Here is a 72,089-nt window from a genome sequence, read left to right as displayed (position 1 = left end):
AAGAATGTATATTTAACCAGCTGAAGATGCTTCAGGACTACTAGCTGAGCTCTGGCCATGACACTTATGAAGCTGGCAGGGTAACCTTCCCAACATGAGATGCAGCATTGTCAACAGAGATGCAGCATTGTCAACAGAAGAACATGGAAGGAAGAAATCCAAGCAGATTTGAGCAGCAAGCGGATCCCCCTTTTAAAAGCTTTATTCACGCATTTTATGTATGTGGATTCTCTGTCTTCATGCACATCAGAAGAAGGCATCGGGTCCCACTACAGATGGTTGTGAGCCACCATGTGGTTGCTTGGAATTGAACTCAGGACCTCTGGAAGAGCAGTCAGTGCTCTTAACCACTGAGCCATCTCTCCAGTCCTGGATTCTTTTTTTCTTAAGGTTAAAACTTGAAAATATCAGAGAAGCAATTCCTGAGTATGGAGTTGGGGGAATTTCTCCATTTTTCACTTTGAACACAAGTAAGAGAGTTTATCATGTTATATCGGAATGATAGGAAAGCTGTTCAGTCACCACCTAAGAAGAGAAACACACAAAATGTTACAGTTGGTGGACAGGTGTCCCAACCCATAGTGCTCTGAGGACAGAGAAGGCAGTCTTTCCTGTTCTCTGGCTTCAATGCAGGCAACAGGAATTATAATCTTCTTGCCTTTATTCTTAGTATGTTCTGGCTGTTCAAACGCCATTTGTACAAACTGTGTCAATGAGCTGATAGTCTTCAGTTCAGTTCTCAACCAACTGTCAAAAATTTCCCCTAATTGATTAGAATGAATTCTTCATAAATTAAAGAAAATCGACATTTTTATATGTGCTACTAAGATGTATCCAGTTTATTATCATTTGGCTTTTTGACATTTTTTTGCCAAACAGATGATTTAATTACATAAATATTTAACTTTCCTTTATAGAGTCTAAATTTTATACATATTGCCCAGAAACCATTTTTTACCACCATTTAAAATTAATGAATTTTAATTTTCATCTATTCCTATAATAGCTTTATCTTTTAAGTCACCGATTAATCTGATTTAATAGTTTTATTAAAGTTTCTAATTAATCTAGATTAACTTGCTGTAAAGCCCGAGGATGGGAATCTATATTTATCTAAACTGATAACTAGTTTTTGCATTGTAATTTACAGATTAATTCATTTCCCTTCTGATTATAATATACTGAATCCCCATATGCCTTACAAAGTTATTTTTATATTCTCTAGTCTATGCTTAATCTCATTTTTTTCTTTAATAAACTACTTCTAATTCTTTTAGCTCCACGGGTAACATTTTAATATCTGGTGGGATTCATCCTCATAGCTTCCTTGTATGCAAAGAAGATCAGGTTTAAAATATAATGGGAAAAACGCTCCATTTATAGTAGTAATTAAAAACGTTCAGACCTAGCTCAGCAAGAACCGACCAGGTGCACATACTTTATAAGAAAACCATAGGATTGGGTTGAGAATGCAAGAGGAGAGCTAAAGGCATGCCTTGATCTGGGATCAGAAGGCTCAACAGGGCGAAGCCCAGAGACTGGATAGAGCCAGCTGAGTTACCCACTGAGCTTGGAGGAAAACCTTACAGAATAGTTCTGACCTGACCGGCCCAGATAAACCAACCTGAAAGAGTTCCGGGAAGCCCTCTTCATTTTGACAAATTATGAATTCTGTTTTTCTCCATTTGGGTTTTTTAATTTTCTGAAGCGACTCCTGTTTGTGCCAAAGCCTAGCAAATACCACAGAGGTTTGGTAGCACAGACCTAGAGAGTTTTGGATAGCAAACCTGGCTCTCAGTGTCATGTATCTGCACCGTTCATAATTACATGTGACCTCCTGGAAGCTGTGTCAGAGTATATGTCATTTAAAGGTGGGTAAACTGAGGCATAGAGAAGCAAGAATTTGTTCAAGGCTTCTTACTTAAGTGGTAGACCTGCAAGCTTGTTTTTCGTTTTTTGTTTTTTTTTTTAAATTGCTACTCTTTACTTTTTGTTAGTCTTTCTTCTTTTGTTAGTCTTTCTTTCTTTTTTTCTCTCTTTCTTTTTCTTTCTTATAGTGACATTTAACCCAGGGCCTTATACACCAAGCATGCTCTCTGCTTGTTTGAACAGTGTTCTGAATTCCCAACACAATTTTTAAAAAAAGCAAAACTTTCCTTCCATCAGGTAAGTAATCAAAGAAAGAAAGCCACTCAGCACCCAGGCTTCATCTTCTAGACTCTTGTGTCTGGTTCCGCTATGTACATATAATCATATAAGATGTTTTTGTAGAGTAATTTAATATGTATGGAGTTCTGGACTTTGTCATTAAACACCATGTGAAGGACTCCCCCTTGTGAGCGCATATACAGCCATTATATTCTTTCTAGCAGAGGTCTAGGATATAGAGATGCTGTAATTGAACTGCCCTTTATAGATGTGCATTTAGGGTGTGACCTTAGATTGTCACTGTGTTTCCTGTCTTCAGTCAGCTGTCATTAGGCTTCATGATTTCATTGAGAGCCTCATTATGGCCCTCTCTACTGGGCCACTGAAGGTTGGATCCTAGACAGGCTGCATTGTCTTCACTGGGACCCCAAAGAAGAGTCTGCCCCACCCCAGAGACCTTCCCTTTCATCGCTTAGGCAGTCTATATCATTTTTTTTTAGTTGAATGTATTCAACAGATTGTTGAAGAGCTATTTTGTTCTTTTATTTCTTAGCACTAGTCCACCTCTTTCTTTGCATTTCTTCCATATACCCCACCTTTGAAACAATTCTTCAGATACATCCTATATACTGTTAGTGGTTTCTCTTTCAGGGCTCTCTGATTTATATCTCCCAACGTTATTATATACAATCAATCATGATAATGAACATTTAGATCCTTCCCCATGAGCTAGGGTCAAATGAAAACTTACCACACTCAACTGATTTGCCCTGCAAGAGCATCAGTTGGGAGAAGGTGGGGCATGTAAGAGTCTCTCCTTTTATTTTTACATCTGAAAAGAAACTGAGGTGTAGGGAGGTTAAGAAAATTGTGTAAAACTTAGAAAGGAAAAAAAAAAAGAAGAGGGAAGGAAAGGGGAAAGGGAGGGAAGGAGGGAGGAAGGAAGAAAGGGAGGGAGGGAGGGAAGGAGACAGGAAGGAAGAGAGGGAGGGAAGGAGGGAGAAAGAGAGGGAGGGAGGGAGGGAGGTGCAGACATGTGGGAGGGGGAAGGAAAGGAAATTTAAACTCTAAGAAAGCCCAAAACTTGGAGCTGGGGTGAAGACATGTCTAACATTCAAGGATTTATTACTTTGTATTTGTGTGTGTGTGTGTGCGCGTGTGTGTGTGTGTGTGTTTGGAATCACGTGCATGAGCGTGTCTGTCAGTGCCCATAGAGGGCAGAAAAGAGAGCTAGGTCCTTGGAGCTGTGGGTACAGGCAAGTGTGAGAGGCCTGAGAAGGATGGTAGGACCTGAACTCAGGTCCTCCAGGAGAGTAGCAAGTGCTCTTACCCGCTGAGCCTTCTCTCCAGCTCAGGGTTTACGCACAGCCTCTCTGCCCTCTCGGTCTTCCTCGTGTCCCCTAAACTCTCACTGTGCTCTCTGATTCTGAACACAGAGTAACCACAGGAAGAAAGTCCATCCTTCTTCTCATCACCTGACATTGCCTCACACATTTCTCACTGTTGTTGTTGGCTCCGTGTCTTCTCCCCATTTCTCTCAGCATTTTATATTACTACAGCTGGGAGCACTTTTTTTTTTTTCATAAAATACAGATTTGGCTTCCTTCCATCCTTTGAGTTTTCTTTGTATCAGTTTTTAAACATGTCACACCATTTTCACAGCCTTCCAAAGCCAGGAGGGCTTTCATCAGCTTGGTCATTATATATATATATATATATATATATATATATATATATACATACACAATTTTGGATAGCAAACCTAATGGAAGAAAATTTGGTTATCCATCATAGACCTCAGCAAAGCATCCTTCATTTTGATAAGTCAGTATCAGTTATTTCCTTTTTACTAACAAAGTAGCTTTATTCCTTTTACAGCTCTTAAGCCTTCTTGGCTCAGTGCCCTTCACAGAGACTGTTAGTAAGTAACTTTTCAGCTATTTGTTCTTATTGAGTGAGGGATGCCAAATGTTTGGACTTCAGACTCATTTTGATTTATTTCTCACAACGCCATTTTCCCCCAGCACTCCTCTGAAGCCCTTTCCCTCCGCTGTTGCTTGTAGCATCACAAAAGAAGCCAGTTGGGAAGGATTAGTCCTGCTTCCCAGTTCATCCAGAGACCGTGTGTCTCCCCACACATGCCTTGCTTATCTACTGAGCATCATATAATATGTTTAAGATGAAGAGACAAGAAATGAAAGGAGAAGGAGGAGGAGACAGAAGAGGAGGAAAAGGATGACAACGGAGAAAAAGGAGAAGAGAAGAAAGAGGAGAAGAAGAAAGAGGAGAAGGAGAAGGAAAAGAAGAAAAAGAAGAAAGAAGAAAGAAGAAAAAGAAGAAAGAAGAAGAAAGAAGAAGAAGAAGAAGAAGAAGAAGAAGAAGAAGAACAACAACAACAACAACAACAAGAGGAACAAGAAGAGCCAGAAGGAGGAGGCTGCTGCCCTTGTCTTCTCTTTCTGTATTGGTTAGAATGATGGAACTCGTTTTCTAGTTTTTTCCCCCCTTGCAATTTCTTATTCATATGCGTTCCTAAAACCTATCTGTTTGCTTTGTCTTCCTCTTCTCCTGGCTCATTTGTGTTATCAGAAGGCCGGGTGATCCCCTGGGAAAGATCAAGGCTTTTGAGCAAAACAGGTCTGACTAGCATCTAGCTGTGTTGTTCACTATCCTGCGCTACCTTTAATAAACTACGGAATGTCTCCCAGGTGATTTCTTCATCTTGGTGACAAGAAAACCCACCCTGTTGTTGGGAGATGAGGAAAACCACACAGCCCCATGCTGGCATGCAGCATGTGCTCTTAGATGGAGGCTGTTGCCATTGCTGATGTCCTTATTTGTCTCTGTGACCATACAGATTTATGTTTGATAATTTGGATTTAATTCTTTGGCTTTCTCCATTTATCCTCTTTTGTTTCTTTTCTCTGTTATTTTATTTATTTATTTCCTTATTTATTTGATATTTTACACGATTTCCACCTTATCGTCTGTCTGTCAGGATTTGCTCCATGGAAGAATAGACGATTATTCTTCACAGTTTGGGAGGTTGAGAGTGTGAAATTAAAGTGCTGGCCCCCTACTGAAGGCCCTAGGCAGGAGTCCTTTTGTTCCTTTCTAGCTTCTGGTATTAGCCAGTAATCTTTAGAGGTTTTCAGCTCCCCCATCTCTGCCTCCTCTCCATTTGGTGTTCTTTGTATGTATTTCAGTGTCCCTTCTTGGAAGGACACTAGTGATTAGATTTAATGTTTTAGCAATCTAATATGTTATCATCTTAACTTGATTACATCAAAAAAAAGACCCTATTTCTGAAGGAAGGTCATATTCACAGGTCCTTGGGGTTCCACAGAGTCCCTGGAATTAGAATTTCATCATTTCTAGAGGAAGGACATAATTCAACTGACAACTGAAGGAGAAAGGGTTGGTGGGGTAACTAGCTGTATGATGCTCAGGCGCCCGAACCATTTGATGGGCACACAGCTGACTACCACATTAGCCTTCCCTGTGAATCATGTGGCTACAAAAGCTGGAGCTGAGGTTGAACTAAGGGGGTCCAATCAGACAGAAGGTGTCTGGCTTGACAACAAACATTTGCTCTGTTGGAAAGAGACAACTGCAGCAAGCCAGTTAGTCCCCTGAACAGCTATGGGCAGATGACAGAAGGGGCTGAGATGGGTGTCACCAGTGAGTGGTTAAATTAGCCCTCGTGAATAGAGACAGTCTTATGTTTTACTATATCATGTTAGTGCTAGTTGGTCTTTCTATCCTTTATCTTTTAGAAGAATTGCATTCTTTTGCTATTGTCTTTCCTTTTTAAAATACTATCTTTTAAATTTTTTATTTCTTTTCACACACAATCTTGTTATGTGCTAAAGCTGGCCTTGAACTCATGTTCCTCCTGCCTCAACCTCCTAAGGATTAGAATGGCAAGTGTGAACTACCATTCCCAGTTTACTTTCCCCTTTTAATTTAAAAAATATAAGAATAGCATGTTCAGTATGTCTGAATATGTTTATCACATATCTGTGTTTTTGTGTTAGTATGGTACATAGGGTTAGATGTTACTATATCTTGGAAATGCCATGCATCTTGTGTTTTCTTGTTCCCTAAAGCAGTGTTGAATAGTCTCAAACAACACAACAAACACACATCACAAACATTTAAAGAAGAGTGCACCTTTATGCACCAGTGGTTTGAACTACCAGAATAGCAGAGATACTGAGAGGTATGGGTGACTAGAATCTGTTCCCTGTAGTTGTTTGGCAGATAGAATAGGACATGTGCCAACCTCTGGTCCAAGCTTAAGAAGTTGGCAGGTTTTGCTTTCTGTTTCCAGGGATACTTGTTCTTGGAATCCAGCCATTGCAGTTTAAAGAGCACTTGGAAGCTTCTAAACCAGCCCCTGGTCAGAAGGTGAATCCTGACCGAGCACCCTCATAACATCGGATACGCAGGTCCCCCAGGCCATATCTGACACTTCAGCAAACACCATGTGTTGTACATAGTAGCAGATATGTGAACACAATAAATGATGGTTGTCTCAAACCGCTTAATTTTAGTGTGATTACTTGTGTAGCAGTAGATATCAGACTATTCCATTTGATAGATGAGACACAGAGATTAAACTGCTTGCCCAAGGCCACACAGCTAGCAAACGCCAAAGGCTTATTTTGCCCCCAGTCTAGGAGTTTGAGTCTGTCTCTCTGTTACTTTTGCGGCAACATCATCTTTGCTGAGAGATCTTCCAACTGTTATTTGCTTACTCTCAAGGACCGCCTGCAGGAAGAAAGCGTGTCTGTGTATACAAAGCGATGTCCTGCTTTATCTGTTTCTGTGAGCCTAAGCGCTGGATCCTGTCCCATGGTTGGCAACATTCAGCTTTTGAGTCTGCAAGACCGAAGGCCAGAACCTAGAGCTGAGAGGGTAAGTCTCTCATGAACACATGTAAGGTTGAGGAGTGAGGCTGGCAGCCAGCCTCTTCTGAGGCCAAGGGCTGTCTTGGTCTTCAGAGAAAGATTCCCTGCCCTTAGATGATGTATTCATGCATCTAGTTCTGATTTTCTGGGCTGTGTATCTCTTGGTAGCATTTCTCTCGTATGTGTTAGCTCCTTCTTATTCCACCTGCAGACCCCTTTGTCTTCATTCCTGCTCCTAAATTCCTCTTCCTCTTCCTCCTCCTCTCTTTCTCCTGTCCCCCCTCCCCCGGCCATCTCGATTTACAGCCTCTGGAGTCTCCACATTTGTCTGGCAGATGTTCCTGGCTCACTGGCGCCTCCGTGTTAGCTGGCCCAGCTGTGTTGGCCTCTTCTTGTTTTGATATGAGTTGGACTGCTTACATAAATATGTTTGAGTTTTGTTGTTACAAAGGTTATATAAAATTCTATTTTAAAGAGATTATATGAGTGTCCTTCCTTAGTTTTTTACAACACTGAAACAAGTTTTGTGTACCTGGTCCTTGTCCTTTGAACATTCATTCATTCATTCATTCATCAGTGTATGTTTGTGTGTATGTGTACTTGAGTGCCTCCTGTGCATGCCATGGCATACATGTAGAAGCCAGTTCTATTTTTCTACTACAGGAGCTCCCATGATCAAACTCAGGTGTCAGGCTTAGGAACGAGTACCTTTACCTGATGAGCCATCTTGCTTACCTGTCTTTATCTTTTAGCTGTATCTATCTTTCAGTCAATCTCCTTGTCTTTATCAGTGAACTCATCCTTCCCTCCCACCCTCCCTCCTTCTCTCCATCCCTCCCTCCCTCCTTCTATCCAACCCTCTACCATCCATCCCTCCATCCCTCCCTTTTTCCTTCCCCCCTTATTCCTCCATCCATCCATCCATCCACCCCCCTATCATCCATCCATCCATCCATCCATCCATCCATACATACATACATCTACCTTTCAACCATTCTCCTGTCATACAATTTTGGTTTTCTCCCATACCTTTCCCATCTCTAAAGGGGAACTACTCCACAAGGAATTCAGCTCATCCCCTCTTTCTCTAATCCTTCTTCCCCCTTTACACTCTGGGTGCATATTCCAAAATTGTTGGTACTTTCCTCACAACATCATAATGCCTGAGCTTTTTAAATGTTCACATTTGAAGAATGTAATATCCAACCTTGACCTGCTAAACAGAATTGACACAAAATTATTTTTGTGTGCCTACACACTTCCCCTGGAATAGAAGTGGTTCTCTCTCCTAGAATCTAAATGATCATGAATGATAGCTATGAGGCCACCCCAATCACACCACAGGCTTTCTGCCTCACTATCTGGCAAGCATGGGGGAGAATCCCAGCACAAATCTTCCCCTGCAGTGTCTGCATGATACCCTCCTTCACCAACAGAGCTTGACCTCTCTTATCTTCTGAGGCCCAAGAGGAAGATAAAATTGACAAACTACCAGCATGTTCTGCTTCACCTCTCTTGCTAGACCACCCCATCCTTCTCCTTTGCTCCTTTCTTTCTTCATTACTCTGCTTAAATTGTCAGCCCTGCCCAGCCTCCCTCTTCAGTGTTCCCATCTGCTGTTGACTGTGGATGCTATCCAGATCTCTGGGGGAATCTGGGGGGAAGCAGGGCCCAGCTCATCTCCACTTTCACACCCTATTCATTTCTCCTCCTGACTTTGAAGTTCCTGTGTTCCCTCTGGCTGTTTGGGAACTTCATCCCCCAACAGACTTATTTCCTCTCTCCCACTCCCCATGACTTAGGATTTTTTCACTGTTGGATTGGGTCTTACATTAGTTCATTAACTCTAAATTACTTCCTTACTCTCTGCCCTTACCAAACTAGGAGACCTATATTGTGTTCTTGTTTTATTTTAAAAACAAACAAAAAACTTAATTTTAAAATTACTTTTAATTATGTGTGTGTGTGTGTGTGTGTGTGTGTGAACATATGTACACTTGAACACAGATGTCCATGAGACCTGAATTGTTAGATCCCCTGGAGTTAGAGTTACAAAAGGTTGAGAACCACTCACCATGGTGCTGGGACCTGAAGCTGGATCTTCTGGAAGAATAGTGTTTTCTTAACCAGTGAATCACCTAACTCCTTTCTTCTCTTCTTCTGTCGTCTACATGCTAGAAGATGCATCATACTTACGCATCATATAAATGTCCAGTTCTAAGTCATTATTGTCTGGTAGCCTATTTTCTCTTCATCTGTACTAGAATGCGGGACTAGGAAGGCTAGGAGTGTTGCTCAATGGTAGGGTACTTGCCTAGCAGGTGTGAGGGGCTAGTATAAAAGTTTTGACTTGAGATGATTGTAATCAACTTACCTTTTATTAACTTTACTAGTTTTCTTCATTTTATCGTCTTTCATCCTCCTAAAGATAATTTTTAAAGCCAAACATAGAATATTTTGAAATTATAATGCATGACTCAGCAAAAAATATTATAGTAAGAGTTCACAAACTAACTGTGTGAATACAGTGTTATGGGGAGATTGGTTTTAAAGATTTATTTATTTTATGTATATGAGTACATCATTGCTCGATTCAGACACACTAGATGAGAGCATCGGATCCCATTACAGATGGTTGTGAGCCACCATGTGGTTGCTGGGGTTTGAACTCAGGACCTCTGGAAGATCAGTCAGCGCTCTGAACCGCTAAGTCATCCCTCCAGCCCGAGATTGGTTTTAAATCTCATTAATAAAACAAAGCAGACTCAGAAGGAAGCTGGAGGACTTCTTTATTAGAGCTTGAGAGGAAACAAAGAACCAAATCCCTGAACAGAGCAGGTTGGGACACTGAGCATCCCAGCAGCTGCCCGGAGAGGGCAGTACTGAGAGAACCATGCCTTTTAAAATAGGCACGGAGGGCAGACAGAGAGTGAGACATCCCAGGATGTCCGAGAAGCTGCTGAAGCTCTAGAGAGTATCTGAAAAAGAGATAAAGGGATGGAGAAGGACCGAGCAAACAAACAAACAGTCCCTCAAAAAACAAAAAACAAAACAAAACAGAACAAAAAACTATGCTCAGCGCCTGGCGCTGGAGCTGAGGCCGCCCAAATCCAGGCTCCTGTGTCCCAGGACAATGGATTGTGCAGAGAAGTACAGTTAGAATTAGAAACAAATGCAGTTATTAAGGCAGGGAAAGCACTCAGAAGAGGACTGTTGAGCTCATGGCAAAAGCTCCCAAAGGCCTGCCTCTCTGTGGCATGGCGCATCACAGGTCTTTCAGGTAACACCGCCCTTCCCAGATGCAGGTCCAAAGTCTTTTCTCACGCAATGCTTCTTTTGTTACAGGAAGCCTGGGTGGGGAACGCTGTCCAGTCTTTCTCTGCCAGTTGGTTTCTCTCACGCTAACCTTGATGCTTCTATCTCCAGCCCCTGATCTCCTGCCACAGTGTATGGCGGCAGGATCAAGAAAGTAACTCTTGTGGATATTAATATACAGAGAAGGACATTTCATGTATTCACGCATAGGGCAACGTCAAAGGAGAAAACACGGACATGCTCTCGTTTAGTCCCAGGAAGAAGAGATTGATCTCTTTGTTATAATTTTAATATTACACCAGCTAACCCATTCTTGCGTGGGATACATAAAATTCTCTCATGAAGTAAGGGACAGCTGATGGGTGACTTATGTTCCCAATTTAACACCCCACTGATAATGAGACCCCAGTAATTCATACTGTCTGGGCACACGATTAAGTGTAAAATCCCGAGGCTTGCTTGAGCTGATTTTCTGCAAGAGGAGCTGTGTTCAGTCTACTGTGTTGACAACAGAGCCAGAACCAATGGGCAGTTGTATTAATGTATTGTAAGTTGAGTTGCTTTTGCCTCTGGGAATTCCTGTGTTCAACTGGTGTTTTGCCCCCACCCCCATCCCCCCAAAAAGCCAATGTTGCCTTCATCTCCTCTCCCCTCTCCACTCAGCAGCTTCGGTTGGTCACAGATCTTGTGATCTTGGCGGGTCTGCTCCCATTCCTCGCTTTTCTCTCAGAACTCTATGACTTTTGACAAAGTCAGATCACAGCTCCAACCTAAATGGCCCAGCATCATCAAAGCCTGGCTTACTGAGGAAATGACCCTTGTTTGCTGCTGGAGGTCAGATGGTTGCCAAAGGGAATAGGATCTAGAAGGCAGCTTGGCGGAGACAGAACATGAGAAAGAGAGAAAGGGTACGTGTATGCATGCAAGCGTGTGGTATGTGTGTATGTGGTGTGTATACAGCGTGTGGTATGTGTGTATGTGGTGTGCATACATGGGGGGTGTGTGTGCACATGTGCATCCGGTCATGTAGTCAAAATGCAGCAGATTGTGAGTGACATTTTCCAAATCCAAGAAACATACATTTCTTTCAAAGGACAAGGGATTCTCACTGATTTTAGAAAAAGGACTAGCCCTGTCTGGTTTCAGTCTGCACCATTGAGAAGACAGCAAGTGTTCTTGGTTTGAAGTGAGTGTTTAGGATACAACAGTCCTGTATGCTTCAGAGCAGGGGAACCTGAATTTCAGAATCCTCCTGGCTGGCTTGGGGCATTGCTGTCTAGCCTGGGTTCTCTATTCCAGACCTCATCCAAAAGATTCTATTTTTAGCTTCTCATCTCCTTCCACAGAAGCCTGATGAATGTCTAAAGCTAAAGACAAGTGAGAGGGGGAACCAGTTCTCCAGCCCTCAGCAACTCTCATGTGAGAGCGAGGGAGCCACAATCAAGCTTCAGACCTTTGCCTGAGGCAGGCAACAAATTATAAGCCCTGGGTGAGGAGTAATTAGTGACAGCCGGACTCCAAGAAGGCTAAACATGGTGAAGACATACATTTCGCCAAGAATCGGAAGACTAGGAACATCGGAGATTCTTAACCCAGTGGAAAAAAGCAGTTTTATTTAAAAGTCTAACCACAGATTTGAAGTGAAGAGAAAAAAATTCTACCATAAAAGATGTGCTTTTGTTCTGGGTCAAGATTTATTTTTTCAGTAATTTCATGATAATTAATGAGATGACTTTCTAGATGAGATGGGGAATAGATTGGAGTATTCATTTAAGGTCATAATGAGGATCTAGAAACTTGTAAGCAAGAAGTTGGCTTTTCCAAGGGTGCCTTTGAAAGCTCAAGCCTCATGCAATATTTTTCTATTGGCTTTTCTAGGAAGTTTTTTAAAACAACAGTGGCGGCAGCAGCAGTAGCACCAGTAGTAGCAGTAGGAATTCTTGTTATGTAGCCCAGGCTGGCTTCTGACTTGAAATTCCTCTGTCCCAGTAGCTCCTAAATTCAGAGATTACATATGCGTGCGAGGAGGCCTGGATAGTGCTTTCTAACTTTTTCCTTTCTCTCCATGGTGTGTACATCTGAGTTAAATTCATTTATTTACTTTCTTCCAATATGCTAAGGAATTTTTGACACTAGATTCTGCTTGTGCTGGGAGTTGAAGTGTCCTGCCTTTTCTCAAATGTATGGATATTTATCCTCTGTTTAGGAGCTAACCTGATATCCTGAGGTCCACAGAGCTTTCTCTAGTTGCCCTGTCCCATCTAAGGACTGACAGAAAATCATGCTCAGTTTGGCTAGGTCCAGCTCCAAGTCTGCTCTTTCCTGACTGTATGATGCTGATAAGACACTTAATCTCATTGAGCACCTTAGCACCTCATCTGTAAGAAGGGTGGTCATTTAAACTCACTGAGCAGAACTAATAAAATAGAGATAGATACAAGGAGGGTGGCTTCATAACATAAACTCCAGGAATTAGGACTTCAAACCATCAAAGTAGATGTTTCTATCTTCCTATCTTTACCTACCTCGATTTGTTTCTTGGTGTCCATGGGGAAACTGGTTCTAGGACCTTCAGGAATATTAAAGTCAACAGATACTCAAGTACCTTATGTGGAAAGGCATGGGGCAGTGATTGCCTATAGTCTGCACACATCTTTCTGTATTCTTAAAGCTTCTATAGTTCTCTGTAGGGCATCTTAGGCAATACAAGCGCTGTGTAAACAGTTGGTGTGCTTTATTGTTTAGAGAATAATGATAAGAAAAGGAACATGATACATCAGTGTAGACTCAACAGTTTTCCAATGTCTTTGATGCAAGCTTGGCTGACTCCACAGCTGCAGAACCTACACACATGGAAGGCTGTCACTGTCTCTACGTGGTTTTAGCCTCTTCCAGAAGAAAAGGATGCCACATGTACTTAAACAATCCTGTATGGATTCCAATTGCTTTCGTCTGTTTACGGGAGGTATTAATGGTGAGATGTATCAGTGAAAAACAGTCATGGTTTTTTGTTGTTGTTGTTGTTGTTGTTTTTGTTTTTTTTTGTTTTTTGTTTTTTGTTTTTTTTGTCATGGGCTCATTGTTTAGTGAGGAAAGCAGGCACTGAACAAAATACCAAATAATGAAGGAGAAGAGTACAGTCTGGAGCTTACAAAGGGAGGAACTTAATGCTCTTGGCCTCGGGTTATGGAAATAGTCCTCTCCTGCTCTTTCTGCATCTCGTCTTTTGCTTTCTGTTATTTTTGTTATTTGAGGACTACATAGATGCCAGAGTGGTCTTTCTTATAATAAAGAAGCTCACAATAGTTCCTTCCTTCCTTCCTTCCTTCCTTCCTTCCTTCCTTCCTTCCTTCCTTCCTTCCTTCCTTTAAGGCCTTCCGTGATTCCTTAATACTCACTCAAAGCTGTCATTGAATGTGACCGGAATGTCACTGGAGTTTCTCTTGCCTTTCTCAGACAAGTCATCTTTTCTTTTCCCTTTACCTCTGCTAGACCCCACTTGCAGGAGATCCCTTTTCCTCCCCTGGGGTCTGGAGGAGTAGCCTTGAACATGCTGCTGTAGGCTCTATATTTCCTTGAGATCCCTTAAAAATTTTATGTAAATGTTGAGATCCATTCCATAGCAGTCAAGTTTACTTGACCAGAAAAGAAATAGCGTAAGTTGTCAGATGTGTAGATAAATTTGTGAGGATCGCCACCCCTCTGGGGATAGACCTCCAGAGGCTCCCAGCTCGGGAAGGGGAGGCTTTATCAGATGAAGTTCTGACTAAGTATTATTTATAAGGGATGGCATGCACAGATTTCTGCTGGTCCATGTTAGTTCTGAGAATGACTTAAATCTCTGACGCTAACTCATGTTGATGCACAGTAGCTTACTGTGATGGTTAATGTTGTCAACTTAATAGGACCTAGACTTCTTCTGGGAAATAAACTTCTGTGTATGCCTGTGCCAGAGCCTCTACACTGGGTTAACTGAGATGAGAAGACCTGTACCATTCTGTCGGCTGGATCCTGGACTCAGTGGAGAGGCTGAGGTGAGCCAGGCACCCACTGTCTCTGGTTCTGTGGGCACAGTGTGGCCAGCCGCCTCTCTGTGCTGCCACTGTGGTTTCCCTGGATCATAGAATGTGCCCTTGAACTGTTCTTTCATGCTATTGCTCTGGCTCAGGTATTTGATCACAGAAATGAGGAAATTTACCTATACACCCACCAACCCCAGAAATAATGAAGGCAGTCAGGTTGGCCCTCCTGAGATCCTGTTATATGACACATTAGGAGTTGGTAGTGCCTGGAGGATTGTCTCCATGGTCCATCTATCTCTTCAGTAAATGGAAGAACATATCACCATTCTTTTTTCATTTCTTTTGTTCTTTTTTTTCCTGAATCTATAGTTATGATTACTGAAGTTAACCTAAGAATAACAATGAATGACTCAGGCTACTGAAGAAAGAACATTATATTGACTCTGGGCTAAACAAGATTTTGATTTTTTAAAAAGAATCCAAATGTGGGATCCTTAGCTGCTAATAGAACATCTATGTCACACTCTGCGAGGAATCATGAAGTTGGCCTGTCCTGGATGTCATGCTATGAAGGAAGGCACACCTTCTAGGGTTCTCGGGTTAGAGTCCATGGCTCCTGGGCCACTGTATGCCTTTTAGTTTCTGAGAAACGGAGCCACTTCCTCAGGCAGTGAAGTGTACAGGCCACCTTGTGTTCCTCTGTATGTTCTCTCTGAAGACGAGGAAGCATAGAAGCTCTACAGGACACTTAGTCTTAGACATTAATCTTCTGCACCCTGCAAGGCTTGCAGTGGTCATTGTGTCCTGACAACTACAATTGTATTGGTCCTGACAATCAGCACTATATTCTGTTTCTGATAAGGGTATAACAAGACAATGACATTGTCACCAAGTCAATGAAACTGTCACATCCTCAGTCTTGCTGAGGCCTCTCCAACCTGAGCTTGGTTTAATTCCTTGACTAACCACATCAGGTGACCTTGGCCTGGTAAGTACAGGTACTTACAACATCCCTTCCTCCCAAGGCTCAGGATCATGGAGGAAGCCAGGCTGGGAGTGCCTAAGAACCAGAGCAGAGGATGGGTACAAGGAAGTTGTCCTAGGGACACCGCAGGGCAGCTGCACGTGTGAACTCACAGCAGGTACAAGACCTGTGAGGTTCAATCCAGACCAAATGCCAATGTGGAGAGGGGAGGTGGGCATGGATTCCTAACCTTAGCTGAGGAACTACTAGGTATTGTTAGCTGCCTGAAGTTAGTTTTCTTTAAGGTTTAGTTTCTTTGGAAGGTTGACCATGTTCCAATGGATGGCAACAAATCCAAGAACACATGGGCAGCCTAACTTAGACTCAACAGGCATATTTAAGAAATGGTTGTTTCTTAATACAACAAAATTAGGTGGGTAGGAAAGGGATCAATCAGTAATCTTGGGGGAGTTTGGTGGGGAGATGAGTATGATTAAAACACATTGCAAAGAATCCTCTAGGAATTATGTTTAAAAACTAAATTAAAAAAAACAGAAACTTTCATTCTGAAGTATAAGAAGGTAACTTGATTAAAATTTTCTGGGAGGCATTTTGACAAAATGTATTAAATACTTTGAAACCATGTTTCTTTTGTCAGTGCTGGGGGCTGAATTTAGGGCCACAGATAGTACACAACTGCTGTGCTATTTGGTCACATCCTGAAAACAAAAGCAAGTAGAGATTTAAATAGAGGATCACCTTAGAAATACTGCTTGTGTGAGCTTCTAAGGGTTCAACAGTAGAGAGTCTGGTTAAATAAACTATGGATTATGGGTTATAAATGTATATGACAGATATTGGTACTAATAAAATAATTCCATGGACTAAACATTATTGATGTGGAAAGAATGTTTATAATATATTAGATTTATAAAAACAGTAGGTATATGGTACAATGTAGCCTTTCAAAAACAAAAAGGGAAATTTCTAAAGAAATCTATACTAACCTGCTATTTCTGTGGGAAGGGATTATAAATGGTCCATTTTCTTTTAGTTTACCTGAATTTTTGCAGTTTTTTTTTAAAATAGCCAGCTATAGCATTGGATGTAACATTTTTAAGTTTCAGAGCTAAAAAGGAACCCTTCGGTGAACATCCATGCGTTTTGTCCTAGGCAGTCAGCTAGCCCGGGTGTCGCTGCACCCTGGGTGTGTAATGAGCTGTGGTCAGTGGTGATGAGACAGGCACCCTGGATGAGTCAGACCATCTCTGGTGCTGCTTTGCATGACAGTCGGCACTGCGTAGGTGTAGAAAACACTCAAACCTTGATGGCAAAGGTTTGGAACCTCGCCATATATATCCACCTCAGCAATTATCTTTCTCTTAAAAGATTTATAGTTTTATTTAAATATTTAGAAAAGTCTTTCTCCTTCTTTGGGTGATAGGTATATGGATTCCTCAGTGATAACATTTAGAAAAAGGAACTCTACAGTCTGCCTTGTGAGGCACTATCAGGAAATGAGCAGTCAGGAAGAGAGACAAGAACCTAAGAAGGCCCCTCACCCAGTGGGGCCGTCGGAGCAACATGGAAGAGACGACCATGGTATGTATCCCAGAGACTCCTGGAACTGACAAGTGCCACACTGTAGCACTGCTTTGAAGAGCAAGAACTTCCTCGATCTGCAATCAAAGGCCCCTGTTCTCATCAGTGAGGATCTCCTGAGCTGCAGCCCGGCCTGGCACCCACGAAACCACACAGATCCTATTGAGTTAGCTAGGCTCTGATTGTCGCCTCCTTCCAGGGAGACAGGGGAACGGGGCTTAAGAGCTACTAAAAAGTAACCAGCGTTAGTGTTCAAGGAGGTATAGGATTTTAGCATTAATATGATTGGGATTTTTCTGTCTCTGTTGGGGAGTCACTGGGCTTTTCAAGCAGGAGGACAATAATGGCATTTGTTTAATTCATAAAACATCTGGGGGGAACAAATGAGACTATGCATGCAAATCGTGTCTTAAATGGCCTCTCATTGTGTCCCGAACTACCATTAGCTATAATTCTAATGGGTTTATTGTAATTTTCTTTTCCGTGGGTCATGATTGGGCCCAAGAGAGCCCTGCATTAACAAAGCGGCAAATCACCAGTCAGGGTCTCCCCCTCCGCTGTGCTCAGACAAAGGCCCGGGTGCACGCTGAGGCTGGCGATCTTCTGCGTGCTGCATTGCCAGCAGAGCCAAGCACGGTGCTCACACAAGGCAAAGAAAACTGTTTTGTTTTTATTTCGGGGTTTCGGTTCTTGGTTGTGAACTATCAGAAAGCTTATTTAATGTAGTGTTTGAACAGGGCAGAAATTGCCTTGACCTTTTTAGTAATAGAAGACAAAGAGCTATCAGATTCAGTGGGCACTGAGGGCGTACCATTTTGAAAACATTATTATTACCTTTCACTTCTTCATAAGTCTACCACAGTGTGAGGTAGGAAAGTAATTCGTTTACAGGTGAAGGGCATTGCTTCCCTGCTGAACATTTAGATCTCAGCTCACATGAAACTTTTAAAAACGACCTGTTTTTTTTGTTTGTTTGTTTGTTTTTGTTTGTTTGTTTTTGTTTGTTTTTTGTTTACAGGATGGTGAATGGATGCAGATACTGTTCTTGCTGCAATGGAATTGAGGGAGACAACGTTGTTGAAGCGCTCTAAGATAAGCGGACATGGTCACCCAAGATGGACCTTCTTCAGACGCACTGTCTTCAGAAAATAGAATCAGGTGGTGTCTCCATCTGAGAGACACTCTAGTGTCCGGACAAGGGAGAAATTCAACCTGTTAATGGCGAGCTAAGAGGTGCAGAGGCACCTTGGCTTATGATTTAAACTGGGCATGTTTGGAATCCAGGTGGATTGCTGGCAGAAGGTAAAAATAAAGGAACTGGCTTCCCGGTTAGCATTTTTATCCACAAACAGAGAACAGTGTGGCAAGTGTCAGGAAACAGCTGTGGCACTCTTCCCAGATGCCATGCTGAGAATATCATTGCCCAGAAGAATACACCATGCTCATACACATACCTTATATAGCAAGAACGTCTAAAACACTGTCCCCAAAGCATAGAAGGGTTCTTTAAGTTAAATGTTGGCTGGTGCAGTGAAATGAAGGGATTCTGAAACCTTGGTGGAAGACCTTTAGGGAAGTTGGCCGAGAGGCATTTCACCACCACAACATGTGGGGTTTGTAGGGGATTCTATAGAATCCACCTCATAGATGTGATGGGGAGCCACTGAGCGAGAGAATGAGCTTCCCTGGCCAACTTCGCTGTCATTTTAGCAACTGGATGCAGGATGAATGTGGAGACTGGTTGCCACAGCAACAGCATCTTCAGGAAAGGTGATGAGAGAAATCACTTCTCTCTGAATGCTAATAGGTTGTCACGTTCATCTTAAGCCAGCTGTTTCCCACTGCTTGCTTGATTGCCACGAAGCCAAAGCGATTATTTACAGATTAAGGGCTGCTGTTTGGTTTGATCATCCTGGCCATACTTTATGCTGCATCTTCCAGGACAAGGAATAATAATAATAATTTAAAGCAAAACATTAAGGGTTAAGTTTTATGTGAGGTTTGTGACTTTCACTATAAGGAAGCAAGGGCTTTCTATAGCCTTAGAAGCCATTCTATCAACAGGAGCCATCTAATATGAAGGCCGAATAGGCCGGGCCTATAAGCTGCGTGCCCTCTGGAGGCTGAGCCCTGTTGCGGGTGCACACATGTGTGCTGGGATTCTCCCACTAAAGGGTGAAGTGAGCTTGTGAAGGGGATCATCCTGAGGCAAAACCTGCACGTGAGATTATTTGTGAATAATGAAGTCGCTTGGGACAGAAAGTTTTGGTCTGTCCCATCATTAGTTCCAAGTAGATTTAAGACCCCATTCATTAATGGGAATAAAGGCGTATGCAAGTTTCCCCCACGTCTGACCTTTTGTTGAGCAGAAGCCATGGGGTTAGTTAATTGCTACAGGGGTCGCCCTTCCATTCCTGAGGAGTAGAAATCTTTGGGGAAAGCCGAATCACACAAAGTGTTTAATTTCCTGGTTTATTTGAGACAGAACCATTAGCCTGTTACATGCTAGTATGGCCTCGACTCAGTCAGCTTTTGCAAGCCTTGATTTCACAGCTTCCTTATGGGAATATGGAGAAACACCAACAGCAAATCCAAAACAATTCAATATGGAGCAGTGGCTTCTAACCTGTGGGTCACGACCCCTGTGGAGGTCGAGTGACCCTTTCACAGGGGTCACCTAAGACCATCTGAAAATGACAGATATTTACATTATGATTCATAACGGTAGCAGAATTACAGTTATAAATTAGCAGTGAAAATAATTTTATGGTTGGGGGGGTTCACCACAATATGAGGAGCTGAATTAAAGGGTCACAGCATTAGGAAAATTGAGGACCAATGATATAAAAGGAGCTGGTGAGATTAAATTAGGCCTTTCCTGAGGAGCACATTGCACACTACCACCTACGGGATGGGTGGACATTACTATTTCCTATTATGAGAAAGCCTGTGGTGGCCTGAAGCTGCGACTAAAAATGCTGCTTAATGCAAAGAACTAGAGGAAATGCTTATTACCATGTCCAACCGAATGCCGAGGCCCCTCAACTGAAACGGTGTCTGACCAGCCATTGCCCTGAGCTGTGAGGGGATTGGAAGGCACAGGGTGACAGAGTCATGTAAGTGTGGTTTTTAAAAGAAAAATTTGCCTCTGGATACTTAGCAATCACTAAAAATAATATTGAGAAAAACATAATGGTACAGGAACAGATCCCTAAGTCAACAAAGGTAAATTGTGAGCTAATATGATGGGACCGTTTTTATTATGTTACAGAAGAAAGAGATACAGGGTGAAGTGTGCACTTATGTGCCCCTGAGGGCATATCTTCTCACTAGAAGACTAGTACAGTAGGCATCTCTGGGCCTTGGGATTACAAGAGGTTTTATTTTTAAGATTTTCATCTTTAGTTGATGTATTTTCTACAATTAATCTAGACTGAGTTTGTAGTTTTAGAAACGGCGACTTTAAGAAGAAAACAGGAATTGTCCTTGAGTGTGGCTATCCTGGAAGCTGCTTCCCTCGGCTGTTTTCAAACCATGCTCATCTGAAGAGCAGCAACAGCCCCTGAGGGACAGTGTGCAGTCACTTGGCACCTCATTAGAGCTGCTTGGTCTTTTCTGGGATCATTGAAACCGGCTGCATCTGCTTTTAGTCTCAGGGTCCGAGAGGACCAAACCACAGGTGTCACCTTGTCATCCCGAAGTCCTTCAAAGCATTCTCTGTTGTGCACAAGGTCCCCAATGACTACCTTTCTGCTGATGTCTGTGTTGTGGCAGTCAGTGGAGTCCTCGCTCCTTCCGGCTGCTCACTGTGGCCTTTGACTGACTGGCTCTCAGCCTGGGGATGGTCTGGCTCCGGATTGGCAGCCAGAAGGACTGGAGCTGGGAAGGTAGCAAGGGGGTCTTCTCTCCTCCTACCCCTGGAGTCCAGATGACCTCTCTTAAGGGGAAATAATGCCATTAGAGTCAGAGGCACACTTGGACATAACAAGGGGCTCCCTTTCTAAAGTGGTATTTTGTGCTCCCTGTGTTGAAATCCAATTACTTCCCGCTGCTGACCTATATCTCCCCCACCATGGAGGACTGCGGAGCTGCAGCCCGGGGTGGGGAGGAAATGTGTGTGTTGCCTTTGAGAAGGTGAACAAATCTGGAGTTAGAGCCTCAGAAGTCTGCTAATGAGACTGGGCTACTGGTGTTGTTGTGTTCGGGGAAAATAACTGACTCTGCCTCCAGCTTACAAGTGTTTCCCCATGATTGCCAATTACTGCTGATTAAAAAATAATTTCTCATCCTGAGAAAAAATATCTCAGGAATGGAACTTAATGAGTAGACCCAATGGAATATCATCAGTGAGCCATTTTTTTTTAAAAAGTTATACTCAAAAAGTTCAAGTACACAATACCTCAAGAGTAGCCGTTTGGGTGGGCCATCCGTGCATTGGTCCACGCTGTTCATTTCCTACTGTCTTCATGTCCTCTCTGTAATACGCAGTGACAAATGAAGGGGAAAGCAGCTCTTGAGCTGGGACTTTGCAAAACTGCCGAGGGACACCTTAGTGTAACGAAGTGTGAACTGTGAACTGTCTATGGCTGGGCCAGCAGCTTTTCCAGGATCCCACTATTGGGGTTATAATGGATTAAGGAACAGGTTCTCAACCTGTGGGTCGCGACCCCTTTCCACAGAGGTTGCCTAAGACCAATATTTACATTATGATTCATGATAGTAGCAAAATTGCAGTTATGAAGCAGCAACAAACTAATTCTATGGTTGGGGGATCACCATGACATGAGGAACTGTACTGAAAGTTTGTAGTATTGGGAAGTTTGAGAACAGCTGGGTTAAGGCTTGGTGAACACTGGGCTATAAGAAAGTTGGTGAGTTGTGTTTCTAGAAGTCCTGGAGGGGAGAGGAAGGCCGGGACTCAGTAAAGACCCTGCTGGAGAGACAAATGGATGGAAGGAGGGGATGGAAGGAGGAACCGGAGCAAACTGGCTGTGGAATTAGGTCATTGAGAGGCTTATGACTGAATGTAAGGCATTTACCACAGAGACGGACAACTCAGGGAGAGCTGGAGTGCTCCCGTGCAAAGGGCATGGCTGTGCATCAGTTTGCTAAACTGTGATTATAATTAGAGATCCAAGTCTGGCTAATTGAAAAGATAGTATCTAGAGCAATCTGCTGTGCTCTGGAAAGGGAATTTTGCATTGATTTAGTCAGGGTTCTCTAGAACAGTGGTTCTCAGCCTTCCTAATACTGCTACTTTTTAATACAGTTCCTAATCTTGGGGTGGCCCCCAAACATAAAATTATTGCTGTTGCCACTTTGCAATTGTAATTTTGCTACTGTTGTGAGTCATAATGTAAACATCTGCGTTTCCTGATGGGCTTAGGTGACCCCTGTGAAAAGGTTGGTCAATCCACAAAGGGGCCACAACCCACAAAGGGGTCGTGACCCACAGGTTGAGAAACACTGTTCTAGAGTCCCAGAACTGGTAGAATGACTATATACTACAAAGGAGACTTACTAGACTGACTGACAAGATGAGTGGTATGTAGTTTAGCAGTGGCTGCCAGCACTCTGGGGAGACTGAGCACCGAGTAACTAGTCTGCCCACAGTCATGGACGCCACACAGTCCCTGAGTGGTGTTGAAATGTAGAGGATTTCTGAAGAGCCACTGGTCTTCAGTGTAGGATGAAGGTTAGAGAAGCTGTGTTCCAGTGTCCAGGAAGGATGGGAGCAGCAGATGCAAAGCAGATGCACTCACCAGCAAGGGTGCAAAGGCAGCCGGGCAGAAAGCAGCAGCTTAGTGCATAGACCTCCTTATGTCTAAGGTGCTGCCCACTCTGGGCAGGGTTTCCCATTCTCAATTAGTCCTCCTACGAAACACCCTGTCTTAGTCAAGGTTTCTATTCCTGCACAAACATCATGTCCAAGAAGCAAGTTGGCGAGGAAAGGATTTACTGAGCTTACACTTCCACACTGCTGTTCATCACTAAAGGAAGTCAGGACTGGAACTTAAGCAGGTCAGGAAGCAGGAGCTGATGCAGAGGCCATGGAGGGATGCTGCTTACTGGCTTGCTTTCCCTGGCTTGCTCAGCCTGCTCTCTTATAGAATTCAACACTACCAGCCCAAAGGTGGTACCACCCACAAGGGGCCCTTCCCCTTTGATCACTAATTGAGAAAATGCCCCACAGATGGATCTCATGGAGGCACTTCCCCAACTGAAGCTCCTTTCTCTGTGATAACTCCAGCCTGTGTCAAGTTGACACACAAAACCAGCCTTACAGATATCCCTCCCCCCAGGTGACCTTGAGTTGGTCAATTCTACACGGCCAATCAAATTGACAGTCCAGATCAACCTTCATGAGTGTTATCCACCAGGCAGAGGTCCGACAAACTGAAGACCTGGTGTAAGAGCGTCGAGAAAAGAAAAAGAAGCACTGAAGAGAAAAGCCTATAGCTGAGTCGTATTCAGCTTCCTTTCCCCCAAATGTCCATATTGAGTTGGTTATTGTACCTCCTGGAGACCCCTGCATTACCTTTTCCCTTCCGTTATCAAGGAAGCCATCTGAGCTCCTTGCGGGGATACATTTCTGTGTCTCGCAGTCATGAAGGACCAGGGATGCGTCTCTCTACTGTTTCTCAGTTCCATTACAGGACTGTTTACCAGAATTGTCTGTTGAAAGTAGGTCATGTGCAATGCCTCTCAGTATCTCCCAGTACTTAGTTGTTCTCAGCTGCAAAGTCAAGCTGTCCGCATCCCCTTTAACACTCTACCCTACCGCCTTCTGCTTTAACACCCTACCCTACCGCTATCCCCTTTAATACCCTACCCTACCACCATCCCCTTTAATACCCTACCCTACCGCCAACCCCTTTAATACCCTACCCTACTGCCATCTCCTTTAATACCCCACCCTACCGCCAACCCCTTTAATACCCTATCCTACCGCCATCTCCTTTAATACCCCACCCTACCGCCATCCCCTTTAATACCCTACCCTACCGCCATCCCCTTTAGTACACCACCCTACCGCCACCCCCTTTAACACCCCACCCTACTTCCACTCTGCCACGTCAGGCCCGTGCTAGGCACCTGTGCAGTGGCCTATGTTACATTGCCTGTATGTAATGCCGTTGCTCTGACATTTCTCAGTGCTGACGTGTTCCTGATTCTTCAAGACCAGAGCGATGGCACCTTGTGTAGGCAGCGTCCACCAACCCCTCTGTGACTTTGGATCAAGGAAGTTTCCTATGTTCCACATCCATGTGTTTCTGTTTCCTTCACTGTACTGGGATACAATGGGTTGAATGTATAATGGTTTCTTGTCTAAGACTGAAAAGTTTGGGGAGCACAGCTGTGTTCTTTCTGGCTTCAGTGTGTGTGACTCAGCGTCTCTAGATATAGGGTAACTCTTTAAATTCAACATACTTTTACATATGATTATATTTTCTATTTTAACTCATATTTTTAAATTGTATACAACAGGAAGTCATTACGTTAGCCTCGTTTTGTACAGTTTGCTAGGTGATACTGAAAGTTTGTTTACTTCCTACCAAATATCAGCAGCAGTGTGAGCTCGAGGTAGTTCTCAGACCATTCTGTGACTTCTTCCTTCCTCACTATAAATTGAGTGTAACACTGGGTACTGTCTAGCCCATAGAGGGTTTATTGAGGTTAAATAAGTTAATATTATGTATATATAGTATTTAAGACAATGCTTGGTCTGTACTGAACCAGCATTTAGGACAAATGAGAAAGCAATTGGAGTGTGGGATGAAATGGAGGAACAGAAATCATAAATGTATGATAAAGAATAGGTCGATTGGGAGTTGGAGAGATGGCTCAGAGGTTAGGAGCACTGACTGCTCTTCTAAATGTCCTGAGTTCAATTCCCATCAACCACATGGTGTCCCATAACTATCTCTAATGGAATCTGATGCCCTCTTCTGATGTGTCTGAAGACAGTGACAGACAGTGCTGTTACATACATAAAATAAAATCTAAACAAAAAATATGTTGAGTGGCAGAATTTTGCTACTGGAAGGCATTTTAGGGTTAACCATTCCTTAAGTTTTCAATAGAGTGAGGTAAGTGTCTCCTTTCAGGAGAGACTCAGTGGTTCTCCCAGGTCTTTAATTAATTAAAGGAAAGGCTAGGATTTTGTTTTTTTTTTCTCCCAATAGAAGTATCTCCCCATCATCTGTAGGCCTGTTTTAGTCTGTTTGTTATTATTATTGCAAACGATTGGAGACTGGGTAACTTATAAAGGAAAGATTGTTCTTTTGACCACTACCTGAGCTGAAGTGGCTCAGAGTGTGAGGAGGTCTTGACACTCCTTTAGCTTCTGGTGAGGGCCTCAGCTGGAGAGCAGAGGGGCTAACTGGGAGCATGCGCAGAGCAAGGAAAGAGACAAAGGAGCTGACCTTCCTCCAGGAGAAGAAACACTGCAGTTTCACAAGAAAGGCACTGAGTTCTCTTAAGGCCCCTCCCTCCCAACCCAGTGGTCCAGTTTCAACATGGACGTTTGTGGGGACAAACTGTATTCAAGCCTAAGCGAGATCTTTGCTGTCCCCTCTTCTGAGACACACATGAATCCTGCCTTCAATTATCACCTCCATGAGGACGTGACCTCCCACATGTGCAAGGTTTTTGAGTTCCACAGCTCCTCATGCCTGGACTCACTCACTGGTCGCTACTTACTAATAAACACATGTAATACCATCTGCAAATACATTCTCATCCCTTCCAAAGTTTCTGTTTCTATACTGTATGTTATTGCATCTCGTAAGAGACTTCAAAAGTAGTCACCAATTTTAACAATAAAAAGATTTACAGTCTTTCATTTTTATGTTTTATCTACCATTGATGGGAAATGAGAGATTTTCAAACAAAGATTACTATTTGTAACTTTCTAAGACATTTGTGTGTGTGTGTGTACTTATTTATTGATATGTGAATATATTTTGGCTAAAATAGAAATTCACTTTGCTATATCAGTAACTCAAGACCCCGACTATCAGATCCACTGGCCTCTAAAGGGCACTGCCCCCATGCTAAATGAGTTCTGTCTGATTGTCTCAGAAGGGAAGAGGAATGATGCTGAGTTTAGAGATGTCATTGGACTAACTACTATCAATGGTCACTTAGCTCAGTTGTTTTCAACCTTCTTATGCTGTGGCCCTTTAATACAGCCCCTTGTGTTGTGGTGACCCCCAGCCATGAAATTATTCTGTTGCTACTTTCTAACTGCCATTTTGCTACTGTTATGAATCATAATGCAAACATCTGGCACGTGACTCCTCAAGGGTTCTTGATCCACGGGTTGAGAACCACTGACTTAGCACATGGCCCTCTTCTGGCGATCATCAGCCTTTCTGGAATGCTGTATCCTATAATGGAGGAGGCAGAGACAAGTAGACTTCTTCCTGGGTACCCACATATTCCTCTAGATATTGGGGGCGTTACCAATCACCTACTCACTAGACAAACTTTTGCCTGGGATCAATTTTATGCCGGGTACGCTCATACATCCTTAAGATGAGTCAATGAAGAAATCAGACAAATATCCTTTCTACCATGGAGCTTATAATCCTAGCAGAAAGAAACAAATTAGTACACACAATAAATTAATTATATAGGACTCCAACAAGGAATTGGCGCTATGGAAGACAGTAGAAGGCGAGGGGCATTGCCTATGAGCACAAGGGCCAGGATAGAGTCCAACAACTCATTAGTGACATTTGATAAGTGACATTTGAAAAAATGGCAGAGAAGGAACTGAGGGAGTTAGTGATGAACATTCTAGAGAAGACCTCTGGGCACAACACTGCAGAGGCCCTGTGGCCAGGGGATGCATGTTCAGTCATCTATTAAAAAGTCCTGTTGTCCAGTGTTGTCGTAGTGGTCCTTCACATGAATTGTGAAGAAGTATTCTGACTAGAACATTACCACAAACTCTAGAGATATGAGCTCCTGAAAATATGTGAGTTGCTAAAGCTTCTGTCTTCTGATTCAGGCTTCTTTTTCTTGTCCGTTCTGATGCTGAGGACGGTAAGGTCATCCTGGCATTTGAGTTGTCTTGGAACTCACAGTCTGAAGCATTCTCTCCTAGAGCAGGGCAGGGGGACACAACAAGACTCAAGGGGCTAAGAAGGTGGGTGTGGGTGTGGGTGTGGAGAGAGGGGCTAAGGGGAGGGGTGAAGGGTGGAGGATGGGATGGAGCATGGTGATGGGTGAAGGGTGGAGGATGGGATGGGAGGCTGGGGTCTGGGCTGGGGAGCTCATGGAGTCATAAGGTCCCCAAAGCTCTTCCCTGAGGCTGAGGGTAAGCAATTGCTAGAGAGAAGAGGCTCTCTCTGGAGCTGCCTGCAGGCTGCAGAGAGCCCCAGACACACAGCTTGCAGCCACCTGTGTGGGCCAGGCTTTCAGTGCTGCTGCTGCTGCGGTTGTCACTCATACCTCTGTAAGTAACCCCAATAAGAAAACTGGTTCACCAACCTAAACTCAGTCATAATCCATTCCTTGTCGATGGTGACCCGCCTGGAGTAGATAGAGGCTTGTTCACATGCCTGGGTGAAGTCTCACAGCTGGGGCTGTTACAAGTTTGGCTAGAGAGCAAACATTTTGAACAACTGGAGAGTTTTTTGGAAAACATAGTGATGAGGAATTTATGTCAGAACGATCAAGTAGACACTGCCTTTTAGGTTGTTATGTGGAAACACACTTTGCATGTGTCCTAATGTATGTAACAGTCTGATTAAAGGCCTTAAGAAAAATGTGGCATGTGGTGTATTAACAAAAGCAGACTCCACATGGATCCTTCAACAGCTGAAAAGCAGATTCCTGTGGTAACATCCCTGAATTATAAACAACACCATAATAATGCTTGTAATTTACAATGTCATCAGCTAAAATAAGAGACAATTATTGTAAATTACATTGCTAATATTTGAGAAACGGAGATCTACTGTTACCAAATCTAATTCCTGTGAATTCCACAGGGCCCTGGGCATATTATAAGATTACACTGGGCTCTGAGCATGTCCTCATTCAGGCAGCGGCAACCACATTTTTTAAAATCACTCTCCTGGGAGGTTTGTTGACTTAATGGTGCCAGGAAGAAGGCATGTTTTTTTTTAGCCTCCATAGTGCACAGGCTTCCAAAGAGGGCTGTGGCCCAGTGACACACTAAGTCAGGGTGTGGCTGTTCATCTTTGCCACTTCCATGCAAAGTGAAGGCAGTTAGAAGCCAACGTGAAACATGGTATCCATTATAAAAAGTGTCAGTACATAACCAGACTGAAACAAAGGACTGTAAGTGGAGTTGTGATAGACTCTGGATGGCTGGGAAGGAGCATCAGGAGCATTAATGTCTAGACTAATGTTTTCTTCTTCATGACCATGGTCATCTACCTTAATTACCATTCTCAATGACTGCTGAGTACTTCCGGGGACCTGGCACAGGGAAACTACTTTGTGTGTGTTATTTGATCATCCTTACCAAATTCTATTAAACTGGAAGCTATTATTGGCCCCGTTTTACAGAGCACAGGCTGAGCTTTCCAGTGCATAGTTCTGTGGTTGAGATGAGGACCAAACTGGGACCTCATCCCAAGCGCTACATAGAATCATTGTGCTATTCTACAAACACTGTAAAAAGATGAAAATCTGTAAGAGAACTCTCAATTCAAAATAATGACAAAGTCCCGGTATCCCAGCTTCTACACAGCAGGCTGTAACCATCAATCATCAATCAATCATAGATCAATCAATCATCAGTCTGGAAGGGGAAGCCAGGCACATCAGCTTACATTTGTGATCCCAGCACTAGGAAGGCAGAGGCAGGACTATTGGCACAAATTCAAGACCAGTTTGGTCTACATTGTTAATCTAGGCCAATAAGATTCTTATATTTGAAAAATAAACGGAGTTTCAACGTATTAGAATGTGACCATTTTATGGGAGATATTAACAATAAACACAGAGTTTTAAGTGCAGTGGGCTTGTAGGGATACACACACACACACACACACACACACACACACACACACCTATGTAACCTAACTACTATGTAACTACAAGCCCTGGATTCTTTAATTACTTCCTTCAACCTTCTTGTGTGTGTGTGTGTGTGTGTATGTGTGTGTGTGTGTGAGACACGTGCTCCTGTAGGCTTACAGGCAAGCCATGGTGCCAATTTAGATGACCGGAGGACAACCTGCGGGAATCAGCTCTCTTCTTTCACCATGTGGGTGCTGGGGATTTCAGACTTGGCAGCAAGTAACTGCATCGCTGAGTCATCTTGCCAGCCCTATTTTATATCTTTATAGAGTACATTCTGGTAACCCAGTAAATCCATACAATGTGTACTGATGAAATCAGGGTGTCCAGAACTTCCAACCTCTGAACCGTTAATTACCTCCATAGAGATTCCAGATTCTATTTTCTCATTAGTTTTCAATCTGCCATTGACTGCTGGGGTAAATAGTTCCTGCACTGAGAACCCCAGAGCCAGCCAGCCCTTCTGCATTTCAGTGTGCAGTGGCTAACTTCTTTCCCTCCCACCTCCCACCTTCCGAGCCTCACGTGACCACTAATTCTCTATTCCTCCATGAGGCTGGCTTTTCAGTTTACATAAGTGAGCGAGAGCCTCTACTGTCGGTCTTTCTGTGTCTGGCTTATATCACTTGAGCAAATGACCTCCGGTCATACCCACACAGCTTCAATCAACAGCATTTCATTCTGTTTATGGCTGGATAAAATTCCATTATAGAACTCTCATAGACCGCATTCGCTTTACTCAATTGTCTGCTAATGGATACCTTGTTTGCTTTTGCTTCTTAGCTGCTGTAAGGAGTCCTGGAAGAAACACAGCGGCGTGTACAGCTCTCTTCTGCACATGGTTCTGTTTGCTTTGGATTTATACTCGGTGGTGGGACCAATGGCTCCCATGCATTGTGCTTTCAGCTCCGTCAGGAATCTCCGTGGTGTTTTCTGCTGTGACCATATTACTTTATATCTCTCATAGCTTGTAGGAGGGCCCATTTCTTAATGTCCTCATCAGTATTATAATTTTGAATTTCCTAGAGGACTGGTGATACTGCCTTTTTATTCTGGGGAGGAATGCAGGTTTTATTTAATGAGGCAAATCTCACTCTGTAACTCAAACTGGAATGGAAATCAGTATGTAGCCCAGGCTGCCCCCAGCCTTGTCATCTTCCTTCTTGTCTCCTCTGTGGTGGAATTTCTGTGTATTTAAATTGAACATTTACATGAAATAACTGTTCAGCTATTTAAATCTTTTTCTCTTTTCTTTTCTTTCTTCCTTTTAAAATAGGGTCTCATATAGCACAGGCTAGGCTCAAACTTGCTATGTAGACACAAATGACCTTGAACTCTTGATCCTCCTGCCTCTCAACCTCTTACACGTGTCTGCCTCCATGCCCCAGGCTTTGTTTTCTATGGTCCTTTTGATTTTCCCCCAACACTCTATTTCTTATTGATTCTTTGAGAGTTTCACATCACATACCCACCACATTCACTTCCCGTCCTTCCACATCTGCCCCTCTACCCTTGACCTTCCCTCTTCTCCCCTCCCCCAAAAAGAGAAGAAAGAAAGGAAACAAAGCAAGTCCATGTTGGGCTATCCATCTACTCACTGGGACATGATCAGACTTCCAGTGATCAGCCCCCTAAAGAAAACCAGCTTCTTCCCCATCTTGGCTCTCCCTACCCCCACCCCATTCACACCCCACCCCTCATCCCTACCCCGATCTGCTCCAGAAGCTGTTAATTGTGGGGAGCTGCACTTCAGCATCCTCATAATGATTTTTGTTTATCTTTTGGGATTTATTTATGTACATAAGCACTTTTGCTCGTATCTATGTCTACGTACCAAAGGCATGCCTGTAGAGGTCAGAAGGCAGCACTGGACTCTGTGGAACTGACGCCCGACAGTTGTAAGCCACCATGTGCATGCTGGGAACTGACCCTGGGTCTTTTACCAGAGCAATAAGTGCTCTTAACCGTTGGGCCATCTCTCCAGCTCTCTCATAACCCTCTTCAAGAGTTCTCCTTGGTGACTTTCTTTTTCAGCTGCTGGGACTTCTTTTTGAGGGGGGCTTGAGTGAAGATGGCGCTTATCACAGAAACCTTCTCTTTTTCTCTTCCTCAATTTCATGACTACAGTCACCCATCCCACTGCAAACTCAACCTGTGGGATCACAGATTCTACATGGTTTCTGTCAATAGCACTGGCCCATGAGCATCCATCCAACCAGCATGGCCTCGGGAGAAGTATGGACCATGGAGGACTTTCAAGGAGGTGTAATCCAGAAAATGAACCACTCTTCATCTCAAACACTCAGTTGTTGCTCAGAACCAGGATGATCATAGGGCGGGGCAGTTTGTTTGGAGGCTGAGTCTGTGTAAACTCCTGCTTTACACCACCCGGCTGACCCTACTGGGTAATGACCTCTTCCTCAGGCGACCGACCACAGCCTTTCCTCACTCACATTTGTCACAACTGTAGTGTCCCTAGTTCTAACCTGTATCTACTGCACACACACTATTCCATTCCTCCATTTCTCCTACCTCTCTTTCATATATCCACTTGTTGTAGTGGAAGCTACAGAGTGTCACAGTGTGTGTGTGTGTGTGTGTATACATATATCCCAAATAGTTTACATGCAAATGTTCATTGCAGTGAGTTGTTGGTCTGGTTCAAGATTTATGATTCTGACATACCATCAATCCTAGATGATTGCTGCGACTCCTTTTGGATATCCTGCAGTTGTCCAGACTTGTGGAAATCCTGTGGCTCTGGTTCTGCAGGACCAACTCCTTCACTTGCTCCATAAGTTCATAGCTAGATAATGGGGTGGACCAATTCAAAGTTCTGGATCCAGACCCAGAGAGCATCTGAGTTAGTTAACACTGGCTGTCTGGTGGGCAGACAATCTATCAGGCAGGCTATTGGGCAGGTTATCTAGCAGGCAGGCAGGCAGGCGGGTGGGAGGGGTGGCAGGCAGGCAGGCAGGCAGGCAGGCAGGCAGGCAGGCAGGCAGGTGGGTGGGAGGGGTGGCAGGCAGGCAGGCAGGCAGGCAGGCAGGCAGGCATTTAATGTTTTATTCAGTATGTTTTCAATTCAGGATTGCCGTCTTCCATCTCCTCCTCCCTGAGAACTGCTTTAGCTAATCTGGATCTTTTGTGGTTCCAGATGAACTTTGGGAAATTTTTATTCCTGGGAGAATATTTTTGGTATTTCGGTGGGGTTAAATTAAAACTATATATAATTTTGGATATTATCATTTTTACATTAATTCTTCTGCTTTGTAACCATGGGATATATTTTTCCTGTTGCCACACCCTTTATTCATATAACAATACCATATTTATTGCACATATCTTTCATTTCCTTGGATAAATTTAATTCTAAAGATTTTTTGGAATGGTATGAATATTTTATTAATCTTTTTATCAACAAGTTATTGGTGCCTGAAATGCTACTGCTATATCTGTGTTGATTTTGTATCCTTCAACCTCACAGGATTCGCAGCACCTTTTGTTGGAGTATTGACCTTTTCTCTATATAAAATGATGTTAAGTTGAAACTTGGAAAATTGTGTTCTTTCTTTCCAATTCTGATGTACTTCATCTTCTCCTGTAACTGAGACATTTAGTACCATATCACATGAGAACAGTGATGGTGGACACTCTTATCTTATATAAATCTTAGAGGAAATGATTTTAGCTTTTCCTTGTTCAGTATGGTGTAGTCTGTGAATTTTTCACCCCTGGCTTTTAGTACTCTCAGGTATTGTCTGTTCATGTATAACTTAAGTGGTTTTTTTTTTAAGTTATGAAAGACTGTTGAATCTGACCATAGACTCTCTTTATTTACTGGAGATGTTCATATAGCTTTGATTCTCCATTCTCCAGAATGAGCTATATCACACTTATTGATTTACAAGTGTTAAATCTTTCTTACATCTTTGGGATGAATCCTACTTAATTATTATGTATTATGTATGGCCTTTTTAGAAGTGCTGTGGGATTCTGTTTCCAAGTGTTTTGTTGAAATTTTTTTGACTTTTTTATTCACCAGCGTAGTTTTTTTTTTGTTTTTTTTTTTTTGTTTGTTTGTTTGTTTGTTGTGTTTGCCTGGTTTTAGTATCTGGGTGATGTTGTCCTTGCCAAAATAGTTCAGCAGAGTTCTTTCTTTTTCTTTTTGTTTGTTTTTTTGGGCGGTGAGGGGGAGTAGGTGTGGTTTCAGAAGAGTTGAACAGTTAGTCCCTTTTACACTTTTGGAATAGTTTTAGAAACTCTAAAATGTTTTCTAGAGTTTTCCTGCTCAAGACTCTTGTTAATGATGATGGAATAATTTTACTGCTTCAATTGTTTTCACAGCAGAGTTTTAGATAGATTTTTAGAAATAGCTCCCAGAACACAAGCACCTGTGCTGGCCGCCACATATGGAAAGCAGGATGACTGCCTTGTCCGAGGCACCTCTATTGCCAAGATTGCTTCTGAACACACAAGGCCAGAGACATAGAGTTGTAGCTGTGGCCTCCTGTGTGTCACTTACTTACTTCTGTGTCTCTGTGACACAGAGAGAAAATGGTCAATGGGAAAAGGCTTATTTCAGCTCCTGGTCTTATAGGGCTTGGTCTATGTCACTTGGTCCCACACACTTGGGCAGAGCATCATGAAAGTAGCATGGGGTGAGGTGACTCAGGAAGAAGCGAGAAGGGGAATGCGGAGTGGAGGTGTTTGGCCGACAGCTGACGTTCTCGCTTTGCCCTCAGCCCAGGGGCTGGGACTGTCAGTATTCATGGAGGGTTTTCTCCCTTCAATTAATCTCCTCTGAAAATGGCTTTGCTGATATCGCCAGAGACGTACCTGACCAATTTCCTAGCTCAAACTGACGATGTAGAGTAGCTATCCTAAGTCCGCCCCTTGCCAACGTGACATCCTGACGGATGAGCCTGTGGGGACATTTCACATTCTAACTAGAGCAGCGAGGGATCAGCTGAGGAGGCTGGACAGCTCATGTCCATTCTTGAGCTGCGGCTGGTTACTGGGAAACCAATCATCTTGCTAGGCTGGCATCTTGCCACACCTGCAGTCTTCTCAGAATTACATTTTGAGAACACAACTTCCCTTCTGTCAGAGGCAATTAAAGAGCTCATGACTGATCGAAGAGAAACTACACGGGTATTTTAAAACTTAAAAAAAAATACTAGGAACATTTTTTATTTCACAATATTTCAGGTATTCATATGTTAATTGGAGACATCATCTGTTTTCCCAGTTTCTTTCCATTCACAAACTGAGGCGTCAGTAGTAGCACCAGCTACATAGATTCTGCTTCTATCTCTATGCCACTGTAGAAGTGAGAGCAGAGCATGGACACCATACTGTTACTGTTTTTAAAAGGCACAAGTCTTTGTCTGAAGTCAGTGAGAATCTTGTGGACTGCCCATTGATGGCAAAGGATGGGGTTTGATTGGCACAACCAGGATCTCACGTTCTCAGTCATGCCTTTTCTCATATCTGCCTCAACACCAGGAATTCTGAAGCGCTTATATTTTATGAGATTTCCCTCTTCTTTATTGGTATTTCAGGATATTAGAGTGGAGCCTCTCGACCATTAAGCTCAGAAGCCTTCATTCTCTCTGAATGACGCTCAAGTACCCCATTGCTTTGGAGAAGTGTTGTAGAGTCATGAATTTAACAAAGAACAGAGTGACCAAGTTAATGATTCTAAGACTCCTTCCCTTGCATAGAATAGGGGTTTCCAATCAGTTTTTTAAAAATAATACCTCATAGAATCAAAAAGCCTTTGCTCACTACTACCCAAGCTGTTCCCCTGCCTCTGAAGGGTATCTCAATTTTGTCTCCATGGTTTCCCCCAGAGTGGACCAAGGAGGAATCTGTTTTGCTTCAGTCTTTTGATACCATGGTTGTCACAACATGCAGGTGTCAGTTATCTTGCTGCTGCCACAAAATTCCTGGCAACCATCAATTTAAGAAAGGAGGGGATTATTTTGGCCTACAATTCAAGAAGATACATTCTATCATGCAGGAAAGACAAGGCTCCAGGGGAAGGCCAGTGGGTCACAATGTATCCAAAGCCAAGAAGCCAATGGTGAATATAAAAGCAGGGCAAGGCTGTAAAAATCTAAGCCGGGTCCCCAGTGACCTTTTAGCTCTATTCCACCGCTTAAGACAGTGGTTCTCAACCTTCCTGTTGCTGCAGCCCCTTAATACTGTCAGCCTCTCACATTGCCGTGACCCCCACCCCAACCACAAAATTATTTGTTACTTCACACCTGTAATTTTGCTAGTTGTGAATCATAATGTAAATAATGCAAATATCTGATAGGCAGGTTATCTGTTGAGTTAGCCCCAAAGGAGTTATGACCCACAGGTTGAGAACTGCTGTCTTAAGGGTTCCACAGCCTTCCAAATACTGCCACAGAGATCAGCTGGTCAAGCTTGTGGGTCCATGGGGGCATGTTTCACATTCAAACCATAAAACTAGTCAATCATAGTAGACTCTATCACTGCAGAGCGGTGTTGTGAATTCAGGAAAATTGGTCCAGGGCATGGACTTCAGTCATCGATTCGAGAGTTCTAAGAGTACAATCATGTCTAGGTACAGTGCTTAGGAGCCGGGCGGTGGTGGCGCATGTGGTGGCGCATGCCTGTAATCCCAGCACTCTGGGAGGCAGAGGCAGGCGGATTTCTGAGTTCGAGGACAGCCTGGTCTACAGAGTGAGTTCCAGGACAGCCAGGGCTACACAGAGAAACCCTGTCTCGAAAAAACCAAATTCAAAAAATTGGGGAAAAAAAAACCCAAAAAACTCTGGCTTATGTATACATTGTACCGATAAACAGAAAAAATTGAAAATATGGCCGAGGAAAAGAACTAACCTTTTGGAAACAGATGGAGTTTGGTGTCAGCATAACCGCTGGTTGGGCTGATGGCCAAAGACAAGCATTCTACACACTGCAAACCAACCACCTTCATTGACTTATGTGCTTGAAATAGAGACACTAAGCCTATTTGCATGAAGTGATGGAAATGTAAACAGAAAGAGAGCACATTAGTGTGATGAGTTTTCTGATAAAGGTAAATCCTTGAAGGCATAAAACAAAGGTGTTTAGCTTAGTCCCTTCTGATGGGTGTCTCTTATATGTCAAACACTGAAATGCTTTACACACACAGTTTAATCTTTATAATGTGAGTGCTCCTTCAGCTTGCAGCCAAGAAGCTGAGCGAGGCAATGATGCTGCCGTCAAATTCAAGCTCCACTGTTACTGGCATTCTTTTTCTCGCTGTCTGTCATGATGTAAGACCACAGCAGTGACTTTCTGACAGACAACTTAGCTGGAATTAGAACTACATTTGATGCAATTCACGGTCCTCGGCCCAGACAAAGAAAGAGGACGAATCACCACAGACTTCTGAACTAATTACTTGGTGGCAAGCTGTGATGCCAAAGCCACAAAAAAAAGAAGGCAAAAGCAGTTCTAATAGAAATATTCTTCAGCATGGCCTCAGGTCGTATGGTCTAAACATTTGCACAGCTTGGTTCTGTTTTTGTCATGGAGTCCAAGTTCCATGCCATAAGCAGAAATATGTGGCACATTTTGAACAAAGGAAATATGTACCCAACCAAGCTTAGGGGGCTGAACTGCCAGCCAGACGATTGCTACAAATATGTAGTCACTTACCAGGCAGAACACAGCCACATGTGTTTCCAATGTGAAAGGCATTCTGGGTGTGTATACATCCATATGTACACATGGGACTTATTTCACCATCAATACAGTATCAAACATAGAAGATAGAGCGTGCAAGTTATTGTTTTTAAGTGAAGGACTGTTAGCTTGTTTTTTGGTAGCCATTCAAAGCAGACAAACACAAATCCAATAAAATGTCTACATTGCAAGGTTAAAAGACTAGCCAAAGTTTAGATCCCAGGGAGTCTGAAGGTTTTTGCCTGCTTAGCAATGCTCTAGTGATCACCCACCTTTTCTAAGGTTCCTGCTCCCAACAGCCTGGAATTGGTAGGGGACACACATGGTCTTCTGTTTACAACTGCTGTCCTTCAAAAGGGACATTTTTCTTGCATCATACGTAGAAATATATAAACAAGATGACAATCAGGTTGAACACTGTGACATAGAAATGTAGTTGCCAAAACGCTGAACAAATCCGGCAGAGAGCAGGCCTGGGGTTGATAGAAACAAAGTCACTTGTGACTGCTAAATTGTCTCCTTTGTGCCTTTCCATTTCTGACATCTGCCTCCATCCCTTAAGTCCCAGCTCTTGTGGCTAGTGCCCTTTAAGAGGACCATAGAGATGCAATTTAAAAATAAACTTAAAGCAAGTAGACTCTGATGTCCTCCACACCCCAGTCTATTTAATCGTCTGCCTGTTTTATGTCCCTCTGCAGACTCATCATGGATTCTACAGACGAATAGTCTACTAAGGAAGAAACTGTCAACTGCAATTCCCAATTCAAATAGCTTTGTAGAACCCTGCTTCAGCTCTGCCGACTGTTCCCACCCTACAATTCCTTACAGGTATACTGAAGCTGTTCATAGTGCTCATACCTGTATCACATCTCAGCATGTGGGAAGCTAAGGAAAGAGGACTGTAAGTCTGAGGCTAGCCTGGGCTACATAGTAAGTTCTAGGCCAGCCTGGAGAAGGATGAATGCTTGATCCAACTCATAGCTGATGCTGTAGATACTGTCCCTCTGCTCTCTGTTGACTGGTTTCATCCTCCTCTGGTCTGAGCTTTTCATTTTTCTGGACTCTCCTGGGATGCATACTTCAGCTCTCTGTGCCCATGCTTGGATGCTTAGTAAGGCCTCGCCTGGCTCTCACATAGCCTTGCTCCTCGTCCTGGCACCATGCATCCCCCATGTGGTCATTCCTCCCTGTGCCATAGGATGACTTTACATTTCATTAGCCCTCTTGGAGGTCCCAAGTTTTCTTCCTATAAAATTACAAGGACCTAAAACATAACTTAAAGGCTTTTTTTCCATTCTCTCCTTCTGTGTGTCAGTGAAAGCTGTTAGGGTTTCCTTTCTAGTTTTGTAGCAATTGGCCACTGTGTGTTTTACAGTTTTGTGCATGGATGCAAGCTGCAGAGCAGATGTGAGAGCAGCAAAGAAGTCATTGCCCAGGAGAGCAGGCTTAGGTCTGTGATGGATCCAGGGTGAAGGCCTTGCTCTGATTCTTGTGTGACCAAAGGCAAGTTATGGAGTCATTTTTCCTAATCTTCCATTCCCTCATCTATAAAGTTTCCTCACAAAGCAGTTGAGTGGATTAAATATGCCTCTAGTGCATCGTCTAGCCTATAGTACAGATTCAGACGTCACCTGATGTTATCGCTTCAACACCATTAAAGAGCTTTTTATAAATGCTCTAGATTGAGTTCCTACTGTAATCATCTCTAGAAAGAACAAGACGTTCTAGGGCCTCTGGGGTGCTGGAGACACAAAGATATGGGGAAAAAAAAACTGTCCGAAGCCCAAGACGTGCAGTTTCTTATGTGAGTGACTTGGGTTAAGAACACAGACTGAGTCTTAGCCTGCTCATTTACAAGTGGGGATGCTCATAACCTTGGCCCCAAGGATTTGACCAACTGGTACATCTCTTTATCAACTTAGGGGTACTGGATGACACCCCCACCCATATCAAAAGACAGATTAACCATTAAAAAGATAACATACTTGTTTACTTCAAGTTTTATGTGACATGAAAACCTTGGGCAAAGAAGATGCAAAGGCCCAGGGACATGTATAATATTAAATTTAGGCTTAGTCAGGGATGGACAGCCATGTAGAAATTTGAGTGAGCACAAGGTATGGATCACTAGTAATAGGCTGGAGATGGGGTACCCCAAAGGGCCTGCCTGTTCACATCCTTCTTGGGTTCTCTGTATAGGATTAATTTCTCTCAAGACCGCTGTCACATGAAGGCATTCAATAGAGAAAGAACACGGTCAGAGAGTGCCTTTTCCAGGTTTGATGGCTTGTATTGGAGAGGAGGAATTCTGGCTTTTATAAATTAGTTGTAATAGAGAGAAGGGCCAAGAGCAGGGGAGGGTGGAGTCAGAAAGGCTTTGTTCTGCGTCACCTTCAAAGCACCCAGCAGGTGACCTACTGTGAGGTTTTGTGTCCTCAGCTTCACTGCCCTATAGGTCAATACTCTGATGAATTCAGACCAGGATTAGAAACTCTCAGAAAGTGTTTATTGTTGTTGCAAAGGCTTGCTGTGGTTCACAATTGAGACTTCCTGCTTGCTGTTTTAGGGTTCAGCTCTGGAATGTCCAGGCAGGCTCACTCTCTCATCTTAGCATAGACCTGAGGGGAGAGCAACAGAGATCTCACAGAAAGTATTAGAAGGGCAGAGGTATTGTTGTGACAACAGTGTGATGTAACTGAGGACACTGGAGACACTGAGAGCCACATTCGGGTTCCTTAAAAAGAAAAGAAAACAGAACAAAACAAAACAACAACAACAACAACAAACAAAACAAAACAAAACAAAACAAAACCTAAATCTGCCAGTTTTCTACAATGAACATGTACTCACTTTATGATTAGAAAAAACTCGATTTAAAAATAAAAAAAAAATAACATAAAATCTAGGCTTTCTGTTAGCATTCCTTCTAGGATCCGTCCAATAGTTACCCGGAAACAGCCAGGTATGCCTGGCTTGCTATAAAAGGGACACTTTGGCCTTCCTTGTCCTCTCTGCCCCTTCTTTCTGGCCTCTCTGCCTCTTTTCTCCCACTAACCTCCTTTCCCGTGTGCCTTAGCTAAATGGACTATGGGTGGTGGTTTGTGATCACATAAGAAAGATTAAAAAAAATCAAAGTTCTAATGCTTACCTGGTTTCAGATTATGACATCTGAGATTTTGAAATCTTGGGTAGACATATTTTCTTTCAAACTATTGTGGAAATAGACTCTCAGATGCAGAGTAAAGAGTACATACACTGCCTGCCCTGCTGTGTTAGACCCGCCCGCTTCCGTCACCAACCTTCCTGAGTATAGAGACAACCTCTCTAGGCTGTTTCTTTCCGAAACTACTTTTTGCAGCAAAGGTTGCTGGTAGGGAAAGCCTGCCTGGTCTGAAAAGTCTATATTTCACTTTTATTCTCAATTAGAATTTTTCTGCATCTAGAATGTTAGATTAAAAGTCATCCTCTTCTGGAACTTTTGTATATAAAGGTTTTGAACTCTAAGGTTCTGAGTTGCTCATTTAATCTGATTCTTTCTTCTATGTGAGTAAACTGGGGTTTCCCAAAATATTGGGACTTTTAATTTTTGATGTGTTGAAGTGCTGTGACTGTTGTCTTTTGTGGTGTTTGCTGCGATATGGCCTGTTGGGTATGAAGGTCGGTATTTTGAGGGAAAACACCCTGACAATTTTTCCTTCTATTTTAGTGTGTGTGTGTGTGTGTGTGTGTGAACTTTTATTAGAACATTGTTGAGTATCCCTGTTATTTTCCTTTTCTTTTTCTTTAAAATGTACCACCTTCCTGGTTTCCATTTTTCTTTTACTTCAACTTTGCCTCTCCTTCAGTCCCTTGCAGAATCTTTTGAATCCCTTTGGTTTTGTTTTTTTTTCATAACTATGGTAAAACATTCAGCATAGGTTGAAGGGACTCTAGCAAGCTCAAAAGCATGGCTCTGGTAGGCCTTGGCCTCCTTCAGGATTCTCTCTGTCTTCATAAAAAACATTAGATTACATTCCTAAAACTAGCAACCAAGGTCTATTTCCTTATTTGGCCACTTCCTCCACCCGAGGCTGACTACCAAGGTCCAGCTTTGGAAAGTTGGTTGGAGGATGTTTTGCTGGGGCAAACATGTGAAGGAACATGTGAAGTGGACACAGGTGTGAAAGACTAAAGCAGGTTCATGAAGGAACGTTTCACTGAAGCAGACACAGGAGAGAGGATGCTCTGCTAAAGCAAGCCCATGAGAGGACATGAATGAAGGATGCTTTGCTAGCAATATTCATCTATTGGTCTGCCTTACAAAGAGTAGTTGAGCTGCATTTGTCAGGACTCCATAAAGAGAAATGCACCAAAAATCTTCTGGTGGTGTGCTGCAGCTTCGTGCCGCTTCTGTCAGACTTGGCCTGATTAGCAGAGTGATGTCAGCTGAGACAGACACACGTGCTGAGGGAAGACCAGTAGTGGAGGACATGTGATGTTTGAATGAATATAAATAAACTCAAGGGGCAGTGAGGCTAAGCTAGGCTTTCTTATAAAGCTAGCTGTGCAATGTTTATGGGTCTTCACTTCCCTGAGAAGCCAAAGCCCCCTTTGGCCCACCTAATTAACATGCCCAATTAAACACTTCATCCTAATACATGGTTTCCTCTTTTTTCTTTATAAACTGTCATTTGCCTATGGGCCACTTCCGTCTCCTCTCTATCCAGTCCTTGTTGTCTTCCAGGATAAATCTGCCTTCTCCCTTGTCCCCTTCTCCTCCTTTCTCTTTCTCTGTATCCTCTTATCCCCTGCCCTCTGTCCCTCTGGGGCAAATAAATCTCCTTTGTGCTGAGAACTTGGTCTTGGGGGTCCTGAGCCAACTCTGAGGTTCCTTACACAAGCACCTTTACTTTGGAGTAGGGGCAGGGAGAGAGGAAGGGGGGAAGGGGAAAGAGGGAGAGAGAGAGAGAGAGAACTTTTGGCTCCTAGCTGTTTGAAGATATTTAGTGTTCCCTTCTTGCTGACTGAGACCTGGGGTAGCTCAGGACATCTGCTAGGAGACAGAGCGGTACATGCATCTGTGTGTCTACTCTCTCTTCTTACAAAGCCACTAGGATTTCAGCAGGAGACGTTAATGGCTTTATCTTATCTTAGGAGGCCCCTCTGGTGACTGATAGCCATCTTAGCCAGCTTCCATTTTCACCCTATCAATAACTCACAAAGATGGCTAGATTGCAATGCAGCCCTAGGAAGAGTAATCATATCCAAACCTAACAACCCTGGACTTACTTGATTTCTCTTTCCTCTAACTCTTCATTTTTCTCCAATTTATGGTGAACTTTTCAGTTTCTTTATATTTTAAATGAAGAATGATGCCAATTAATATTGGGTGTCAGTGTGGGGTTGATCTCTCTACAGCATAGGAAGAGCAAGCATGGGTCCTGTGTTCGTAGATACAATATGTGTCTAAGGATATCCTTCCCTTTAGATTGCATGGCTAATGAATGGCACACAGTTTAGTGGCCCTAGTTTTCTTTTTGTTTTTGTTTTTGTTTGTTTTTGTTTTTCAAGACAGGGTTTCTCTGTATAGTCCTGGCTGTCCTGGAACTCACTCTGTAGACCAGGCTGGCCTCGAACTCAGAAATCTGCCTGCCTCTGCCTCCCAAGTGCTGGGATTAAAGGCGTGTACCACCACCCCCAGCCCTAGTTTTCAAATAAAGAGGAGGATAACTGAGTCACTGGAGATGATTAAGCCCTACCCAGGCTGAAATCTCAATCTCCTCAGGGCTCAGGGCTCCTCACAGTGTCACGAGACACCCGAGCGAAATGACACATTTTCATTCTTCAGGCTTTTATAAATGAGTTTCTTTTTATTCTTCATTTCTATGATTGTGTATGACTTGGGGCTTTGTCCTGAAACTAAAGCCTCTGATTACTTTTGAACTGCTCTTCTTGTCTTGGCTTGTTTGGACTACTGTGTCATAGAATCATACATTGTGAGGCTTCCAAATAGCAGACAGTTATTCCTCACAGTTCCGGAGTCTGGACAACCCCAAACCAATGTGCCACAGAATGAAATATCACCCAAGGGTCTCCTTTCAGGTTATCAGTGGCCAATTTTTTTTTCTGTATTGTCTTATGGCAGAAGAGACAAGGGTGCCATGCGGTCCTTTTTGTTAGGGTTTAAGCCTCATGTGTGGAGAGGGCTCTTTTGCATGAGTTTTTGTCCCTCAAAGGCCTGACCTCCAAAGTTGGCCATGTTGAAAGTTAGGTTTCATTTCTATGGGGCTTCATGCAACCTCTAGCAGTTCATGCTAATGAAAGGATGTAAGTAGGTAAACTAGCAAGCCCAGGCCTTCATCATTATCACAGATAACTGTAGCCAGACCTGCATTTTCTTGAATCTTTACTCTGTGCCAGGTCATGGTCACATTGTGCTGAAGATTGTACAAGTATCATTTCATTTAACGATGCAGGCACACTGTAAGGAGAAGCACTGTCATTGTGCACACTTTGCCCATGAGAAAACTTAGCCACAGCAAAGTCATGCTGGCCAATGGGCGGACAATCCAATGACTGAGAAAATTCAGCCCAGATGCATGTCCTTGGTGAGGTTTTTTTTTTTTTTTTATTTTTGAAATATTTGCTCTAGTGTTTAACAGTTCTTTCGAGGAAGCAGTTATTGAACTGAAAATTCGAGGGAACCCATCATCGGTACGGTCCCTACTGCTAAATTAATTGCTAATCTATTTTCTTTAGCATTTGGCACCGTCACTTGGAACGTAAATTGGACAGATTTTCATAATGTTGCTTTGATTGACACTGCTGGCTTAATGGTGCGGGTAAGGGGAAGGAATTAGGAAGCCCCCCTTATCTTTCATCTACTTCAACAGATCCCCATCTGTGAGTGGAGATAGTCCACACGCCCCAAGGACACAGGAAGCACAGTCTCTGTGACAGGGGAGAGTCTGTCAGGCTTCTTCCCGGTCAGCTTCATGGCCCTCTAACCACAGAAGCAATTAAACCGCTCTGGTCACACCGTTCCTTCACATCCAGCTGTTCTTTGTCGCCTTTTGTCTTGACGTCTTTTCAATTTCACAGTCCCTTACATATATCCTATTTCCAGTAAGGCTTCAATTTTTGAAGTTTTAAGATTAAAAAAAATATGTGTACCCCCCCCTCCCGACAATGGGCAAAGAGACACTTTGTGATGTTCTTAGATCAGTCAGGGGCAGAGTAGGAACCAGTCCTTAGCTCAGCCTAGCCTGATGCCTGGCTTGGTGGTCAAAACTGTCTTATGCCTAGGACTCCAAATCAAATCAAATCAAATCAAATCAAATCAAATCAAATCAAATCAAATCAAATCAAATCAAATCAAATCCAGGAAACACAGCTCAGGAGGAGGAAGATAGAGACCTGCAGACTGCCGTGCAGCCCACAGACACGCCCCAGCACACAGCACAGGTACACTACCACAGACACCCACTTGGTGCCACAGCATACAGTGCCGACAAAGGCTGTCACCCAGGAGCCCTCCAGTGGAGTGGCCAGCCTGCAGTAGGAGCCACCATGATGTGTGAGTATGAGGTGATTCAGATGGGAGAGAGAGAGAGAATTGGAGCAGCCTTGTGAGGAGACATGGAACTGGAGACTCGAGGGTGGAGAGGAGTAGCCTGGTGTGAGTGGCCAGCCCCGCCACCTGGGGCCCTGGTGAGGTCTCAGCCTGAGATGTCACTGAGGGCCGAGCTCCAGAGAGTTAGCCCAGCCCCTCATCAGCTTGGGAGAGCAGACTCTGTACCTTTCCTGGGCAGCACAGTAGGGCTGGCGCTTGTGGAGGGAGGACAGGTGAGCTGAGACCACAGATGAAAGCATGGGAGAGCTGGGCCTGCACCTGGTGTGGCATCAGATGGAATGGATCTCCGGGTGATGCTTTCCCCCTTGCAACCTGTGGTAGCCAGGTCAGCTGGTCCTGGGGTCATGAGCATGGAAGAGCTAGCCCTGCCCCCTCACAGGCTGTAGCACTCCAGGGAGTGGGCCCTGAGCCTCTCCTGGGCAATGCAGTGGAGCTGGCTCTGATGGTAAAGGCTTGAGTGAGCCAGCCCCAAGGGTCTGAGAGCCGGAGAGCTGGCCGAGTCCCTGGCAGACGTAGCATTTGGGAGAGTGGCTTCAGCATCTTGACTGGGCAGCACAGAGGAGCTGGTTCTGGAGACCTGGCTGCTGTGGAGTGGTCCCAAGGGCATGAGAACAGGAGAGCTGACCCTGCCTCCTGCTGATCACAGCACAGCTGGAGCAGCGCTGGAGAACTTTCCCTGGTGGTGTGGATAATGGAGTGCCGGAGCCTGGATCAGCTCAGCTGCCACCCAGGCCCAGATTCAGGCCTCCGAATTGACCCACTCCAAAATGTGTATCATCTGCAAGTGACTGGGACACACGGAAGGGCCAGTCCTGCTGTTTGAAAACTGCTGGATCTCCGTGACACAGGGCAACACCAGGATAAGTGGGAAGAGTCCCATGGGGATCCTACACTGATGGTGTCACAGAGACCAGAGATCTCAAGCCAGACCAATGACTCAGTGCACAGAACATTTGCAAATGAAGTGTGGACAGAGGACTATACTGTGGGAAATGCTGTAGCATATTACAGCTTCCACAATGAGATGTTTTCCATGTTTTATGTTGTTGTTGTTGTTGTTGGTGGTGGTGGTGGTGTGTGTGCGTGCGTGCGTGCGTGCGTGCATGCGTGTATGCGTGCGCGTATTTTATTTAAGGGGGGTTGCAAAGAGTGAAGGGTGGATATGAGGGATGGGGAGATGAGCAGGACTGGGGTGGGTAATGTGAAACACATAGGAATCAATAAAAAGTTCTTTCTAATGTGTGTGTGTGTGTGTGTGTGTGAGGGAAAGGTGTACACAAATGTGTACACAAATGTGAGAAGGCTCTAACCCCCTGTAGCTGTAGCTATGGGATGCTCTAAGATATCCCACCTTCCCTAAGATTGCTTGGAATCCATCCCAAGCCACCAAATCATTTCTAGATTCATAAACAATGACTTGTCACTCTGATAGTGTGGCAGATGTTTTGTGGCTTCCCTTCAGTCCCAATCTAGTCTGACTTGTTTATACAACCTCCATAATTGTCTTTACATGTTCCCTTCTTTCTCAAACATCCCGATTATTCTTTTGCTTTGCTCAACCACACATGGGTCATAGAACTTTTGTGATATTGTCTTGTGTACCCACTGGTTGATTTGTTCTTTTGACAGATATTCAGTGAGTGACAAATGCCTACAAATCAGGCCGAGTAGCAAACAAGAGTGATGACAATCTCCACTGGTAGCCTGCTTGCAGTTTGGTGACAGGACTGGACAGAGCATGGGTCCCCCCAGGCTCACAAGAGGCCGGCAGGCAAGGGCGGTTGCTCACTCTGACTTATCCATCTCAGTGAGGGCCTTGGGGACGTTCATCTACAGGTCATCTCTGCCTGGCATGGCTATCTTGTAGCAATCAGTCCACGATACCCAGCTCCTTCCCTTGTCTAGGCACACGTTCTGTCACCAGCCCGTTCTTTGAATGCCTCTGATTAAAAGAGACTGTTAGCGTTAACCCTGTATCAATCAGCATCTAGTTACCGTAGCCAAATATGTAAGGTGGCCAGCTCAAGAAGAGGAAAGCTTTCTTAGTTCCCTGGTTGCTTTTTTGGCAGGACATCGTGGTGGGAGTTTGGCAGAGCTGAAGTGACTCATTGTTTTGTGAGTCCAGAGATGATTTATTTGGTGGCTTGGGGCGGACTCCAAGCCACCACAGGGAAGGTGGGCTATCTTACAGCATTCCATAACTACAACGACAGGGGGTTGGACCCTTCTCATGTTTGTGTACACCTGTGGGCATGGACTCTCTCTCTCTCTGTGTGTGTGTGTGTGTGTGTGTGTGTCTGTCTCTGTCTCTCCCTCTTTCTCTCTCTCTGTCTCTGTTTCTCTGTCTCTGTCTCTCTATCTCCCTCTGTCTCTCTCTCTCTCCACTTCTTGGTGGCAGTCAAGAAGAGAAGGCTTGTGAGAGCTGAGGTGTCGATGGGCTGGGGTCCCAACCATTTCCTTCAGGGAGTGTCTCCAGTGACCTAGCTTCTCTCCCACAGGCTCTGCCTCTCACAGATCCCCCTCTGTCCCCGCAGGAGTCAAATAGAATGGCAAGCAAGCTTCAGCATTTAGCATCAAAGCATAGAGCCCATCAGTTTCAGTGAAAGTCTAGCCTCTCCACATCACTGGTTAATTAATAATATTTAATTAACCAGTGATTAATTAGTGAGGACTTATCATTTTTTGATATGTGTGTGAATATATATTTCTCTTCAACCATTTTCTTTAGTTTCTTCCTGACAGCATCAAAATAGACTTAATTTCTCACCACCTCTCCATGAAAAATACTGCCCCTCATCTATAGAGCATGTGCCATGTACCACACACCTCGCTGGCATCTAGTTTAGTCCTCACAACAATCCTGCAAAGCAGCTATTATGACAGCAGTTAACAAAATTGAAAATAGGAAAGAGGGATCCCTCCAAGCTCCTGTGGCTTTTTAAATGGTAGAACTGGAGTTCAAATTGAGCTGTGTTTGACTCTAGGCCCAGGTTTTTAATCTTTTCTTTCTGAAAGAGCCGGTTGTGAGCCCTTTCCTAGCCTCTCCCTGAGCTCATTCATTCCCTTCATGGGTTCCTTTCTGGAAAACATGCCTCCCTCCCTCCTCATCCCACTAATCAGAGTTTTGCTTTGCTATTCTTTTTTTAATATCTTATTTATTTTGTATTCACTTTACATCCCAATCACAGGCCTTCCCTTCTCTCCTCCCAGTCCCACCCTTACAAATCCCTCCCCCTTACCTTGTCCTTAAGAAAGGGGAGGCCCCTGGGGACCACCCCACCTTGGGTCATCTAGTCCCAGCAGGACTAGGTACCTCCTCTCCCACTGAGGCCCAACTAGGAAGTCCAGGTGGGGGAAAGGGGATCCAAGGGCGGGGAACAGAGGCTGAGACAGCCCCTGCTCCACTTGTTAGGGGACCCCACATGATTGCCCTACTTTTCTTATCCTTAGGTCACTACCAGCCTTGAAATTCTGAAGCCCAGTGGACACTTTCAATTTGTATGTGAATTTGGCGCAGCAAGTGAAGTTGCAGTTTATGTGGAATTCCTGCCTCCTTTGATTTGCATATTATTTTAATCTATTTTCTTCTTATATTATGGATATACTCTATTAATCTGGGTTCTCTAGAGAGACAGAACTAGCAAGTGTGTATAACTTTCAGAAAGAATTTATTAGATTGACTTATGTTTTCTGAGGCTGGATAATCCTATAATGGCCGACTGCAGGCTGTACTCAGTTGTCAGTTTGTAGTCTAGGAAGCCAGAAATTTCAGAATAAGAGAGAGAGAGAGAGAGAGAGAGAGAGAGAGAGAGAGAGAGAGAGAGAGAGAGAGAGAGAGAGAGAGAGAGAGAAAGGGAGGGAGAGGGAGAGGGAGAGGAAGAAACACCAGCCTTAGGTCAGCCAAGGCCGATAGCTGAAAAATCCCAGGGTGGGGTTGGGAAGAGAGGTGGTGGCAGTTTTGTTGCAAGTTTGCATTCAGAAGAATGACCTGGAGTCTGGGCTTTGTAGGTGACTGAGGGAGATAAAATAGACATGCTCCAGGGATCCAATGTTCAACGGACTATTTCTAGGGCACTCAGCCAATCACCTAGATTAGACCACTGGGGTGTGTGCATGCGTGTGCACACTTGCAAAGGTGCTTGCAGAGAGAGATGGGAAGGAAGACTCATTCTGAATGTGGGTAGCCCCATCCCATGGGCTGGTGTTTAGACTAAATAAAAGGTGGAAGAAGATGAGCTAGCTGGGCACAAGCATTCCTCTCTGCTTCTCACTATGGACGTGACGTGACCAATGACCCACGCTCCCACCCGTGTTTTTCTGAACATGATAGACAGTACCCTCAAATGGTGAGCTGAACTAAACACTTCCTATGCTATTGTCTCTCGGCTGTTGGTCGCAGCAATGAGAGAAGTAATTAATATGGTTGGTGCCTTTCCTACTGTCGTTAAGGAGTGAAGATGCATGAAAAATGTCCTACAGACATCCATGTGGACCTCACCAAATGCTATTTGGGTGCAGCAATGGGACAGAAGCCATCTTGCATATGCTGAGGAATGGGAAGCCAGTGGGAAGAGGACGCTAAAATCACTGTCTGCAGCCATGAAGAAGCACTACAGAGAACATTCCTCAGCCAAGAGAGACTCTTCCTCATCAGAAGAAAGGAAGCAGGTACAGGTACATTTGCTGAGGGCAGAGTTCCCTTCTGGGAGGCAAGGGAACGTAGGAGACTGTGTGGGTTGGGTACACTGTTGCGCACACCTTTGGAAATGCAATCTGCCTTGAGTCAGGTAGTTAGTGTATGAAAGAAAAGAGAACTTCCACTTGTGAGGACTACAGGAGCAGGTGTCCTCAGGGAGAGGCAGCTCTCAATTAATAGAAGAAAAGGGGAGAGCCCAACTGTGAGGAGAGGGTGAAGTTGTAGGGGAAGATATAACAATGGAGTTTGGACTTGGAGTTCATGAGAAGGTGTGTAGATGGTCAGTTTGGGGACAAAAAAGAAAAGGGTATCATGACAATGAGCAGATTAAAGGGGTGGAAGGCTGGCCCTGTGGTAGCTGCCTGCTACCGATGGGGATATAATATGTTGAGTGGTCATCCTGACAGTCTCTGGGTAGAGGGTGGGATTTGCATGCAAACAGTGGGCTGAGCTTGGGATTGGGTATAGTTTCAACCTTGAGCCCAAAGCCTCAGGGTTCAGAGCTTGGAGAGCACAGGAGTTGGCAGGTCTCGTGTCTGAAGCGTCAGCATCAGATATCGCCGTCCCTGGGGAGCGATGCCTGTCTGCATGGATGGGAGCATTGAGGCCAGAGCCACACACATCACTGATGGGAGTATTGAGGCCAGGGCCACACACATCACTGATGAAGACGCCCGGCACCAAGCGCAGTGCTAAGCAGACGGCAGTGCTAAGCAGACGGCACACCACAGGCTCACTTAAAGAATCAAAGACGGAACATGGATGCAAGGCCCAGGATGCCGAAGCGAGGATCCATGACCAGGGAGTAAACAGGGGAGACTTTCTACTCCTCTTGACGGTGTCCCAGGAAGTTGGATCAACAGAAACATTCACGTCAGATATTTCAGGTCAACTTACATCTTACATGAACTTGAGATAAATTAATAAAAATTTACTCTATCCTGTGCTTCCTAACACATATGGCTTCTCTTTAAAAAACCAAAAAAACAAAAAACAAAAAAACTGGAAACCTAAACAGTTCTCCCAGACCTTTAGGATGAATGCTACCCCACAGGATTCACAATACCCTTGATTAGCAGCTGCTACCAATTAGATAATCTGTGAAAAAGATAACTGCGTAAGAGCCCCCCTCAACACATGCTTAACAATTTAAGGCTATAGGAACACACAGACATGGTTTAAAAATATGTTCGTGAGAGTTTGAGAAGGAGGAAAAGCAGACCGCCTTGGTATCTATTGCCTCTCCCATCCCAATGCCCACAGTGCAAATGACAGCCTTTCACTGATACATCCTGCTCTTCACACATCTGTCAAAAGGGACCCGTGGTGAAATATTATTTTCCCAATAATTCATGCATGGTCTGTGCAACATAAATATATTGAATCTGAGAATATAAAGGGCGCCAAACGCTGCATTCACAAGATCACAGGCTTCTATGGGCCACCACAGACAGCAATCAATGTGTCTAAATGAGGGAGTGATCATTCACATTTCCAAAAAGGATATACTTTTACACAATATACAATGGCTTCCTCCATCAAATGGTGAGTTCCCCTTGTGTTTTTAAAATATAACTTGATTGGCAAAATTTCCAACAAATACAGCCATGTAATTTCTCATATTTGAGTTATGTTTTTTCATCAAAATGCCCACATTACTTCAATGTAATAGATTCACTTCTATTTTTCTATTAATGTCTCTTTATTAGGATGTGCTTTTGCTTCCTTTAAAATCTTTCAGCTTTGATATCCATGACGGTTAGAGCTACCGCAGTAGCATATGACAGACAGGAAGTTTCCATGCTGGGGGATGGGACTTGGCCTAGCAGGTAGCATCCCAGGCTGGGAACCATGACAACTAGGCATGCTCACACCACAGCTGACAAGCGCTCAGATTTTTGGCAGCACATTCTTTCTCTGAAATCACCTTTTTTTGGGGGGGAGGGAGAAGAGATAATAACTTTTTTGCTCTTTTTCTGAAGGTGTCAAGCATCGAGTTCACAAGATTACAGGATCCATGGCCCACCACAGACAGTAATAAATGTGTTGTCTCAGGCTTCTAGGGAGGTAATATGGGACCTGGATGATATGTGGAAGTGTCTCGCGATCTCTGGGAGGTTTTGTGGTTTCTTTGTTTTGTTTCTGTTTTGCTTTGCTTTATTTTTTATTTTATTCTTTTTAACAAAGAAGATAGTCTGTTAGGTCACTGAATAAAAGAAGGAGTAGCCATAACATCCCAGAAAAACAGTTTCACTACAATAGTATTTAAATGTATGCAAGGCAGCATAGCCCTACTTACCATTCAACTGTGAGATTGAACACTGAGTGTTCTTTTTTAGCCAAGGTTAATGCCATGTGACCTTTTGGACTGAAACGGTAGGGGTAGGGGGCGTGCTTTCTAATGCTGCCTCAGTATCCTCCAGGGTCTCAGCTCCCTGGTCACTGTTGCGAATGGCAAACCTACCTTTAAACCCTGGCTGAATCTGATTAACTCCCCATCACAGTGTGCCCTTGTGTGGAGATGAATTGCCCTCTGTGAGATGGGAAACCAGCAGCTTAACCACAGTTCCCTTCAATACTCCTCTTAACGAGCCTCGGGAGCCAAGAATTCACATTTTTACCTCTAATTTACATCTCAGGAAACCTCAGAAAAGTCAGGAGTCAAAATATAGGAGATAAAACCCATCAAGCAGCATTTAATCAAAATATTTCTAACAAGGGGTTCTTTGTTTTTTTTCTACTTCAAAGTTTAGTACTTTCTGGGCTTTTCTAGGCAAATACTTGGCCACATCACCATGTGATGGACAGCATCTTATCTTGGTGGAACAGAGGGAAGGTCAGTGACAGGCCCACATGTCTGACCTGCTTCTGCTCTTGTTTTTAAAGTTTTATTTACTTATTTTATGTATATGAGTACACTGTAGCTGTCTTCAGACATACCGGAAGAGGGCATCGAATCCGTGAGCCACTATGTGGTTGCTGGGAATTGAACTCGGGACCTCTGGAAGAGCAGTCAGTGCTCTAAGCCGCTGAGCCATCTCTCCAGCCCCCCTGCTTCTGCTCTTTACCATCATTAGAATCCAGGCAGTAGCTGGCGACTGGAGTAATCAGGGTCTAAGGCAGGGGTTCTCAGCCTTTCTAATGCTGGGACCCTCAGTTTTGTTGCTACTACATAATTATATTTCTCTACTGTTTTGAATCATAATGTAAGTATCTGAATGCAGGATGCCTGATACGAGACTCTTGTGAAGGGATCATTTGACACCTCTCCCCGCAGTGGGTCATGAGTCACAGGTTGTAAACGGCTGGTCTAAGGGAACGGGCAGCACCTTCGTCTTCTGAGTGAACTCTCATTCCCTTCTCAATGAACAACCACTCAATGCTTTGCGTAAATTCTAATGACACAGTTCAAGCAGTGGAGAGGGGCTCGTTCTCATCGGCTTTTCTGTGTGCATTAACCAGGGGTCTGAGGCCCATGGGCCACCCATCTGCCGCAGCTGCTCTTTTCCTCAGTATCAGAAATAGCCTCGGTTGACTCTGTCTGCTCTGTTGACTGCCTTTGTATTCCTCTGTCCAGTCCTGGCTTGGGTGGGTTTCTCTGCTGTATGGCTTGGCGGTGCGCAGAGAAGTCTGAGAGACTGGAAGGGAAAGAGCAGGCTACCTAAGGGAAAACCCTCACACATATGCAGGCTATATCTTTTCCAGATCATGTTGTGTATCTAATGCTTACTGACAGGCTAATTTTCTACTCTTCTCCTTTATCTCTGGCTTGCCTAGAGCAGGCTACTGCGTGTATTAAAACATTTCATTTCTGTTATTTTTACTTCATTCATCCCATATTTGTTCTTAGAGTCCTCACCAATCCTTGCTAGGCTGAGCATCATCATGTGTCCACATCATCATGTACCCACGACTGCCTTAAGCAGGCTTTTTCTCAAAAATATCTTTGAGGAACTGAGACATAGTTCATAGACATGGCAGTGTGCTCGTTCAGTACACACACAGTCTTGGGTTCGATCCCTAACATCACATAAACTGGGTGTAGTCACACAGGCCTTAAATTGGATGTGGTCGTGCAGGCTGATCACCTTGCCACCTGGGAGGAAAAGGAAGGAGGATCACAAGTTCGAGGTCATGTTCAGCTAGTTAGAGGCCAGCCTGGGCTACATGAGGCCCTCTCTCACCCATATAGACATAAATAGAGATAGACAGATAGATTTTGTTGGTATTCTAAGCTCCACCCCACACGTACCTGGCAACAGCCAGGCATGCCCCACCCCATAGACCTGGCCCACTATAAAAGGGGCTGCTTGCCCCTCCTCTCTATCTTTGCTCTTTGCTCTCTCTCTCCCTCCCCCTCCTCATCTCACTCTCACCTCTCTGCCCCTTGGGCTCTCCTCCCCTCCCCCCTCTCTCCACGTGGTCATGGCCGAACTCCACTTCTCTACTCTCTCTCTCTCTCTCTCTCTGCCTTTCTCTACCACTAACTCCCAACCTCTACCCTGAATAAACTCTATTCTATACCATGCCTGTGTGCGTGTGGTCCCTCAGGGGGAAGAGGTGCTGGGGCACCCCTTTCCCCCACACCACCGTGCCACACTCCCTTAACCCCCAATCCTCTCTTTTGAAGCCCCTTTCATTGGTGTCGAAACCCAGGACAAGAAACACCATGGGTATACTTGCTTAAGCCCTTTCAGATTTGGTTATAAAAGCTCATGATTCTAAATTCCTAAGTGGTTCGATTGTGTTTACACAAAGTATCCCCTAGCTCCCTAAAGAGCATTCATATAAAAATCGTGAGGGCACATCAAAGTTGTTTCCTTGAATTTGTGTTTCAATATTAATGAAAAATATCTTTGAAAAGCAATGTTCTTATGTTCCAAATTGTTTGACTCTCTGTTGTAAGATCTCGCTGTTAGTCTTTATGATCTTGCTGAAGCCAGGTTGTAAGTCGGTCAATGTCGTGAGCTAGGGAAAACAAGTGGGTCTGATTTGTAATAATGTGCTCGATCCACGCAAAGGCCAAACGTGGCCACAGCTGACTGAGGTGGGTCTGAGTACAGTGGTTTCCACAGGGAAAAGTTAGTCATTTGTCTGTCACATTACAGGCAGGCCATGCCTAACTACATTGTGACATGAGCACCCAGGCCATGACCTTTGTGCACGTAATATTTCTCTTACTCTAAGTGAAGTTTTAGCGTCTGAAGAACATGTAACATGCTAAGTACCAATTTCAACTTTTCTGTTTTATTCACAATTGCTACAGTTTTCAGTTTATAGAAATTTTATAGGCAAAAAAAAAAAGAATTTAGTATAGTTTTCTGTTTTACTCCTAAATTCTCTTACTTTCCAAAAGTATTTCCTGTGTCACTGCCAGGGTTACCTCTTGTGGGGAAAATGATACCTTCCCACCGTCCTGATTTGCAGGTTTGGCAAATCTCTTTGTTTCACAAAATAAAGCTCAAGTAGCCATAATACATGTCACTGTCAAGTTGACAGTGTCAAAGCCGCAGTGCTGTCTGCCCTCTGTCATTTTCCTTCTGGAGCACGCGTTGTCGCATCCCAGAAGATTACTCCTTCAGCCTGCATCCCAGAAGGACACTTAAGCAGAATCAATGACCAAGGGCTTCAGCCGACCATGAAGGGCACCTCGCATGAGTGGAAAATGTGTGTGTGTGTGTGTGTGTGTGTGTGTAAATGTGCATGTAGCTTATGCATCTCTATCTTGTGTTTAACGTGGAGTGGGGGTGTGGGGGCATCGAGGATAATTGTTTTCTCTACAAGGAGGATTATAAATTACTTAAGACACTCTGGTCACACATCTGCTTCGTAAGTCATTTTGAGAGCTGCTCCCCTGGCTCTTGTGTTATCTCCTTCCCCCAAGTCCTCTGTCCTTGTCGTGTTCTTAATTGCATCCTGTTCATTTAAGCATTTTAAACTGTACTTATCTTTTTTTTTTGGGGGGGGGTGGGTTTGGGAAAGTGACAGCAGTCAGTCTCATCATCCTGATGATAATTAGGATGGGGTGGGTTGGGTTGGGTTGGGGTTGGAGTGGGGGTGGGGTGGGGAGAGAATGCCTGCCCAGATCCTGGAGGAAGGCAGATCTGCTTTCAACTGACATGGCTTCCCTCTGTGCGAGTTGCCAACAAGTAGGACCAGCAGGGTCCCCACCTTCTCTCACCCCCGACCTTGCACAGAGCTACCAGCAAGTAATGAAGTCCCTGGACAACTGCATTGGCCTTCTGAAGACCGAGGCGCTCGGCTGTATTCAATTTCACAATCCTTTTAGAAAATGTCTCCGAGTGAACTGTGCCTTTGAATTCCCACAAAGTGCACCACCGAGAGGTTATGCGTTATCACATCTGAAGCCAGCCACTCCAGTTCTAAATCACCCCTTTCTTGGGTAGCTCAGGCACTGTGGTTAGACAAATTAATCCTGGGAGAAGTTAAGCAATTGTAATGTTAGAGAAGAGATTCTAATGCCCTCAAGGCCCTGGCAACCACACACATCAAAATCTCGCATTTAATTTATATCAAGCATGGAATTAATAAGAGTCCATGGTAATAAAGTGTCAGGGCAAGAAATGGAAAATAGATATTATAAAATATTTATGTAAAAACTAATCTCCTTTATAATTCCTTTTTTTTCTCCTTGGGACCTAGTAATAAAATTATTGAAACCGCTGTAAGAAGATTACTATATTTTATGAGATACACGGAAAGACCCTGGCACGATGCACGTATCAAAAGCTTAACATGCCAAAATAAACGATCCCAGAGAACAGAATGAAATGTGCTTCTGGGTACTTCTCAATGTCTAATGACAAATTTTACATTTACTCAGTAAGCTATTCTTCCCAGAACGTGCCTAAAATGTTATAATGAGTGCAGCTGGCAGAAAAATTGAAATGTAATTGACTGACATCTTTTAATCATATCCTTGGGCTGGAGACAGCAAAGGGAAGCCAGAAAGGAGACCCCAGAATTTCTTTCTCTATCATTCATGCTAAATGCTGTTTGTATTGTTTTAGCCTCTGAACAAATCCAACAGCATTTTATGGGAAAGAGAGCCATTTTTCCTTCTTGAAAGGACGAATTATGAAAGATAGCACTGGATGTTCAACAGTAGCTTTCCCTTTCTGCTGGCATACCATTTCAAAAAAATAAAATTTAAAAGCTTTCTTGGGAGAATAAAATCATGAGTAAGGGAAAGGAATGTGGCTAAGGAAAGGATTGTAAGCCCCGGTTCATGCCTGGGGTTGGGGAGGTTCAGTTTGTGTATGTGGGACTCACAGACTTCCAGAGTCTTTTGAGACATGGTCTGGGACCTTAAAGCTATTAACAGTCTTCAATGTTCCTGAACTGGTGACATTCCCAAATGCCTAGTGTGTATTTATGGAAACATATTCCTGCTTGGCTTGCATAATTTTCCTATTGGTGGAGTTTCTGTGATAGCAATATAGAAAAACAAGTGCTGTGGTTATAAAGCCACCGTCTTTGGCAGTCTCAGTTTTTTGTTGGCTGTCTTTTTCTCAGTGAATGGCCCTTCATCCTTCATTGTCATCAGCCTGCACATGTACTCACATAGAGACAAGATGCTGTGATCCTTTGATAGCTGAAGTCTTCTATTGCATGCCGAGAAAGGCGGATCCAAATATAGAAGACTACTCCAGGAGGGTAGGAAGTTAATGATATCTCTAGACAAGAGCAGGTAGTGTTCCTACCAGGCAATACACAAGTGGCCACAGGCTGGGACCAGCCCTCTTCACACTCTGCATATAATAAATACAATCTTTTCTTTATACACGAGTAAGCGGTGCATATTGTGGTTCAGATTTTGCATTTTGAAAGAGTGCAAGTGTTTGTTACTCTCTGAGTTACTCGTGTTACAGAATTTTGTTTGCGATTTAGGTCCTTATGATACTTCTTAGGACAACAGTTATCTCATGAACGCCCAAGCACACGCCTGCGTGTATAATACATTCATGATGGCTGGGCCAGGAACTGACACACCTCCAAATCTGTGGCCTCTTGAAGTTGTTTGGAGGAAAGTAATATAGTTGTCATTTTTAAACACTGACTTGGCAGGCTACTGATCCCAGCCAATATTTACTCAAACATTAATCTAAGTGCTGACTTGGAGACACCATAGATGTGTTTGACATCTATAATTCATTGATTTTGAGTATGGATTACCTCCAGTCATATATGTGGAGACCCATACAATCAGCTGGAGGACCTAAGTGTAAAAGCTAGATTTTCCAAAGAAAACATTCTCTGCCTCAAGACTATGACTCAACTTCTGCCTAAGTTTCCAGGTTACCTTAATGTGTTAGACTTGCCACCCCCTGCCATCATGTGGCCCAATCTATTAAAAAGAAACTTTTTGAGTAAACTTAGTTATGCATCTCGTAATGATGTTTTTGGTTAACAGAAGACCACACATATGAAGGCTCTCTCTTAAATGATAACAGAGCTGAAAAATTCCCATTACTTCCTGGTGTGGTAGAACAATGACTTAGTGGAATGATTTCTGTGATGCTGTATGACCAACTGTGCTGCAATTACATAGAAGTTCAGCACACTATGAACAATGCACAGTACCTGATAATGAACAACTACGATCCTGCTTTATGTACCATACTGTATTGTCCTTATGAGTTTAAATGGCTCTTAGTTTAAAAGTTTATTATCAAACAATACATCCTTAGTGCACACTGATGTTCATGTGATGACAAAATCATTCTCAGGGCAGAGATAAGAGGGCCTGCCCCCAGAGCATGAGTGCATTCGGATCCCCAGCATCCATTTAAGAGCTTGGAATGTGGTCATATGCATTGATTCTGTGCTGAGGGGTACAGATAAGAGCCAGCCCAGCTCCAGGTTCAGTAAAGAGACCCTGTCTCAAGGGAATATGTAGAAATTGACAGAGCAGGTCGCATGGCACATGCTTTAGGTCTCTGAGCATACACGTGTATGTACCATACTCATGCACACACATTATCACACACAAACCATTCTAGAACATATCCTTGTTATTAAGTGATACATAATATTATATATGTCTACATATGCATGCATATACAGATACAGGTAAAAGTATACAGTTATGTATGTACACACACACACACACACACGACTGCACATGTTCAGCAAGCCCATCTTGTCTTAAGTCACCTCTGCATTCATCTTGCCCTTCCCATGATAGGCAGGGCAGGGAATGCCTGTTGAAAAATCAGGGCAGTTTTCAGTGTTCTCATCACGGTCAATATATGCTTGAGTAAATAACTATTCACTGTGAAGAAGCATCTTTGAGGGTTAAGTGCTTTCAGACTCTGAACACCAGTGCCTGCAGAAAACGCCACTTAGCTGTCTAATAGCTCTTGTTCACCCTGCTCTACACAGCTACGTGTCTGGAGAAACAGCTTACACTTGCTGCTACCTACTTTGATATGGTCACAGCTCTCACCACAGTACAGAAACTGCTTTCTTTAGACTCAACAGTACCTTTCTTGTGACTCTGTCTGATATGTATTGACTTCATTTTTACTTACTGTCTTAGCTTGATGTCTCCACTCCTGGCCCATACTCTTTCCCTAACAAGGTCCTCTCTGTCTTTCTCAGCCGTGTCTCCCTTGGTTTGCATCTTGTGTCATCTGCCTGTAGTATTATCGACTCCTCCAGATAACGTGGTCTATTTTTGGTTAAACAGTATCTCCCAAAAGACAGATTGATGTCCTGGTCCTGCAACCTGTGAATGTGAACTTTCTTCATAATTGGGTCTTAGCAGATGTTATCCAGTTAAAACAAGGACATTAGTTTGGGTGCTAATCAGTATGACCGATGGCCTCAGAAGAAAAGGAAGACAAGAGACAAGAGGGCTGTGGGAAGGCAGAAGATGGGGTGAGGCACCTCAAGCTAAGGAATGCCAAGGATTGTTGACAAATGGCAGAAGCTAGAAAAGGAGGGATTGCCCACCTCAGATTTCTGAGGGAGAACAGCCCTGGCAGCATCGGGATTTAAGACATGTCATCTCCAAGATGATGACATACAACCCTTGTGCTAGTTTATTCCACTGGTACTTTGTCACAGCAGCTGTAAGAAATTAAGATGGGGGTAGGGTTGGATGGGTGGAGAGGGTCTGGAGAGATAGCTCAGTGGTTAAAAGCACTCCTTGATCTTGCAGAACCTTTGGTACCCAGCCCCTACATCAGAGGCTCATAACTGTGTAACTCCAGTTCCAGGGGATCTGATGCCCTCTTTTGGTCTTTGTTGACTCCAGCATACACATGGTATCCACTCACAAACACACACATATATAGAATTAAAAGTAATAATTATGATATGGCCCCACAGTGTGTCCAGAAAGCCAAAATACTTCTTGCTCATTCTCCACAAAGGGCACCTTCCTTATCTCATGGGTCAAATGTAATTTCATTCAGACTCATACGCCCCAAATTTCTTTTAATAGAGATAGAGAAGGCCAGGATAGCCAGGGTTACACAGAGAAATCCTGCTTCCCCTTCCCAAAACCAAACAAAAACAAAAAAACAAAGAAGCGAAACTAAATAGAGAAGGCAAGGGTGCTGGGTGATGATGCCCGCAGGGGCTGCAGTTTGAAATCTCAGCGACTCACAGGAAGGTTTATATTGTACAGAATTCTGTCCTTGGCGATGGGGCTCCCATTGGCTGTGTCTGAACTGTTCTGTCCACAGATCTGCCTAGTGTGGGGTACTTCCAGATGCCGTTCGTGGTGATGATTCCTGGGAATTTGGCAATAATAAAAGGTCAGTGTGTTCTCAGGAAAGCTTCTTAAGGAACATTCTAGCATGGGGGAGTTTTAGCGTGTGACTCGGCATCTGAGTTTCAATAATGAATTCAGTAAGAAGCATGTCCCCGGGCAACTCTGTCCCCGGTGGAATTGTCTGATGAAGTGGGCTCTGTTAACTGCTCTGGAGGCTTCCTATGCTTTGATTACTGCTCAGGAGGTTTGAATTTCTTCAAGGAGCTTAATGAGGTTTTTCTAGGGGGCAAAAATCATAAATTTCCATGTTTTAGTAGCTTGGTTGGTAGAAGCCTAAATTGTGCGTCTCTCTCACAACCCATAAAGGAGGGCTCATCACTTGCCTCTTTTGTGAGGTAGTAAGACCAATGTCATCTGGCCCATCATGCCTGAAGAAATGTAGAGAAGAACATGATTAACTTAAGCATTAATTACATTTTAAAGGTACATATTAAGTTTAAACAAAAGTATTAGGTTCGCAAAAAATGTGTAATGCTTCCCGGGCAGCAGTAGGAGTCGATGCACATGGTCAACTGAATGGTTTTTATAGCTTTAAAATATCTGCATTCGTTTTACTTTTATATGGGCATAGTTATAGAGCAAACCAAATCATTTCTAGTAAATTCCAACTTATTTATGTGATCTTCTGCTCTCTACCAATCTTCTTTGATTGATTGATTGATTTCCTGTTCTTTTGTTTAAAAGTACTTCTATAGCTTAAATGATTCTAACCAAATTCATAATTGATAGCCAAGTGTTTTTAATAACTTTCCCCCCATAGTTTAATGGCAAATGCATCAACGTGTGCTTAGCTGTCTGTCAGCTCACTAATAGTGGCATCCGTTTCTCTGAGGAGCTCAGGAATATACATATACATATATATATATATATATGTATATATATATATATATATATAATGCAATCAGAGGCATTCTAAATGAAATAGCAAATTTAGCTGATGGAATGTGTGGCATACTAATGAGGCTTCTTCCAGGCCTGCTGTGCGCTTGTGCATGACAGGCTGAGAGTAATGACCTTGTTCCAGACTTACGCAGAAAGTCACTGCAGCTGGTGACAAATAGATGCCTCTGATTACACTCCAGCCACCCTGCCTCTCCTGGGACCTCAGTAGGAACTCGGGAAACACATGAAACACATGAAAATTGCAACTTCAATTCAGGTCACGAATTTGCTGACTTCTGGGGGGTGGGGCACAGACAAGGGGAAACCTGGAGCTAAATCTTTGAAGTCTACAACTAGGTTCAAAATGCCTTGCTCTATTAGCTGATATACTCAAACAAACAAAACAACAACAAAACAAAAACTAGAAACTCATGTAGCCCAGGCTGTCCTGGAACTTCTTATGTAGTTAAGGACCCTGGGCTTCTGATCCTCTTGTCTCTATCTTCTGAGTCTTGGCCATACATGCATGCACTATTATGCCTAGTTTATGTGGTGCTGGGGATTGACCCCAGGGCTTAATGCAGATTACGCCAGCATTCAAGCGGCCACGCCCCATCTCCAACCCCCTTAAGCAACATGTTCTCGAAATTAATCTTAAAATTCAGCAATATATCCACTCTCTGCTTTCCCTTGCTGCTTACATTCTTTGAAAACGAAAACCTTTTAAGCACTACCTGCAAACAGTTTAAAGGGTTTCCTTGAACAGGAAGAGGAGGGTAGGGACTGGCTCAGGAGTGGTGTTCTGGTGATCACTGTGGCCCAGCGGGCTCAGTGGAGACACACGCACCTCCTAGTACTGATGGTGAGAGGACTTGGCATGGCGATGCTCCTGTTGTCAGAGATCAGAGGTAAGGCGGCTATCAGCAGTGTGCCCACTGTATGCTGAGGAACAAAAGTTAAAATGCCAGGCTTGGATTTGTCAATGGGATGCTTTGTCTGTAGGACCTGAGTCTTTTTGTTTTGTTTTGAGGCAGGGTCTCACAATATAGCTTTGGTTGTCCTGGAACTCATTCTGTAGACCAAGGCTGGCCTCAAACTCACAAAAATCGGCCTGCCTCTGCCTCCCAAGTGCTGGAATTAGAGGTGTGTACCATACTTACGGCTCAGGACCCGTATCTGAAGTGCTACACTTTTTTGCCTTTCTAGCTTTCCAAGTGGCTTGTACTATTAGAATCGTGTTAGTATGTTTGCTTGGAAATCAAATGCAGGAAAAATGTGCAAGGAAACTTCTAATGGTTTCAACATGACAGATCCACAGTCTTATGGCTGACGTAGCCATGAACAAAGGACCAAGGGTTGAGTATAGCTTTTAAACAAAGTTTGAAAGTTTAGCAGGGGTTTCTCTATACCTCACTATAGTTGCTTGGATACCATCCTGTGATGGGTTGGTCAAAGTGCAAGAGAGTGTAAAAGACCTGCTTAACCCTGAAACGAGACAGAATAGCTGATAAGCAAACAAATCATGTTATTTAAAACCCGTGTAGCCAATAGCCAAGATGGTCCCCAGGGGTCTCAGCCACTTAATATTTATGGTTTTGGGTTTCCTCCTACTGTGTACTGGGATTGGTGCATGAACACCACAAAATAATGGCAGATACAAAGCCTGTCTTGAGTTCTCTCCCATACTCTGCTGGGATGGATCAAAAGCCAAGCGTTGATGTTTTCCAGAGTAGGCATTGCTTCCCATTGCCGTGCTCTCGCAGCCTTCCCCTCTTGATTGCTCTGTGGAGCACATCAGGTTGGCACATTGTGACCGTCTCTCTGAAGAAAACCATGGCATGAGGAATTGAGACCTTTGGCCAATAGCCAGCAAGGAGCAGAAGCCCCCTTGTTACGTCCACAGCTGGGCTCAGGCTTTTAGACTGCTGATTACTATAGCCTCTACTGACACAGCAGCTGCATCGGGAGCCAGAATCACGCAGCTGAACCACGCTCAAACTCATGACCCTTAGAATCTGCAGAATAACAAGTGTTTACTGCCTTTAATAGCTATGCTTGGGGCGGGAAGTGCATCATACACAGTAGATGACTAACACAAGAGCTGTGCGCACAGTCTGAAGACGCTGAACTGACACCGAGCTCTTTCCATAACACCGAGAAAAACAAGCCACTTTTCTAGCCAGTGATTATGGGAGAGATGAGAGAGAAATCTGTTAGGAAAGGACAGGGGAACATTGCTGAGCTTTTGACAATGTTCCCAGCTACTAAGTGCAGCAATGACAAATCCAAAGGCAGTCTCTCTGAACAAGTGGTTATTTTGCATGGGAATTATGTTAATTAATTTGTATCTGTGGATGGCTTAGGAAAACAAGATGATAGCTGGCAATTTTGAAGTCTCATGTTTTTACAGGCTCAAAAATAGTCTGGAGTAGTTTGAGTTTAGTCCTAGGACACCATTGAAGGATATCAACTCTTATGAGAAGCATAATGTATATTTGAATATACATATACATAAATCCATATATGTGTATACATGCATACATAAAACCCCATATACATGTAAACAAATATTTCCATGCATACTCTATAAAATGCCTGTTTCATTTTCTAGTGTTAATTTTGATATTATATATTGCACATGATTAAATTATGAAGCATATAAAAATCTAGAGAATATGGCACACAGCTAAAAGAAAATCCTTCTGTGGAAAGGAATTCATGTATATGTTCAATTTAGATATTGAAACAGAAGAGTCCTTTAAAATAACTATGACAAATGTATTAAAGAGCCTGTTAAGAGATAACCTGTGAACCAACAAGCAGGTGAGGAATTTCAGAAAATGATAGGAGCAAAGATGTTGACAGAGAAACACACACACACACACACACACACGGGGCAGAGGAAGAGGGAGGGAGGGAGAGAGAGAGAGAGAGAGAGAGAGAGAGAGAGAGAGAGAGAGAGAGAGAGAGAGAGAGAGGAAGGCTAAATAAAATACTACAAAATTAAGAAGCAGTAATGTAGACTCCCTTCTTTATAAGCAAGTGATAAGCTGGCTGTATTTATGTGGCAATGTAAGGACAGACTTGTTCAAGAAGGAATTAGTTAGAAAACTTATGCTATTTGATTTCAATTTAATAACTAAACCAGCAAGATGTTATGTTGACACAATGGAATGAACTAGATCAATGAGACAAAATAAAGCTTAGAGAGAGATACTTGCTAACAGCTAAATTTTGATAAAAGTATCAAGCTAATTCACTGGGAAATGGATAGTCCTTTTTCCCTACTGTTTTGGCTGTCCTTTGTTTGTTTGATAATTTCATGCATTTATATATTTTTATTAAACTTACACATCTCTCATCTCCAATCCCTGTTACTTCCCTACTTTTTCCCTTCCCAGTTTCATGTGATATATTTTTTAAACCCGTTGAGTCCACATAACATTTATTCCCTGAGTGTGCATGAGTGAAGGACAATCTGCTGAAGCATACGTAGCTTCTCAGGGACCACAGGCCAGATAAGCAGACTCTCCGTCCTCTGGCAGCCATACATTGCCAATGGCTCTCAGCTAGGGTGTGGACTCATGAGATTTTGGCTGGCTTGCTCTTGGGCAGGTCTTATGCATACATTGCGTTCATAGCCACTGTGAGTTCTGTGTGCAGCAATGCTGTCATGTCTACCAAATACTGTTTTGCTGCAGATGTCCTCCACCTCTGGCTATTACGGTTTTTCAGTCCCCTCTTCTGTGGTGATCCTTAGACCTTGAGAGTAGAGAGTAAAATATAAATATCCTATCATCAGTCTCTTATCCTCTGCTAATCCTTCACTTACCTTATCCTTGACTAGTTGTGTTCTTTATGTTAATCACCATATACTGTAAAAAGAAAATTATCTATTAAGGTTTGAGAGACGTACAAATATATTGGTATAAAGATAACAACGGAAGGGTCAGTTTATTACTGTGTTCATTTAGCGGAATAATAATATTAGGTTCTCCTCTAGGGGTAAGACCCAACCAGCCAGGGGTTTTGGCCTAGTTAATGGAACCAGACAAGAGTTTTGTTTTGTGGGATGGGCTTAAATAGAACCAGGAAGTGATTAGTTACTTCTCTAACAGTATGCTACTATTCTGTCAATAGGTACATTGTCTCCCCCAACAGAGTACCTTTATGATAAACAGTGCTGGAATGATTGGAAATCCAAATTAAAAAATAAACTCTGAAATTCTCTATCACATTAGCAATGTGATATGTAGAGAATAGTAGACCAAAATGTAAAATCTAAAATTATAGAACTTCTAGGTGAGCACCATAAGAAATTTGGAGTGAGCTCATCAAAAATTGTAAATTCTACATCTCAAAGGGACTGTTAATAAAAAGAACAGATAATGCAAAACCGAATATTAAGAAATATCTTTAATAGAAGTGCTGGATGAAAAATTTCTATATAGTACGTTAAACCTTCCACAGATGAATAATAAAGGGGTAATTCTTTACCCAGTAGGACCAATAAAAAAGACTTAAGTCAACATTTAACAGAAGATACAAGTTAGAAAGTTAACATTAGAAAGTTGCTTATCATCACTGTTAGCATGTATGAGTGTATGCAGATTAAAATCACTGCATACATAGTAGCATTTCAACTCATGCAAATGTGTCATAGCATTTAATGACTATGACACAACAGTTTTATTCCTTGGCTTTTACTCAAGAGAAATGGTGTATATACATCTATAAAAAGATTGTGCAAAGATGTTTATTATAGACTTAATCAAAGTACTTTCCACCTGGATGTACTCCCGTAACATATAATGTATCCACAAATTGTGATAATCGCTAACCAATGGATTCTGTGGAAAACTATACAAGCTATTTCTACATATAATGGTGTTGGTGAGTTTCCTCAGACAGGCCAGTTATATAATTTGTACTTAGTGCATGGAGAGGTATTAAACTGGTGGCTTCTTGAAATGAGAATAGTCCCAAGGGAACAAGAGAGAATCTTCTTGGGTTACAGAAATGAACTGTACTATAGTTGTGGTAATATAACAGCTATACACATTTCTGAAAACACATCAAGCTATATAATTTGTTACATTACACTCAAAGTCAATACAGTCGGTTCAAATGGTTTATTATATTTTTACATTAAACATTTTTGTTACTATTTTTCTTTGCTACAAAATCCACAGATTTACAAATTATGTTTTTGCTAGGTTTGGGGGGAGATATTCTTAGCTCCCCATTAAAAAGTCAGCAGGTTGTGAGATGTGAACTTTGTAGTTGATTTTCTCAGTAGTAATTGTGGGGCTAGAAGTTGTTCTTCTTGAATCTGGTAGTTTTTGCTTTTTAATTTACAAGAGCCAATTTTGACCAAAACAGCAAAACAATTATTGCTTAATTAGAAGACTGTACAGTAGTTTGTAGTTAAGATGAAAGTCACAATCATTTTATTTATCTTCCTCTCAAATAATACATATTTTTTAATTCCAACATGAAAATTCTGTTATTCTCTGACATGTCTGTTAAGCCAGAAAATATGTTGAATTTTTGTTTTGGCCCTTGACTGTTATATCAGCTTTCATAATATTCTTCTGTGCTTCAAAGAATGATGGAAGGAATGTTGACCCTCCTTTTCAGAGGGATATGCAAAGTGATTAATTATTGTTGGCAAGGTACCCTGGAATAACATGTTCTTTTTATGAATTTGAAAGAATAGCAATTAACAATACTCTGGTTTTGCAGGGTTGCAAGAACACACCTCCAGAAATGAAGCACGAAAGCCCAGGGCGGTATGCTCCAACTGCTGTCACACACAGCCAGACCAGCTATGTGATGAACAAACAGATGGTTTGGAGTGACAGTGGCTGTCCTGCTGTGTCTTCTCCGAGATCAAGCCATCCATGAGAAAGGCCAGCTTGAAATTCTCCACAGGTGCTTGATTTCTCTACCTTCACTGCAAATGTGGGTTGATTGCACAGCCGGAGACAGTGGATTTTGAAGATGAATAATTGTTTTCTTAGCAGATTGAGCTGGTCTCTGGTGCTGATAGTGATTAGCTGTTAGGTTGATCTCTTCCCCAGGCAACTTGGGAGGTTCCCTACCACCAGCTGTGATGTGTGGTGATCCTTGAAGAAGAGTAAGACTCACTACCCAAGCACCTCTCTAGCTAAAATTGCAGCTATTGGGATCCTTCTTTAGAGCTAAATTAACATTTCAGATATATGTAAATCCATAAAAGTAAATATGTGAGAAACCAAAGCACATAGATTTTTTAAAAGTGTCATCATGGGGCTGGAGAGATGGCTCAGTGGGTAAGAGCACCGACTGCTCTTCCAAAGGTTATGAGTTCAAATCCCAGCACCCACATGGTGGCTCACAACCATCCTTAAAGAGATCTGATGCCCTCTTCTGGTGTGTCTGAAGACAGCTATAGTGTACTTACATATAATAAATAAATCTTTAAAAAAAAAGTGTAATCATAAAATGAATGTATGCTTATTACAGGAAATTTGGAACATAAAAATGATACAAGAACTTACATTCTTAAGTAAGTGAGATCACACAGTATTTTTCTTGCCGGGTGTGGCTTATTTCACTTAGTGCAACATGCTCTGGGCTTGTCCATGTTGTAGGAAAAGGCAGGGTCTTCTTGTTGTTTTGTTTTGCTTTTTAAGACTGTCATTGTATCATTTTTAAGATGTCATTGTGTATGTATCACATTTTCCTTATCCATTTCTCTGTCAGTGTTTTAATATCTTCATTGGTATAAACAATATTGCTATTAGCTTTGGGATGGGCTAACAGGCAAGAGAGATGTTGCTAGGATATATGGTGATGCACTTTTCATTTCTTTAGCAACCCCCCCATATTGTTTATTATGGCTGCACAAATCTACTAGCAATGGGCAAAATCCCCCCTTTTCCCAATTTCTCTCAAACATATGTTTTCCTTTAACCGTGTGATAATAGTAATCCCAACAGCTCCAAGGTAGTATTCCATAGTGGATTTAACTTGCATTTCTTTAATGATTAATGATACATATTTTTCATATATCTTTGAGAATTTTCATATCTTCTTTGAATACATAGCTATTCAATCATCTTCTCATTTTAAAAGTGGAATCTTTGTTTTTCACTATCAAGTCGAATAGAGCTTTTTGTTTGTTTATTTGTTTTTTAAAGTCAATCTTACATAGTAGGCTCTTCTTTTCCCAACCCACAGGCTCTTGTTTTATCTTGCTGATAGATAGCTTTCTTCCCTGTGAAGAACTTCTAGATCAACATCCAGTTTATTTTGGCTGTTGTTTGTGATATCCAAAAATTATGGGAAGTCCAGGAGACTTTCCTCCCATCCTGTTCTGGGGTTTAACAATATCTGCTGTAGATTTAGGGTCTTTCCTTCATATGATCTGCATTGAATTGGTTTGTATGTGTGTCATTTAATAAGGTTCAGTTCTCACCCTTTTGCATCATTAACTGAAGCAATTGTATTTCCTTGTTGTGTCTTCCTGGTATCTGTGTCTGGATTCACTTATGACCTATCCGTTGGCCTCATGGATCTGTGTGTTTATCTGTATACAAAGCCATGATATTCTAGTAACTGCAGCTTCATAATATAGCTTCAAATCAAAGAACACGAAACCTCCTATTTTGTTTTCCTTTCTTAGAACTGCTTGTCTATTTAGGGCCCTTATGGCTTTAGTTGTATTTTAGAATTTTTACCTGTTTATGTAATGAAGGCTATTGTTACTTTGAGAGAGATTTCACTGAAACTGCATATATCCTTGGTCAGTATGGTGATGTTCACAGTATTAACACTCTGCTCCACAGCATGGAATGCTGTGCCATTTACTTGTGTCTTGAATGTTTTATAGATGTTAGTATAACAGATCTTCAACTTTCTCAGGTAAATACTTCCTTAGTTAATTTGTTCCTAAGCATTTTATTTTTGTATCACTATGAATGCTATTCTTCTTAATTCTATTTTAGTTAGGTTATTATTTTAGTACAAATGCCGTTGATTTTGTATCCTGCAACCTAACAGAATTTCCATTTACTAGTTCTAAGAGGTTTGTGTGTTTATAGAATCTTTGATTTTCACATATGTGATTATGTCACTTGCAAATAAATATGATTTTCCTTCTTCCATTTTGATTTTCCCCTTTATGTTCTTCCCTGATTGCCCTTGTTACTATTTCTAAAACAATTCTGGGTGAAATGGTAAGAGTTGGGATGCTGGTCTTGTACTGGATTGTAATGGAAAAGCATTCAGTTTCTCTTCATTGGCTATGGTGTGAGCTGTAGAGTTTTCATAGAGTCTTTTTTCCCCCAATATTCTTTATTTACATTCCAAATGATTTCCCCTTTCCTGGATCCCCTCTCCATAAGTCCCATAAGCCCTCTTCCCTCTGTCCATTCCCTAATCACCCCTCCCATTTCTCTGTCCTGGTACTCCTCTACAATGCTGAATCAAGCCTTTCCAGGACCAGGGCCCTCTCCTTCCTTCTTCTTGAGAATCATTTGGTATGTCAATTGTGTCTTGAGTATTCAGAGCTTCTGGGCTAATTAATATCCACTTATCAGTGACTGTATTCCATGTGTATTCTTCTGTGATTGGGCTTATATCACTTAGGATGATATTTTCCAGTTCCAACCATTTGCCTAAAAATTTCATGAATTCATTGTTTTTAATTGCTGAATAGTACTCCATTGTGTATATATGCCACATTTTCTGTATCCATTCCTCCATTGAGGGACATCTGGGTTCTTTTCAGCTTCTGGCTATTATAAATAAGGCTGCTATGAACATAGTGGAGCATGTGTCCTGAATCCTCTGGGTATATGCTCAGGAGTGGTATAACAGGGTCCTCAGGAAGTGTCATGCCCAGTTTTCTGAGGAACCACCAGACTGATTTCCAGAGTGGTTGTACCATCTTGCAATCCCACCAGCAGTGGAGGAGTGTTCATCTTTCTCCACATCCTTGCCAACACCTGCTGTCTCCTGAGTTTTTAATCTTAGCCATTTTGACTGGTGTGAGGTGAAATCTCAGGGTTGTTTTGATTTGCATTTCCCTAATGACTAATGATGTTGAACATTTCTTAAGGTGCTTCTCCGCCTTTCGAAATTCTTCAAGTGGAAATTCTTTGTTTAGCTCTGTACCCCATTTTTAGTAGGGTTATTTGGCTCTTTGGAGTCTAACTTCTTGAGTTCTTTGAATATATTGGATATTAGCCCTCTGTTGCATATAGGGTTGGTGAAGATCTTTTCCCAATTTGTTGGTTACTATTTTGTCCTTTTGACTGTGTCCTTTGCCTTACAGAAACTTTGTAATTTTATGAGGTCCCATTTGTCAATTGGTGTTCTGTTCAGAAACCTTTCCACTGTGCTCATGTCCTCAAGTGTCTTCCCCAGTTTCTTTTCTATTAGTTTCAGTGTGTCTGGTTTTATGTGGAGGTCCTTGATCCACTTGGAGTTGAGCTTAGTAGAAGGAGATAAGAATGGATCAATTTGCATTCTTCTGCATGCTGACCTCCAGTTGAACCATCTCTCCAACCCTCATAGAGTCTTCTTATGTTGAATAATTTTCTTTTCATATCTTTAGAAGGTAGAGGTTTCATTGAGAAAGGATGTTGGACTTTGTTAAATGCCTTTTCTCTCTCAGTTGATCTTTCTCATTCTCTCTTGTTCCCTCTTTTGCTCTGCTGAAGTGACAGTCACACTGACTTACTGGCATGTGTTAAGTAAGTCTTGTAGGCCATTAGAAATTCTACTTGGTCGTGATGTTCAATCCTTTTTGATGTGTTGCTGGAATAAATTGTGAATATTCTGTTATTTGCATTAATGTTTACCAGGGAGATAGGCTGTGTTTTCCTTTTCTTTCTTTCTTTCTTTCTTTCTTTCTTTCTTTCTTTCTTTCTTTCTTTCTTTCTTTCTTTCTTTCTTTCTTTCTTTCTTTCTTTCTTTCTTTCTTTTTTTTAAAGATTTACTTATTTATTATATGTAAGTACACTGTAGCTGTCCTCAGATACACCAGAAGAGGGCATCAGATCTCATTACAGATGGTTGTGAGCCACCATGTGGTTGCTGGGATTTGAACTCAGGACCTTTGGAAGAGCAGTCAGTGCTCTTACCCTCTGAGCCACCTGTCCAGCTCCATGTGTTTTCCTTTTCTTAAGCTATTTTTGTCTGGCATAGGTATCATGTTTCAAAAAATGTTTCTGAAAGAATTTTCTATAGTTCATTTTTTGGAAAAAGTTAAGATATAATACATGAATTCTTTTTTAATGTTCAGCCACTGAAGCCTTCTGCTCCAGACGTTTTTCTTTGAAGAAGGCTTTTAAATTAATTGTTTGGTATATTATCTATTATTGTTCCTCTCAGGCTTATTACTTCTGATTCAATCTTGGTGAGATATATTTTCTTCTAGGAATTTTTCCATTTTGTCTAGGCTATTAAATATGTTGGCATGCTCCCTTCTTATTTCCTACATGTCTATTGTAACTTCTTGATTTTTAAATTTGATTCCATTCAAGCCTTTTACTATTTTTTTTAGAATCTCTCTGAGTTAGTTTATATTATCAATAAACTTAGTTTTTTTTATTTTTCTGTTCTCTGTTTCATTTATGTTTTTAAAAAGATTTTATTCTAATGTGGAATTTGATTTATCCTCTTTTCTACTTGAGGCATGGTGGTAGGCTCATTTATCTGGTAAATAACTTCCTCTCTGAGGTAGGTGTTTAATGTTGGAAGCTCTCATCTTCCTCCACTTTTACAGCAACCACTTGTTTTGGTAAGCTGTGTTTATATAAAGCTGTGTTTGTTTCAAGTACTTTTATATTTGTTACTTGAATTCTTCTTTGACCCATTCATTGTTCAGAAGCACGAAATTTAATTTTCAGAAGCCAATTTTATAAAAGTGTACTTGTTTTTTATTCTTAGATCCATATCCCTGAAGTCTGAAATTATATTAGATATTTTTCAAACTTCTTAAATTTGATAAGATTTGTGTGAGCTAACATATAGTCTACCCTAGAAAAAAAATCCCATGAACTTTGGGCAGAAGTACATAGTCAGCTGTTGATGGAAACTTCCATTCATCCATCAGCCCTTTGGTTAACAATGCCATTCAAGCCCAGAATTTCCTTCTTAGCATCCTGTGTGGTTATAGGTCCATTGTTGATGGTTCCCCACAGCAACTGTCCTTGTGTCTGCTTTGTGCTTGTTAATTTGCTCATGCCTTCAGGTGCTTCAGTGCCACGTGAACACACCTAGCCAATTAATTGTTCCATCCTCTTGAGACCCTTATTCAGCGCCTCCTTTTTGGCACCCTCCACTATTGTGTGTGTGTGTGTGTGTTCT

Source organism: Apodemus sylvaticus, chromosome 6, assembly GCF_947179515.1.
Source record: "Apodemus sylvaticus chromosome 6, mApoSyl1.1, whole genome shotgun sequence".
Taxonomy (NCBI): domain Eukaryota; kingdom Metazoa; phylum Chordata; class Mammalia; order Rodentia; family Muridae; genus Apodemus; species Apodemus sylvaticus.
The sequence above is the reverse complement of the archived record's forward strand: the minus strand, read 5'-3'. Positions refer to the sequence as shown.